General features: G+C 38.4%; 4 protein-coding genes across 6 annotated transcripts; 1 reads left to right on the top strand and 3 right to left on the bottom strand.

Moving 5' to 3' along the window:
- The first annotated feature begins 25,726 nt into the window (after window positions 1-25,726).
- Window positions 25,727-30,524, top strand: LOC145124372 (putative sucrose-phosphate synthase 1). Its single transcript, XM_079059693.1, has 13 exons — window positions 25,727-26,063; window positions 26,287-26,376; window positions 26,634-26,875; window positions 26,969-27,032; window positions 27,104-27,802; window positions 27,881-27,991; window positions 28,132-28,263; window positions 28,346-28,522; window positions 28,601-28,654; window positions 28,729-28,791; window positions 28,866-29,753; window positions 29,833-29,960; window positions 30,030-30,524. Exons 1-13 carry the CDS (start codon window positions 25,884-25,886, stop codon window positions 30,307-30,309), a joined length of 3,108 nt encoding a protein of 1,035 aa, XP_078915819.1. The 5' UTR covers window positions 25,727-25,883; the 3' UTR covers window positions 30,310-30,524.
- A 5,474-nt stretch (window positions 30,525-35,998) lies between these two features.
- Window positions 35,999-37,513, bottom strand: LOC145125010 (transcription initiation factor IIA subunit 2-like). Its single transcript, XM_079060498.1, has 4 exons — window positions 37,407-37,513; window positions 36,744-36,897; window positions 36,563-36,613; window positions 35,999-36,292 (listed from the first exon to the last, which is right to left on the bottom strand). The coding sequence occupies exons 2-4, from the start codon at window positions 36,870-36,872 to the stop codon at window positions 36,152-36,154; spliced, it is 321 nt and encodes a 106-aa protein (XP_078916624.1). The 5' UTR covers window positions 36,873-36,897; window positions 37,407-37,513; the 3' UTR covers window positions 35,999-36,151.
- Window positions 37,514-38,567: 1,054 nt separating this feature from the next.
- Window positions 38,568-41,682, bottom strand: LOC145126200 (Small nuclear RNA activating complex (SNAPc), subunit SNAP43 protein). Of its 3 annotated transcripts, none has more exons than XM_079061600.1 (9): window positions 41,280-41,682; window positions 40,995-41,149; window positions 40,402-40,494; window positions 39,933-40,059; window positions 39,710-39,823; window positions 39,429-39,627; window positions 39,295-39,340; window positions 39,141-39,216; window positions 38,568-39,028 (listed from the first exon to the last, which is right to left on the bottom strand). In XM_079061600.1, the coding sequence occupies exons 3-9, from the start codon at window positions 40,456-40,458 to the stop codon at window positions 38,748-38,750; spliced, it is 900 nt and encodes a 299-aa protein (XP_078917726.1). In that variant the 5' UTR covers window positions 40,459-40,494; window positions 40,995-41,149; window positions 41,280-41,682; the 3' UTR covers window positions 38,568-38,747. The 3 variants fall into 3 exon arrangements, with proteins under 3 accessions (XP_078917726.1, XP_078917725.1, XP_078917727.1); XM_079061599.1 differs by having other exon boundaries at window positions 40,995-41,132; XM_079061601.1 differs by lacking the exon at window positions 40,995-41,149.
- An 8,045-nt stretch (window positions 41,683-49,727) lies between these two features.
- Window positions 49,728-52,974, bottom strand: LOC145124413 (zinc finger BED domain-containing protein DAYSLEEPER-like). The gene is made up of 2 exons (XM_079059736.1): window positions 52,669-52,974; window positions 49,728-51,910 (listed from the first exon to the last, which is right to left on the bottom strand). Exon 2 carries the CDS (start codon window positions 51,902-51,904, stop codon window positions 49,859-49,861), a length of 2,046 nt encoding a protein of 681 aa, XP_078915862.1. The 5' UTR covers window positions 51,905-51,910; window positions 52,669-52,974; the 3' UTR covers window positions 49,728-49,858.
- Between the last annotated feature and the right edge of the window lie 19,115 nt (window positions 52,975-72,089).

The raw sequence follows: 72,089 nt of genomic DNA, 5'->3' as shown, positions 1-72,089 counted from the left end.
ATCATCCATTCTTCTCTTCATAACTGTTGGCTTCATCTCCTACATGACGCTGACAACTTCAAAGCCACCCATTGCAGACACCGACAGCTTCAAAGCCACTACACCACGACACACCTCGCCGCCTCACCTCCTCCCATGCACCCCCGCTTCCTCACCTTATCGCATGCAACACTACTAGGTTAAAGGAACAAACTATAATATTATAACACCAAACAAGATTATATCAACTGGAAAAGTGATTGTGGCAGTTGATCCTTTTATGTATGTGTTAATACAGAAATCGATGCAATATTAACCAAGAAGAGGTGTCAACGTCAAGTTCATGCGTGAGGTTAGGTTATATGGGTGGATGGGCCCCATTTATTTATTTAATAATAATATTAATAAATCGAAACATAATAAAAGACAAAATAAGAAAGGGACATTAGGGTTCTTGATATTCAAATTGATTATTGCATTTAATAGTGAAAACGTAGATCCTTAGGGCGTATGTGTTGGATTAGGTGTCTAAGCACATAACTATAATTGGTATAAACTTGAATTAATAGTAGCATAGTCCTTTTGGGTTGTCCTCAAACCTGACAATTGAATATGATAGCTTTTAGAGAGAGTATGATTTATTAATTTATTATATGGTTAATAAATTAATTAGAAATCATAATAAGTGATTTATTAATATATTGTGAGAATAATATATTAATTTGAAATCATATTATTTAATTAATAGTTAATCAGAAATTAATTGGAATTAATTGAATTAATTAAAAGTGCAAGGTCTGTTTGGTTATTTATTGAAAGTTGAGGAAAGGATTCCATGAACCTAATTGGATGAGGTGGACGAAAATCACTTGGGCAAGCCCAAAGAATTTTGTCCAAGCCCTTGCATAAGGAAGGGAATGGGTTGCTTGGTCACTAAGCAAAGGGCTTAGGGTTTCCTCCTTAAACCCTAGCTTTGGCACTAAGCTACCTCAGCTATATAAAGGCCTTCCTAGCACATAATTTCGTCCATGCCTCTCCTCTAAGAGCCTTGGACGAAATCTTAGTCCTCTCTCTCTCTCTCATTATAGTTATCCTCTTGCTAGCTTGGGTGTGAACCATCAGAGGCACGACATTTGTGGTGCTTCCTTCCAAGAGATCTTCAAAGGAGAATTTTAATTGTTTGCTGTAACAACCAAAAAGATATGTAACACTAAACCTTTTCTTTAGTATTTTCGAAAATACCTAGGTATCCGTATGGTTCTTGTTTGATGTTCAAAGTTGTATGTTCAATTAGAGAAAACATAGATCAAGAAATTAGGGTTGCATGCACACATTGGATCTTGTTTGTTATGCTCAAGACCCATCAGTATGCAAACTTAGGGTTTTATTTTTCCGCCCAAAAAATGTGATTTGTTATCTATAAAACCCAATAGAAGGCTATGTCATAAGGCGGATAGATAACACAATTCTCAAAAGATCGGGTGTATCCTAGGAAGGTCGAGATGTTCCTGGTTAGGAAAGGAGAGTCCTATTATATGTTGAGTTTTTTTAGAGTTTGAGCATATATAAGGAATTCTTGAAGCTTCAGAGGAGAATGAAATTGCGGGTAAATTCTTTAAATGCAAGTTTTGGTTGTGTGAAGTTCAGTTTGTAAGGTGCGTTATCAATCGAATGGTATTCTGATCGATTTCACTAAGATTGAGGTGACGATGTTAGGGAGAGTTTATGAGGTCTCCATCTAAAATTTGGAGTTTCTTTATGACTGGCTGATTATTATTCGAAGGATCATCTTATGTTGTGTTATGCATTTTGATAGTTAAGGTTGGTATGTATTTGGTTGATCCGACCTGAGGCTTTAATGTTGTAGATGCCATTCGATGACGGTTCGAACCCTAAGTGGGGGAAAATTGGGTTTTATGCTTGGAGGATCATCGACTGGTTCGATTTTATGGTTTCAACATAATGGGTCAGAGGAATCAGTGGTTCAGGTATGCTAGATTTTTGTTTGGGTTTATAGTTGCATAAGAGAAGGAAGGTGGATTACCATTGAAGTAATCATGGTCAGGAAGTTTATTGTTGCATTCTCGAGAACCGATCGGAGTCCCCCATGGTCGTAGAGAATTTCATGATTGGTCAAATTGTGGGTGCATAGCAACTTTCCATTAGGTTATGTCTTCAAGGATGCATGTGTTATCCTCGCCACAAGAAGTTGATGGGTAAGGAACTCGATATGGTCAGTAGTTCCTTTTGAAAGTGCCAGGGATCTTGATAAAGGAGCGTTGAGCCGCTCAAGTTGTGCATCGGATATAGAGGACTCGATTAGCTCACGGTATCGGTTGGTTATCTTTGGTTGAGATGGGAAATTGTTGATTGGTCGATCGTCCTTAGATTACGGTAAAAGTATATTCGTGTGGGTCTTATTATGTATGTGTGGGATCATGGGGTTCAGTTTTCGATCCATTTCCGATCGACTGGTCATTTCCTTTCTCATCAGCATCTGGGAGTCGTTCGAGGGTCTCCGAGCAGTAGAAGTTGAATGTACAATTGATGCGTCAACCCTTTATCAAGTTTTGTAAGATGTATATCTTGGTCTCTGTGTGTGTAGTCTCGACTGCTTGGTTGTGGAATTATTGTCCCTGATATGCTTGAATTGGCAGTTGTCCTTGGTTATTGGGAGTTTGGATGTCGGAACGACGTTGATCAGTTTTTTTAGGTGTTCCCATGGCCTAAATAGAGTCCAATTTTGTCATGTCATGTCGGATGGGTTGGTTTTTGTCGTGATTCGGCCAGAGCGTTGGCAACAATTCTTGATAATTTTGGAATTCTTCTCCGAATTTGGAAATTTTTTTGGTCTACTTGCGTATTGGTGGGATCTATTCAACTTCATTTAAGGTGTGGGATCTTATTTGGTTGTTAGGAGGTTGTTTCTATTAACGGTTGAGGTTCGTCATTTCGTTTAGTCCAGTGGTACCTCACCCTTGGGTAAGGTTATGCGGAAGAAGGAGCATCATCAGTATGGGAGCGTTGTATTTTCTCCTGGGGAGTGTAAAAGGTTGGCAGTTCAACATATTTTGTTGAGTGGGATGTTGGTTGGGTTCCTGCAGGTCGGTGGGATGATGGTCGTGTGCCCAATATGGCTCCAAAACCCATATGGCCCAAATTCCTACATGAGGACCAAATGTAACGCCCCAACTCTCAGGTATGGACTGTACAACTTTATTTTTCATATTAGAAAGGCCTACTCGACGAGTAGGAGCGTTTTTGGCCACGTGTTTTAAGTGACCAACTCGCCGAGTCGAAGACATGACTCGACGAGTAGGAGCTGGAGGATTAAACCCTAATTTCTGGGGTTTTACACCCTATTTAAAGGATCATTAGCCTCCCTTGGCCTCCCCTCACTGTCCCCTTGAGCTCTGAAACCCTAATTCGTGTGTGTGCCATATTTAGTGAGATTTTTCAAGTTTGGAAGGAAGATTTTGTTGCAAGGAGCTTGAAGATCAAGAAGTTTGAGGCAAGGAACGTGTGTGGATCTGAAGTCTACCCCAGTTTAGCATCATTTGAAGGTATCAAGTCGTTACCTTGATCTCCTTCTAGCTAGATCCTTCTATATTTGAGTTTTAGGGCCATTTTAGCATATTAGTGTTTCATTTCGGATGATGAACCAAGATCTGAAGTTGCAACTTCGGATCTAGGCTCATCTTGGTCCTTATAATCATAAAGTTTCAGCCTTTAGCATGATAGTGCATTTCCGTTGCCTAGAATCTCTTCTTTAGCTTGATTTGGGTCATTATCACCTTGCATGTACGTAAAGTTTGCAACTTTACGTAGGAAGTATGCTCTAGGAACTCAGATCTGCAATATGGAGCTTTGGGGTGGTTTATAAGCATCTTAATGGAGAAAGGACTGAAGAGACTCGACGAGTTGCTTGGCCAACTCGGCGAGTCCAATGAAGATTGGCCTTGAAGGTTCCTGCATGGACTCGGCGAGTCAGTAGGGTGACTCGACGAGCCAGTTAGGGTTTCCTCGACTTCAGATTACGCATAGACTCGACGAGTTGGTGGTAAACACGGCGAGTCAGTGAGGGTTTTATGACCTTCTGAACCCTTAAGGAACTCGACGAGTTGCTAGCTGCACTCGACGAGTTGGGTCAACATGGACTGTTGACTTTGACCGTTGACCTTGACTTTGACCAAGGATTTACTAGTTGACTTCTGGGGTATTTTGGTAATTTGGAAATTTATGTAAATGGTCTTATGGTAACTATAGGTGGTGGAGTTAGTGGCGGTGGTTCGAGAGTTTGAGCTTATCATTTCAGTTCAACAGTTGTGAGGTGAGTTTTCGTCACTATGCTCAAGGGTCTAAGGCACCAAGGCCGACCCTTTTTGATTGTGACTCTGATATGTTATGCTAGTATGAGCTGTTAGATTAGCATCCTGGTAGAGAGGATGGTATGATGTTGCTATGATCGGTAGATCAGTATCCTGGTAAATAGGATGATGTTATGCTAGTATGATCAGTTAGATCGGTTTGTATGTCTATAGACTGTTATGTGATTATCTGATATATATATATATATATATATATATATATATATATATATATATATGCACATGTTGATTGGTGGTTGAGGCTCCTCTGCTTTGTGCGAGAGCCAACAGACATGGGCATTCCAACCCGATGGTTGTGGGCCGTGAGTATTCCATCCCGAGGATGATTGGACTCGTAGTATGAGGGCATTCCAACCCTATGGTTATGGGCCTGGGGTATTCCATCCCGAGGATGACTGGACCTAGAGTATGAGTGGCATTCCAACCTGATGGTTGAGGGCCTGGGGTATTCCAACCCGATGGTTTATTGGACCCATAGTATGTTATTGTTGATTATATGTGTATTGTCGTGTGTATGGGTATTTTGAGGGAACTCACTAAGCTTCGGGCTTACAGTTTCAGTTTTGGTTTCAAGTACCTCAGAAGATCGCGGGAAGGCAAAGGCGTGATCGTACAACTCCTCACATTTTATGATTATGTTTCTGGGATACTCTGATATGGAACTATTTTAAATGTTTTAAAAGGTTTAAATTTGGCTTGATTTTTTTATGGATGTTACAAGTTGGTATCAGAGCCTTGGTTTGTGTGAATTGGAGGAACACTCGTGTGAATCCAGTCTCAAATCAAGGAAAAGATTTTCAAAATTATTTTTAAATGGTTTTCAAAATACTAAAGGAGGATGCAGAGTGTACGATCAGCCGCAGCCAGTAAGTAAACCCCAAAATACCATGCAATTGTTTGATTATGTGATATGTTAGAACAACATGCTAGTGCTAGGCTAAGGATCTTCAGGAATTGCATGATAGAGTTGCTTGATTGTATGATGCCTGGTAGCCTAGGGTTTCACTATATGAAATTGAAATCATTACTGTAGTTTCTTAGTGTATCCATCACGGTCATACATAATTAAGATCTTATAGCCTGAGAATGTTTGGTTTAGCCTTATTTCCTGTTCTTGTTTGATGAAGGGCTTAGGGTAGGATCATATATTTGAAAGTCTATAGGGTCCAACGTTAGCATACACTAGTGCTGCAGGGTTGGTGGAAGTTTCATGGATGGTTGAGACGTGCGAGGTCAGTAGACCAGTTATGAGATAGTTAGCTTCCCTCTAGGGGAGAGGATTGAGCTATCACCATGCATATGTATTTTGTTAGGGTGTTGTGATGATACTTGAGACAAATATGGGTAGGTGTGGAAGGTAGTATGGGCCCGTACTACTGAAAGCACAGGACCCATATGCGTAGCAAGTAAGTCACAATCCCTAGGGTTTAGTTGGGAGTTGGTTCCCTATTATTTATGCGGATTATCTGATATCTTCCTGGTATATTTTTAGTATGGTGGTTACGAGATGTTTTGTGACTGGATCTGGATCGGGATCAGGGCAGGATGATCAGGGTGCTCCGACAGAGCCCGAGGTTATCGGCCAGGGTGGGCCAGCGTTGACAGAGGATCGTGTCAGAGGGATCATCCGCGAGGAGGTGGTCGGGATTGTCCGAGGTCAGATTCCGAAGATGTTTGGGTCTATTAAGACCGCTATGATGGAGTATTTTGACGACAAATATGCAACCCTAGCTAAGACGGCTGCCGCAGCAGCTACATCGACTGTAACAGCGGCAAGGGGAGGAGTTGGCAGAGCTTTTCAGTACCGGGACTTCGATAACACGAAGCCCCCGAAATTTGATGGTACTCAGGATCTGATCAGAGCCATGAGGTGGCTGTCTCACGTGGAGGGCTGTTTCTTCACGTGCTCATGTCCTACTGACCAGAAGGTCAGATGTGCCCTAAACCTGCTGAGGTCCGGGGAAAATAACTGGTGGATACTGATGAATGGGTCTTATTCGGATGATCAGAGAGTTGCTGTTACTTGGGAGAAGTTCAGGGATATGTTTCGCGCTCGCTACATCCCACGGGTGGAGCGGGAGCGGCTGGCACATGAGTTTTTGGACTTGAGATAGGATGACGAGACAGTGGCGGAGATCACCTGCATGTTTACTGAGAGGGCGATGTTTTGCCTAGAGTTTGCTTATGAGTAGGCCTAGATGACATGATATTTGAGCATGCTCAAGACCGATATACGACAGTTTGTGGCGACCCAACGTTGTGATACGCTTCTGGATCTACAGGAGGCCGTTAGCGGCGTGAGTTGGAGATTGAGCTACAGTTGAGGGAGCAGCGGCAGGCCCCTACACAGTCACAGCCGGCGCCAAAGCGGTCTAAGACCGCCAATACTAGGACTGGAGGACAGTCGGGCCGCACTTGTGGGAAGTGCGGGAAGGCTCACTCGGGGGTTTGCCGATCGGGGAGTGGGTGCCACAAATGTGGAAAGCAGGTCCACATTGCTAGGGATTGTAGCCAACAAACTCCAGCTCCTGGGGTCAGATTATGTTATCATTGTGAGCAGATGGCCCATATGAAGGCCCAGTGTCCCTTACTAGCCGCCAAGTCGGCGCAGGCTCCTGCGCCGGCTACACTGAGGATCACTGACGGGGGTCAGGGTCGAGCAGCGCCCCCGAGGGCCCAGGGACGCGCCTTCCAGCTTACAACAGAGGAGGCCAGAGCAGCGCTAAACGTGGTTGCTGGTATGTTTCTATCCCTTATCTTACTGATTATATTGTTTTATGCTTATAGGTTTGTACCTGTGATTAGGTACGTTTTTAGTGAACTCCTTACCCGCTTTGGTATTATTTGACTCGGGGGCGAGTCGGTCGTTTGTTTCTCAGTCTTTCAATAGGGAGTTCGGGTTGTCAGTGGGAGAGTTAGAGTGTCCGTTGCGAGTCTCCATTGCCAACGAACACGGGGTTTCCGCTTCTTCGGTCTATCGTAGTCGCATATTGGAGATTTTCGGAGTATCTTTCCCGATAGACCTAATTCCTATTCCCATGGGGGATGTATGTGTGATTGTGGGTATGGACTGGCTTAGTCGTTTCGGTGCCATGATTGACTGCGAGGGGCAGCAGGTAGTAGTTCGAACCCCAAGTAGGGGAGAACTGATTGTTTACGGCGAGGGCACCAGATTGGGATCAGAGTTTTGTTTGGCTGCCAGGGCTCGGCAATACATTCAGCATGGGTGTGCGGGTTATCTAGCGTATGTGGTGGATACGCGGGTCAGGGATCAGGTTTCAGTGTCAGATGTCCCAGTAGTCAGAGAGTTTGTTGATGTGTTTCCGGAGGAGTTACCCGGAGTGCCTCCGGAGAGGCAGGTTGAGTTTAGGATCGACCTAGTGCCGGGTGCGACCTCTATCGCCAAGGAGACGTACTGGTTGGCACCACCAGAGATGCAGGAGCTGTCATCTCAGTTGTAGGAACTGTTGGGCAAGCAGTTCATTCATCTGAGCAGTTCCTCGTGGGGAGCGCCGATACTCTTCGTCAGGAAGAAGGATGCTTCGCACCGGATGTGCATCGAATATCGGGAGTTGAACAAGTTAATGGTGCAAAACCGTTATCCACTCCCGAGGATAGATGATCTCTTTGATCAGTTGCAGGGAGCATCTTGGTTCTCCAAGATAGACCTGAGGTTCGGGTACCATCACGTCAGGGTCAGGGAGGAGGACATGGAGAAGACCGCGTTCCGAACTCGTTATGGACATTACAAGTTCGTGGTCATTTCGTTTGGACTCACCAACGCGCCAACAGTATTTATGGACCTGATGAATCGGGTCTGCAGACCGATGCTCGATCGCTCGATCATAGTGTTCATAGACGATATCTTGGTGTATTCCAAGACCCGAGAGCAGCATGAGGAGCATCTACGGGAGTTATTAGGAGTTCTGAGGCGAGAACGGCTTTATGCCAAGTTCTCGAAATGCGATTTTTGGTTACGAGAGGTCCAGTTCCTGGGACAACACGTTAACCAAGAGGGGGTTTTGGTCGATCCGACCAAAATCGAGGCGGTTATGCAGTGGGAGGTTCTGAAATCTCCCTCAGACATCAGGAGCTTTTTGGGATTGGCGGGGTACTACTGGAGATTCATACAGGATTTCTCCAAGATTGTTGTACCTCTCACTCGTCTGACGAGGATGGGGCTGGATTTCCGGTGGGGCCCCGAGCAGCAGAGGGCGTTTGAGACTCTCAGACAACGACTATGCGAGGCTCTAGTCTTGACTCTTCTGGAGGGAGTTGAGGATTTTGTGGTGTTCTGTGATGCATCCATCACGGGATTGGGAGCGGTCCTTATGCAGAGAGGACGGGTGATAGCCTATGCATCGTGGCAGCTGAAGCCGCATGAGACGAGATACCCTACTCATGATCTGGAGTTGGGAGCGGTGGTATTCGCTCTAGAGATTTGGAGACATTACCTCTATGAGGTCCACTGTACCATCTACACGAACCACAAGAGCCTGAGACACATCATGGATCAGCCGAACCTGAACATGAGATAGCGCAGGTGGCTAGATGTAGTCAAGGACTACGACTGTGAGATCCTTTACCACCCGGGTAAAGCGAATGTGGTTGCGGACGCTCTGAGCCGCAAGTCAGCTGGATCTTCTACTCCAGTGACATGCATGAGGATTTCAGTGGATTCTCTACTTATGGGTTTGATCAAGGAAGCCCAGGCTGAGGGTATGCGTCAGGAGAACTGGAAACTTGAGAGGATCAGGGATGAGAACACCCGGTTTGTAACGACCCAATTTTACAAAGAAAATTTTCATTATATTTTTTTTCCTTTTAAAACCAAAGCCAATCCCCTAAACCATAAAATCCCAAAACATTTATTTTCAAATCAACATTCATTACTTCATTGTTTTCCTTTTTAAAACATCAGAGGGTCCCAAACACATCAAAAGAGAGATAGAGTGCACGCCACGTCATCACGCCTTGCCCTTGCCCTTAGGCTCAGAAGTACCTGAAACAAATCAACAACCTGTAAGCGAAATGCTTAGTGAGTTTCCCAGAGCATACCACACACATTCGCATACATATATCCTGATAGCTAAAAATAAGCTATAAACATGCCACCGAAACTATGCAATACGATTCAACAAGAGTGCCATGGGCTACCCCACATGGTCTTTACCTAGGACCGCCATGGGCTACCCCACATGGTCTTACATCCAATGTCATGGGCTACCCCACATGGTCTTTACCTAGGACTGTCATGGGCTACCCCACATGGTCTTATATCCAATGCCACGGGCTCCCCCGGGGGTCTTCCATACCAACATAATATCACACAACACATCAATTCATAAATGAATAACACACACATAACATGATCACATAATGGGCCGACCTTGGTGCCGTAGACCCATAGGTATGGTGAGAAGACTCACCTCCGTCCAATGAATACAATTACTGCCCTCCCAATAATCCGCAACCTACCAAGCTGAATAATAACAATAATATATAATCAATGATGAGACCTCAAATTACCCAAGGAAAGGCCCAACCTTCAAACTCTACCCCTAAGGCCCAATTACCCCTTTCTTGAAAATTGGACCCCAAAATCCAAGTCCAATATCCGTAATGGCCCCCTTGGCCCAATAAGGCCCAACCAATAAGTCCTTGGCCCAAACAGATGAAAAGGCCTCAATCTTACGGAGTCCAAACAAGCTCATCAGCCAAATGAGGCCCAAAGGCCCAAAACAGATTAGGGCCCATCTGAGCTGCGTACGCCCGGCGTACCTCCCTGGTACGCGTAGCGTACTGAGGGTCTAGTGACTACGCGCTGCGTACAGATAGTTACGCCCAGCGTACAATCGTATTAAGAACTTTTCCCATTAAGTGCTTAATGCTCGAATCTCTCACGTCCAAAAGCTAGGTCTAAGATTGAAAAGATGTCCCAAGGCATAAAGTTGGCAACTTTATGCCCTTGCATGTCTCATACACTCCCAACCATCCCATTAAGACCTTTTCAAGGTCTTTTACCCAAGCATGAGGTCACAACTCTCATCAAGCTTCCATTTTTATACTTCCAAATGACCAGGGGACCTCAGATCTGACTTTCATATCAAAAGGGAAGGCTTAACTCAACAAAAGAGGTCCAAAGCTCATAAAAGGGACAAACCACCAAAACCCTAGCTAGATCTAAAGATTAGAAAGGAAAGATGCAAGCTTTTTACCTCCAGAAGCTTTGCAAGATGCTTTTGGTGCAGGATCTTGAAGCACCCTCTTGATCCAAGCTTGCTTGACCACCCCTTCTTCTTGAAATACACACAAAAAGGCCACAAATGCACTCTTTAAGGCCTAAGAATGATCTCACAAGGTTTCCAGGAGTATATGGACGTTCTAGGGCTGTGGAGGCTCTCTAGGGTTTAGTCCAAGGGACTTAAAGTTGTTTAAATAGGCCTCAAGTCCGGAAAAATTAGGGTTTGCGTCCCTGGCGCGTACGCCCCGCGTAACTCAAGTTACGCCCGGCGTACCCTGAATTCCCCGCGACCATTTTTATGCGGTACGCTAAGCGTACACTTAAGTACGCCCAGCGTACTTAAGGGACCAATTATGCAAACTTATCATTTCTTAGGGTTTCAGGACATACCAGAATTTTGGATGTTACAACTCTCCCCCACTTGAACTAGACTTCGTCCCCGAAGTCTGCAGCTGAAAACAGTTCGGGGTAATGCTCCCGCATTTCCTCTTCTGGCTCCCAGGTCCATTCGGAGCCCTTTCGGTGCTGCCATTGCACTTTTACCAACTTTACTTTCTTATTCCAAAGTCCCTTCGTCTTCCTGTCTAGAATGGCAACCGGCCTCTCGACATAATTCAGGCCCCCATCCACCTGAATATCGTCCAAGGATATAACCGCGGACTCATCAGCAACACACTTCCGAAGCTGAGACACGTGGAAGGTGTTGTGAATCTGACTAAGCTCCTCTGGAAGCTCTAAGCGATAGGCTACCTTGCCCACTCGGTCTATGATCCTGAACGGGCCTATAAATCGAGGCCCCAACTTGCCTCTCTTACGAAACCTGATAATCCCCTTCCAGGGTGACACCTTCAGCAAAACAAAATCCCCCACCTGAAACTCCAGATCTGATCGTCGTCGATCAACATAACTCTTTTGACGGCTCTGCTCGATCCGTAACCGGTCGCGCACTTGTTGAATCAACCCGGTGGTCTTGAGTACCACCTCCGTGCTTCCCATCACACGATGACCAACTTCGTCCCAGCACACTGGGGTCCTGCACCTCCGACCATATAACATCTCGAATGGAGCTCGATCGATACTGGCATGATAACTGTTATTGTATGAGAACTCTGCCAGTGGGAGGTACGTATCCCAACTTCCTCCAAAATCCAGCACGCACGCTCGCAGCATGTCCTCCAATGTCTGGATCGTCCTCTCACTCTGACCGTCAGTCTGAGGGTGATATGTTGTACTGAAGTGTAGCTGAGTCCCCAGTTCCTCATGGAACTTTTTCCAAAACCTGGATGTAAACCGAACATCCCTATCTGAAACCACTAACACCGGTACCCCGTGCCTAGCCACCACTTCTCGAACGTAGATATTTGCCAACTTTTCTGCGGATATACTCTCGGAGATCGGAATGAAATGGGTACTCTTCGTTAGTCTGTCCACAATAACCCATATGGCATCCACTCCCCTCGCCGTCCTCGGTAGCTTCGTAATGAAGTCCATAGTGATCTCTTCCCACTTCCACATGGGAATGGGTAACGGCTGAACCTTGCCATGAGGCCGCTGGTGCTCGACCTTGACCTTTCTGCAGGTCAAGCACCGCTCCACAAACCCGGCGATCTCCCGCTTCATGCAGGGCCACCAATAACTCAGTCTCAAGTCCCTATACATTTTTGTTGCACCTGGATGTATAGAAAACTTGGACTTATGCGCCTCCTCTAACAGTCTCTGCCTCACGACCCCTGCCAATAGTACCCACACTCGGCCACACTGAGTCAAAAGACCGCGACTATCCTTGACAAACAAGGGATACTGACCCCGAATTTTCTCTGTTTTCCAGTTCTCCTTTTCACCCCCTCACTCTGAGCCCCCTTGATCATTTCCAACAAAGGCGAAATAACTGTCATCCTCATACAAATGTCCCTAATCGGGGACCCCGTTACCTTGCGACTCAAAGCATTGGCCACCACGTTGGCCTTCCCTGGATGGTATAGGATCTCGCAATCATAATCCTTTAGTACATCCAACCATCTCCTCTGCCACATGTTGAGGTTCTGCTGATCCATCAAATACTTTAGACTCTTGTGATCGGTATAAATAATAAACCGCACTCCATACAAATAGTGTCTCCAAATCTTGAAGGAAAACACCACCGCCCCCAGTTCCAAGTCATGCGTGGGGTAATTTGCCTCGTGAGGCTTCAACTGCCTCGAGGCATAAGCAATCACATGTCCTCTCTGCATCAACACTGCACCCAACCCTGATATCGATGCATCACATTATACCACTAGATCATCCAACCCCTCAGGCAGTACCAGGACTGGAGCCTCACATAATCTCCGCCTCAGGGTCTCAAAAGCCCTCTGCTGATCCTCATCCCACCGGAAAGTTACATTCTTCTTGGTCAAACGGGTCAATGGCACAACAATCTTGGAGAAATCCTGGATAAACCTCCGGTAGTAACCCGCTAAACCCAAGAAGCTACGAATCTCTGAGGCATTCCTCGGTACCTCCCATCGCATCACAGCCTCCACCTTAGCTGGGTCGACCGAAATACCCTCTTGATTGATGACATGTCCCAAAAACTGCACTTCCCGCAACCAGAAATCACATTTGGAGAACTTTGCATAAAGCTTCTCCGCCCTCAAAGTCTCCAGTACCTCTTTCAAGTGCTGCTCGTGCTGCTCCCTGGTTTTGGAGTAAACTAGGATATCATCAATAAAAACGATCACTGACTGATCCAACATCGGCCTGCACACCCGGTTCATGAGGTCCATGAATGCTGCCGGGGCATTGGTGAGCCCAAATGGCATCACCACAAACTCATAATGCCCATAACGAGTCCTGAAAGCTGTCTTCGGTATATCCTCGTCCCTAATCCTCATCTGATGATACCCAGACCGAAGATCAATCTTGGAAAACCAAGATGCACCCTGAAGTTGATCAAATAAGTCGTCGATCCTTGGCAAAGGATAACGGTTTTTCACTGTCAGCTTGTTCAGCTCCCTATAATCAATGCACATCCTGTGCGATCCGTCCTTCTTTTTCACGAAAAGGATCGGGGCTCCCCATGGAGAACTGCTCGGACGGATGAACCCTCGGTCTAGCAGCTCTTGAAGCTGCGTAGATAACTCCTGCATCTCAGGTGGTGCCAACTGATACGGTGCCTTGGCTATCGGAGCGGCACCCGGCACCAATTCGATGCAAAACTCCACCTGCCTCTCCGGAGGCACCCCAGGCAACTCTTCGGAAAAAACATCCCGAAAGTCCTGCACTATCGGCACACTGTCAATATCTGCTACCTCCTCTATTCGCGTGTCCGTAACATAAGCCAAAAATCTCGTGCAGCCCTGCTGCAAAAACCTCCTGGCCCTCGCGGCTGAACAGAGGATCGGGCCCTGCGAGGCCCTCTCGCCTGAATGACCAGCTCTCCCCCCTTTGGGGTTCGAACCCGGACCAACTGTCGCCCACGATCGATCATGGCCCCGTTGGCCCCCAACCAGTCCATCCCAATGATCACCTTCAATCCTCGCAACGGTATGGGAACTAAATCAACGCGAAACCTCTCGCCATGCACATTCAGGATACAGTCCTGGTATACTCTCGCAACACTCACAGTGCGATCATCTGCAATCTCCACCTCGAGCGGGGTATCCAGAGTCCCCGACGCGTCTCGAAACTTCTTGCTAAGCGCAAGAGACACGAACGATCGGGTAGCACCCGAATCAAATAAAACATGAGCCGACATACCATTGACCAAAAAGGTCCCTATAAAAAAACATAATACATACATATAAGCATTTAACAATACAAGGTAGAGAAGAGTAGACACATACCAGCCACAACGTCTGGCGCTGCCCGAGCCTCCTCGGTAGTCAGCTGAAAAGCGCGGCTTTTCACCGATGGAGCTTCCGCCCTGACAGGGCGACCGTCAGTAATCCTCATAGTGGCGGGCGTGGGCGCCGCCACTGATCCTCCTCCTCCTCCTTGCAACTTCGGACAATCGGCCTTTTTATGGCCTGTCTGGTTGCAGTGAAAACATATCAAGCCCTTCTTGGGGCAATCCTTACTCATGTAGCCCTGCTGGCCACAAGAGTAACATCCTGATATCCCGGCTGCCCTACAAGTCCCACTATGAAACCTCCCGCACTTGGCACACCGGCCCCGGCCCTGCTGGCCCCTACCCGAAGAATCGGAGGTCTTAGGCTTCTTAGCCTGAGCCCCTGCTGCCTATACCTGCTCAGTCTTCCGCTTCGTGCGGGACTCCAACTCCATCTCCCTCTCACGGGCCTTCTCCACCATCTCATTCATGGTTTTGCACCCTGTAAAGCTCACAAACTCCCGAATATCATCCCTCAGCATGGAATGATATCTCGTCCGCCTCATATCCTCATCCGTAGCGTACTGTGGGATCAACAACACTCGCTCCCGAAACTTGGCGGTGATCTCCGCCACGGTCTCGGTGGTCTGCTGAAGGTCATGAAACTCCCTCACAAGTCGTTGCACCTCGATAGGCGGTGCAAACTCCAAATCAAATCACCGAACAAACTCAGCCCACGCCATCTCAGCCACTCCGGCTGGCCCCACCTGGCTAGTAACCTTGCCCCACCAATCTCGGGCCCTGTCCCTCAGCATACAGGAGGCAAATCCAACCTTTGCCTACTCTGGGCAAGAACTTGTGCGCTGGGCATTCTCAATGTCTGCTACCCAGCGTCTGCTCACAATGGGATCCCTGAACCCCGAGAACTCTGGAGCTCCACATGCCTTGAACTCCCGAAACGAGGGAGTTTTGGCTCCACCCTGACCCATAGAAACATCAGCCCTGAATTCCCTAAGCCTCTCTTCCATGATCTCCATCATGTCCTCCTTGACCGTCCCAAAGATGACTGGGGTAGCGTCAAGGATGCCCTTCGTAACCTCGGCCGCAATCAACTCACGCAGCCTCTCGTCAATACCATCAGTAGGGCCGCCTGACCCAGCCCCGGACCCAGATCCCGATCCTGATCCCCCTGCTCCAAACCGCGTCATCACCATGCTGAACTCAAATATCAAAACATAATGATCAGGATATCTATAACGAGGGTTCTTTCATACTGGTTTACCTCCCCTTTGGAGCCCCAGGTAAAACATGGCTTTGGGTACAGGTCCTGTGCTTCCAGTAGTACGGGCCCAATACTACCTTCCACACCTACCTGTACCTTTTCCCCACTGCTCTACCTAATGACTCCAATACAACCCAATAAAATACCATAATCCACAACTAACACCCGAAACAAATCCTGGGCTGCCCTATGATTTGTCCTACCCATGACAATCAAACCCATCACAACAGGTTGCTTTTATGCATGCAAATTATACACAGAAAGAACCAAATAGACTTTCGAATAAAAGATTCTACCCTAAGACCACATCCAAACAAGGAAAAGAAAATAAGGCCAAATCAATCATTCTGAGGCTATAAGCTCCTAGCCGTATATAATTCTAAAAGCATACACATAGCAAGCTCCATATAAGCCATAAGACTCAAATATCAGTATAGCATGGCTATTCAAATTGGGAAACTACTTACTTGGCTCGGCTGATCACGCGCGTTGCACTCTCATCTTTTGGGTTTCTTTTAATTCCTTTTTGGTTACTTTTGAAAACATTTTATCACCTTCTTAGTTTGAGTCCTGACACACCCGAGGATGTACCCGGATCCCTCAAACCAAGGCTCTGATACCAACTTGTAACGACCCAATTTTACAAAGAAAATTTTCATTATATTTTTTTTCCTTTTAAAACCAAAGCCAATCCCCTAAACCATAAAATCCCAAAACATTTATTTTCAAATCAATATTCATTACTTCATTGTTTTCCTTTTTAAAACATCAGAGGGTCCCAAACACATCAAAAGAGAGATAGAGTGCATGTCACGTCATCACGCCTTGCCCTTGCCCTTAGGCTCAGAAGTACCTGAAACAAATCAACAACCTGTAAGCGAAATGCTTAGTGAGTTTCCCAGAGCATACCACACACATTCGCATACATATATCCTGATAGCTAAAAATAAGCTATAAACATGCCACCGAAACTATGCAATACGATTCAACAAGAGTGCCATGGGCTACCCCACATGGTCTTTACCTAGGACCGCCATGGGCTACCCCACATGGTCTTTACCTAGGACTGCCATGGGCTACCCCACATGGTCTTATATCCAATGCCACAGGCTCCCCCCGGGGTCTTCCATACCAACATAATATCACACAACATATCAATTCATAAATGAATAACACACACATAACATGATCACATAATGGGCCGACCTTGGTGCCGTAGACCCATAGGTATGGTGAGAAGACTCACCTCCGTCCAATGAATACAATTACTGCCCTCCCAATAATCCGCAACCTACCAAGCTGAATAATAACAATAATATATAATCAATGATAAGACCTTAAATTACCCAAGGAAAGGCCCAACCTTCAAACTCTACCCCCAAGGCCCAATTACCCCTTTCTTGAAAATTGGACCCCAAAATCCAAGTCCAATATCCTTAATGGGCCCCTTGGCCCAATAAGGCCCAACCAATAAGTCCTTGGCCCAAACAGATGAAAAGGCCTCAATCTTACAGAGTCCAAACAAGCTCATCAGCCAAATGAGGCCCAAAGGCCCAAAACAGATTAGGGCCCATCTGAGCTGCGTACACCCAACGTACCTCCCTGGTACGCGCAGCGTACTGAGGGTCTAGTGACTACGCACTGCGTACAGACAGTTACGCCCAGCGTACAATCGTATTAAGCACTTTTCCCATTAAGTGCTTAATGCTTGAATCTCTCACGTCCAAAAGCTAGGTCTAAGATTGAAAAGATGTCCCAAGGCATAAAGTTGGCAACTTTATGCCCTTGCATGTCTCATACACTCCCAACCATCCCATTAAGACCTTTTCAAGGTCTTTTACCCAAGCATGAGGTCACAACTCTCATCAAGCTTCCATTTTTATAATTCCAATGACCAGGGGACCTCAGATCTGACTTTCATATCAAAAGGGAAGGCTTAACTCAACAAAAGAGGTCCAAAGCTCATAAAAGGGACAAACCACCAAAACCCTAGCTAGATCTAAAGATTAGAAAGGAAAGATGCAAGCTTTTTACCTCCAGAAGCTTTGCAAGATGCTTTTGGTGTAGGATCTTGAAGCACCCTCTTGATCCAAGCTTGCTTGACCACCCCTTCTTCTTGAAATACACATAAAAAGGCCACAAATGCACTCTTTAAGGCCTAAGAATGATCTCACAAGGTTTCCAGGAGTATATGGACGTTCTAGGGCTGTGGAGGCTCTCTAGGGTTTAGTCCAAGGGACTTAAAGTTGTTTAAATAGGCCTCAAGTCCGGAAAAATTAGGGTTTGCGTCCCTGGCGCGTACGCCCCGCGTAACTCAAGGTACGCCCGGCGTACCCTGAATTCCCCGCGACCATTTTTATGCGGTACGCTAAGCGTACACTTAAGTACGCCCAACGTACTTAAGGGACCAATTATGCAAACTTATCATTTCTTAGGGTTTCAGGACATACCAGAATTTTGGATGTTACACGGTTTGTGCAGGATAGCCGGGGATTATTGACCCGCTGCGGTCGGGTCTGGGTTCCGATGTCCGGTGGGGTCAGACATACTATATTGGAGGAAGCTCATAAGTCTCGCTTCTCTATTCACCCGGGGGCCACCAAGATGTATCGGGATTTGCGATTGAGTTACTGGTGGTCGTGCATGAAGCGAGAAATCGCTTGGTATGTTGAGAGGTGCTTGACCTGCAGGATGGTCAAGGCCGAGCACCAGAGGCCGCATGGTAAGCTGCAGCCTATGGAGATTCCCATGTGGAAATGGGAACAAATCACGATTGACTTCATAACCAAGCTACCGAGAACGGCGAAGGGGTTCAACACTATTTGGGTCATTGTGGATCGATTGACCAAGAGTGCTCATTTTCTGCCCATCCGGGAGAGCTCATCGGCCGAGAAGCTGGCTGATGTGTATATACGCGAGATTGTTGCTCGTCATGGGGTTTCGGTCTCTATCGTCTCAGACCGTGATGTTCGGTTTACCTCCTGATTTTGGCAGAAGTTCCACGAGGAACTGGGCACATGACTGCACTTCAGTACAACCTATCATCCACAGACGGACGGCCAGATTGAGCGGACTATACAGACTCTTGAGGACATGTTGAGAGCCTGTGTTATTGACTTCGGTGGGAGCTGGGACTCTTACCTACCACTTGCAGAGTTCTCCTACAACAACAACTTTCACTCCAGCATTGGTGCCCCACCATATGAGCTGTTGTATGGGCGGAAGTGTCGCACCCCATTTTGTTGGGGTGAGGTGCGTCACAGGGTGATGGTTTGGACCGAGGTAGTCCTGCGGACTACTGATAAGATTCAGCAGATTAGACAGCGGCTGCAGACCACGCAGAGTCGGCAGAAGAGTTACGCTGACAGGCGTTGATCTAAGCTGGAATTTCAGGTTGGTGATATGGTACTCCTGAAGGTCTCACCCTGGAAGGGTGTGATCCGCTTCAGGAAGAGGGGTAAATTGGGTCCCCGATACATCGGACCGTTCAGGGTTATCACCAGGGTTGGCAAGGTGGCATATAGATTGGAGCTCCCGGAGGAGTTGAGTCAGATCCACAACACTTTTCACGTTTCGCAGTTACGGAAGTGCATTCTGGATGAGGAGGCAATAGTATCATTGGATGACATTCAGGTCGATGAGCACCTGAATTATGTGGAGAGGCCCGTGGCCATTCTGGAGAGGAAGGTGAAGGTTCTGCGAAACAAGGAGATACCTTTGGTAAAGGTACAATGGGAGTACCGAAGAGGGTCTGAGTGGACATGGGAGCCGGAGGCTGAGATGCGGGAGCATTACCCGGAGATGTTCACCGCAGCGGACTTCGAGGACGAAGTCTAGTTCAATTGGGGGAGAATTGTAACGCTCTGACTATCAGGTATGGACTTTACAACTTTATTTTTCATATTATAAAGGCCTACTCGACGAGTTGGATGCCCTAAATCGACGAGTATGAGTGTTTTTGGCCACGTGTTTTAAGTGACCAACTCGCCGAGTCGAAGACATGACTCAACGAGTAGGAGCTGGAGGATTAAACCCTAATTTCTGGGGTTTTACACCCTATTTAAAGGATCATTAGCCTCCCTTGGCCTCCCCTTACCGTCCCCTTGAGCTCTGAAACCCTAATTCGTGTGTGTGCCCCATTTAGTGTGATTTTTCAAGTTTGGAAGGAAGATTTTGTTGCAAGGAGCTTGAAGATCAAGAAGTTTGAGGCAAGGAACGTGTGTGGATCTGAAGTCTACCCCAGTTTAGCATCATTTGAAGGTATCAAGTCGTTACCTTGATCTCCTTCTAGCTAGATCCTTCTATATTTGAGTTTTGGGGGCCATTTTAGCATATTAGTGTTTCATTTCGGATGATGAACCAAGATCTGAAGTTGCAACTTCGGATCTAGGCTCATCTTGGTCCTTATAATCATAAAGTTTCAGCCTTTAGCATGATAGTGCATTTCCCTTGCCTAGAATCTCTTCTTTAGCTTGATTTGGGTCATTATCACCTTGCATGTACGTAAAGTTTGCAACTTTACGTAGGAAGTATGCTCTAGGAACTCAGATCTGTAATATGGAGCTTTGGGGTGGCTTATAAGCATCTTAATGGAGAAAGGACTGAAGAGACTCGACGAGTTGCTTGGCCAACTCGGCGAGTCCGATGAAGATTGGCCTTGAAGGTTCCTGCATGGACTCGGCGAGTCAGTAGGGTGACTCGACGAGCCAGTTAGGGTTTCCTCGACTTCAGATTACGCATAGACTCGACGAGTTGGTGGTAAACTCGGCGAGTCAGTGAGGGTTTTATGACCTTCTGAACCCTTAAGGAACTCGACGAGTTGCTAGCTGCACTCGACGAGTTGGGTCAACATGGACTGTTGACTTTGACCGTTGACCTTGACTTTGAACAAGGATTTACTAGTTGACTTCTGGGGTATTTTGGTAATTTGGAAATTTATGGAAATGGTCTTATGGTAACTATAGGTGGTGGACTTAGTGGCGGTGGTTCGAGAGTTTGAGCTTATCATTTCAGTTCGACAGTTGTAAGGTGAGTTTTCCTCACTATGCTCAAGGGTATAAGGCATCAAGGCCGGCCCTTTTTGATTGTGACTCTGATATGTTATGCTAGTATGAGCTGTTAGATTAGCATCCTGGTAGAGAGGATGGTATGATGTTGTTATGATCGGTAGATCAGTATCCTGGTAAATAGGATGATGTTATGCTAGTATGATCAGTTAGATAGGTTTGTATGTCTATAGACTGTTATGTGATTATCAGATATATATGTGCACATGTTGATTGGTGATTGAGGCTCCTCTGCTTTGTGTGAGAGCCAACAGACCTGGGCATTCCAACCCGATGGTTGTGGGCCGTGAGTATTCCATCTCGAGGATGATTGGACTCGTAGTATGAGGGAATTCCAACCCGATGGTTGTGGGCCTGGGGTATTCCATCCCAAGGATGACTGGACCTATAGTATGAGTGGCATTCCAACCCGATGGTTGAGGGTCTGGGGTATTCCAACCCGATGGTTGATTGGACCCATATATGTTGTTTATGATTATATGTGTATTGTCGCGTGTATGGGTATTTTGGGGGAACTCACTAAGCTTCCGGCTTACAGTTTCAGTTTTGGTTTCAGGTACCTCAGATGATCGCGGGAAGGCAAAGGTGTGATCGTACAACTACTCACATTTTATGACTATGTTTCTGGGATACTATGATATGGAACTATTTTGAAAATAAATTTGTAATAACTATTGGTTTTTAAATGTTTTAAAAAGTTTAAATTTGGCTTGATTTTTTTATGGATGTTACACCAAAACCCATTATGGGTCTAAATTCAAGAAGGCCCAAAGCCTAATAATGCCCCAAGGTCAAAACACTATTGGACCAAGAAGCCCAAACCCTAAAAGTCCAAATATGGCCCAAAACGCGAAAGTCAACAAATGTCAAGCTTCTGAGTACGCCTGGCGTACTCGGACTTACGCCCAACGTACTCCCTCCGGGGCCAGTATGTGCAACGTACGAGCTGGGTATGCCCATCGTACTCCACAAACAACCAACCCTTCCATTAAGCACATAATCAGTTAAGCCATTAAGCCAAACTCTTAGATCTGATCCTAAAAGGTGTCTTAACACGTAAAGTTGGCAACTTTACACTCTTTCATGACTTAATGGGGCCCAAAACGCAAAAAGAACCATAGGAGTAAGTCTAACTCATGCATGGGCCAAGATGACTCATCAAGATTGCAGTTTATGAACAAAGGACCTCAAAAATGCCAAGATCTACCATCCTTAGCTTATGGAGTAGCTCATACTCTCAATCATGGCTTAAAGGACCATAAAAAGCATAAAAACAAGCCTTAACTAGATCTAACCAAATGATTCATCAAGTTAAGAGCTTTATACCTCAAATAGCTTGCAAAGTTGATGAAGATTCTGGATCTTCAAGCTCCAAGTCCACCAAAGCTTCAACACCAAGCTTCACCTCCTTCAAAGGGTCCAAAAATACCTCAAGGTTACAACAATGGCTCACAAACACTCAAATGAAGTCTAGGGTTTCGTTCTTAGTTTTTTGAGAGATGGATGCTGGTCATAAGAGAGACTATAAGCAACTTAAGGTGTTTAAATAGCGCACAAGACCTAAAAAAATAGGGTTTATCCCAGCCGAGAGTACGCCCCACGTACTCCCACGTACGCCCAACATACGTGGGTGCCTCCGCAATCCTGCATCGAGCTAGTACACCCAACGTACTCCTAGAGTATGCCCAACGTACTCGGCTAGGGGCTAAAACCACCAATCTTCTGAAAGCCATAACTTCTTCGTTCTAAGTCCGATTTCGACGTTCTTTATATCCACGGAAAGGTAATGACAAGCTCTAAAATTATATCAACTCTCCTTTTGCCTTAAAACTTCCCGAGTTTTAATCGAAACTTCATAAAATGTCCGAACTATCACTTTACGGTCATACCCTTGAGCTCCAAAACATGAACTGAACTCTCGGATCACGTAATCTATATTATCCACATACAAGGGGTCTAAATATCTCCTTCCCCAAGGACCATAGCCTTATGATAATTGATCATCGGGTCACAGCCCTGAATTAGGAAACGATTCTAAACAGGGTGTTACAACACACCTTTATCAATTGCTTGTTGTGACATTGCTCAAAGAAAACAGACATCATCAATAATTCATATACTTTGTCATCCCACCCTCCGCCAGTTGCTTCCTCCGCCACTCATCCACCAGCGCTAACCCCCACCTTCTACAACTGCGACAGTGAGCATACATGTTGTTTATTCTTTTTTTTTTCTGAAATCAAAGTTTCACGTTTTGTTTTTGTTTTTTTTTTTTCTGAAATTGGAACTCTCTTTGTTGTTTCCTCTTATTCTTGTTGGATTATTCTTCCTTATGATATTAGATTGAGTTCCCTACTTATTATGTTTTTAAGATATTAGATCATATCAAGTTAATATGAATTTGCAATTTTCATATGAGAAATCAGTCATTGGTTTTAACATAGAAAATTAGAAATTAGTCATTGGTTTTAGCACCACAACATCTCCTGTGTTACTCTATCAATGTCAATCAGATTTGAAATTGATCATTTTTTATGTTTAAAGTGTAATGTAATTTGGGTTTTATTGATTTTGTATATGTTTGAGTTAATGATCATTTGGTTTTAACTGATTTATTGAGGAAATATAAGAATGAGCTTCATGTACTATTGTTAAAATATTTCGATTGTACTATTGTAATTATGGTGGATTTTGGATTTCCATACAAAGTATTTAACTATTTAATAATTTTGTTCCCTAGATCAGTGGTAATGGTTTCATTGATTTCCATACAAGTACTTATGCATGTTGCTCTTTGTTGTGTTTAGGGATTCAGAGTTTCAACTATGGGTGTTGATGAAAAAACTCACCAAGAACGCCCATATCAGTGTTTAGTGGTAATGTTGTCATTGATTTCCATACAAGTACTTGTGCCGGTTTTAGTCCTTTGATGATAGTTGCTTTTCAAGTTGTTTGAAAATGGGAACCACACAGGAAGATATACATGAAGCAAAGAGTTATACAATTGTGAAGGGATCTTGCGGACACATTAATTATTAGAACTTTATTATGCAGTAATAATGTTATTTTTCCATGATTTTGTCATTTTATATAGAATTTGTTTGTATAAATATGTTGAGGAAACATCCAATAAGATGGAAGCTCTTTTAAGCATGAACATATGATAAGATGGAAGCTCTTTGATTTGTTTGTTATAATATTCTACTTCTATTATAGATAGATTTTATTTAGCACAAAATAAAATATAAGGGTAGAGTGGTCATTTTCAACATCCAACACAGTCAGTCGGATGCGTAATCAAACAACATAGTTTCAGAAGCAGATGCAGTCAGAGTTCCTAACGTAGTCAGGTTCTGACTCATTCAGGTCTTACTCAGTCAACAACTATCAAATAGCCACAAGTGTTATATTAAATGTTCTTTTGTTCTCTATTATGATCTTGTTATTCTATAGTTTAAGTTCCCTATATGGCCTTGTTATTTCTATACTTTAAGTTCTATAGTAAGTGTTATATCAAATGTTATTTTCATCTCTATTATGGTCTTGTTATTTCTATACTTTAAGTTCTCCTCATTATTATTTATAATAGACAAAATTTCACGGATAGTTCTTATGGTTTTGATTTTGTCCCCAAAACAGTTCTATGAAACCCTTTTTTGCATGAATGGTCCCTTCAGACGAAACATCGTACTCCAATGGTCATTGTGATGTATGTCCATTAGATGGACCCGTTAAGTTGAGGAAATTTTGGATAAAGACAATTTTTGACATTTTGTGAAACTTTTTTAAGAACCATTTGTGAAATTTCGTCTAAGGATCATTTGTGAACTTTAGAAGAATTCTAATAAATCTTGTATTAATTATCATAAATCAAATAAAAATGCAAAAAACTAAAACATAAAAAATGTAATATTTATATAAAAAAACTTATTAATTTTAATCATCAAGCAAATATATTTTATTTAATATATAAATAATTTTTATCGTCTAAATTTATCTAAAATATTCAAACTAAAATACATCATTAAATATTTTCGTTTTTAATTTTTTATCCAAAAAAATTGAAGTATAAAAACATTATTTTATTATTTTATGTGATGTAATTTTCAAGATTTATCTTTATTTTTATTATATAAATATATTTATTTTTATAAAAAATATGTTTTTTTTTTAAATTTTGTCGTCTGTCAAAATTATATTTGGATTTTGAATTATATTTAGGGGGTGTTTGGGATTGCTTTTTAGCTTAAAAAGTCATTTTCAATAAAATGACTTTTTAACTTATAGCTTTTTCTAAAAATAGGTTTTAAAATATGTTTGGATTAACTTTTGAAAATGCTAAAAAGCCAAAAGTCACTAAAAGTCACAAATTCTGACTTTTAAAATCAAAACTTTTTCTTCAGTCATTGTAAAAGATCTTTTATAATTGCCAAACAAGTTTTCACACTTTTAACATTTTGAAAAAATCAAAAGTTAAAAAAAATTATTTTAAAAGTTTTCACAAACACCCTCTTAGATTTTGCATAAGCTAATGATTGGTCACCGTTTTACAACAATGTATTTTCATTAAGACCATAATATATAAACATGCTTTCATTAAAATATCTATTAATGCAGTACAATAACCTCATAGGACTGACCTTAAATTTTTTCTTTAAAGTTTTAGCACATAGGATACGAATAATTTATACAAAAGGTTTTAAGAAAAATATATAATATAATTTTTATAGCTTTAACTTGGATTTTTCTAAGGTCTTCTTTATAAATTATTGAATTAGGTTATAATAGTTGTCGACATGTTACAATATCACAGCCGAACACTTGTCACACTAATAATTGGAACATTTTAGAATAAAGCACAAATAAAATACCATAATATATATATATTTTTTAATATTAATATTTATATAATATAATAATATAATAATATTATAATTATACCGGTTTATTCCGCTATATTCCAGCTCTCTCTCTGTCCTCCGCGTGTATCAGATTCTCTCTCCTCTCCAAATTTTCGTAAGATCACTCATTCGCCAAACATCATCACAAATCCAGCCATAAATCTCTCACTCCACACACACAATTCTACCAAATCTCAGAGTGGAAGAGAGGTTTAATGGCGGGAAACGATTGGATAAACAGTTACTTGGAAGCCATACTTGATGTAGGTCCTGGACTTGATGATAAAAAATCATCCTTGCTCCTTCGTGAAAGAGGCCGTTTTAGCCCGACACGCTACTTCGTTGATAACGTTATCGGCTTCGATGAGACTGATCTTCATCGCTCCTGGGTTAAAGTAAGTCCGATTCATTGATTTTTGATTAATCTGTATATGTGTCTGTCTATTGTCCTGTACTTCTGTTATGTTTTTAACTTCGTTTGGAGGAATCGAATTGAATCGAATCGTGGTGTGTATTGTGTATTGTGTGTTGTGTATTGTGTATTATGTGTGTTTATGTTGCTTTGTTTATTTTTTTTCTTTGGAATTGGGAATTAAACATCGTCGTATGTATATGCAGGCCCAAGCGACGAGGAGTCCTCAAGAGAGGAACACCAGACTTGAGAATATGTGTTGGAGGATTTGGAATTTAGCTCGCCAGAAAAAACAGGTTTTTACAACTTTTATTTACTTAATTGTTAATTTTTTTCCCCTCAAATTTGTTTCTTATGCAATTAGGTGTTGATTCAGTAGGTGAATTTCATCTGAACAATCTGTGTGAACTGTTGGTGATTAATAACATCCATAAAAACGAATGTAGGCTTATAACATATGTAGATCGATGAACTTCCTACATAATTATAAGCTGAAAAACTATTCATACCTTTTTGTTTCCAACTTTGTTAACATCTTCCTTCTGTTCATCAGCTTGAGAATGAGGAAAACCATAGAGTGGCCAAACGCCGAATTGAACGTGAAAAAGGTCGCAGAGAAGCAGTTGCAGATATGTCAGAAGACTTATCAGAAGGGGAAAAAGGAGAAAACATCAACGATGTATCTGTTCATGGTGAAAGCCACAGAGGTCGTTTGCCCAGAATGTCCTCCTTGGATGCCATGGAAGCATGGGCCAATACACAAAAGGGGAAAAAACTCTATCTTGTATTAATAAGGTACAATCACAATCACAATCATCTCCCTCTCTCTTTCTTTTTCCCTCTTTACCCTTATCAATCAACTAACCTACATATGTACTTATGTTACAGTCTTCATGGGTTAATACGTGGTGAAAACATGGAGCTAGGTCGTGATTCTGATACAGGTGGACAGGTACATTTCAGTAATTCCAGTCTTACCTTTTCGTTCCTTTTTGAAGTAATTATTTGTAAATTCTCTATCAGGTGAAGTATGTAGTGGAACTAGCAAGGGCATTAGCGTCAATGCCAGGTGTCTACAGAGTTGATTTACTTACAAGACAAGTAGCTTCACCAGAAGTAGACTGGAGTTATGGAGAACCAACAGAAATGTTATCTCCAAGAAACTCAGATGGAATGACAGATGAAATAGGAGAAAGTAGTGGAGCATATATAATCCGTATTCCATTTGGTCCAAAAGACAAATATGTCCCTAAAGAGCTTCTATGGCCCCACATCCCTGAATTTGTTGATGGAGCACTTGGACACGTCATCCAGATGTCAAAAGTTTTGGGTGAGCAAGTTGGTGGTGGATACCCTGTGTGGCCTGTTGCCATTCATGGACATTATGCTGATGCTGGTGACTCAGCTGCCAGGCTGTCAGGTGCCCTAAATGTTCCCATGCTTTTTACTGGTCATTCACTTGGAAGAGATAAGTTAGAACAGCTTTTAAGACAGGGGAGATTAACAAAAGATGAAATCAATGCTACTTATAAGATCATGAGAAGAATTGAAGGTGAAGAGAATAGTCTTGATGCATCTGAGATTGTTATAACAAGCACTCGACAAGAGATAGATGAACAATGGAGATTATATGATGGTTTTGACCCTGTGCTTGAAAAGAAACTTAGAGCTAGGATCAGACGGAATGTTAGCTGTTATGGAAGGTTCATGCCTCGTATGGTTGTAAGTTTCCAAAAATACCCTTGATCCATAATCCAATATTATGTACATTTTGTGTTTAACCATTTTAGTTACTGATAGGTAATTCCACCTGGGATGGAGTTTAATCATATTGTTCCACATGATGTGGATGGTGAAAATGAAGGATCAGAAGATCATCAGACTTCTCCAGATCCACCTATTTGGACAGAGGTTTCAATTCTTTACCAAATTATATATATATATATATATATATATATATATATATATATATATATATATATATATCACTCAAAATCCTTTTTTTTTTTTATATTTTTTATTAATAAAAAAATCATTGCTATTTCATACAGATAATGCGATTCTTCACCAATCCACGTAAGCCCATGATTCTTGCACTTGCTAGACCAGATCCCAAAAAGAACCTTACAACTTTGGTTAAAGCATTTGGGGAGTGTCGCCCATTAAGAGAGCTTGCTAATCTTGTATGTTTCCATATTTACCCTTTTGTTATTTGTTATTGAAATTGAATCTTTTTGGTGATTAATTAATACTTTTTTTTTGCAGACATTAATTATGGGTAACAGAGATAACATTGATGAAATGTCAAGCACAAGTGCTTCAATGCTTCTTTCCATTATTAAAATGATTGATAAATATGATCTTTATGGTCAAGTCGCCTACCCTAAACATCATAAACAGAGTGATGTCCCTGATATATACCGATTAGCAGCAAAAACCAAGGTATGTCAAGGGCATTTTCGTCTTTTCACACAAACATAATGTCACCATGTTTTATTTAACTTGTTTTTGTTTTCTCAGGGTGTTTTCATCAATCCAGCTTTCATTGAGCCATTTGGACTCACTTTAATCGAGGTATCTTTTCTTTCACAGTTTCACCATTTTTTATTTTCTTACCAATTTTATTTATTTATTTTTTTATAAAACAGGCTGCTGCTCATGGGCTACCAATGGTTGCCACGAAAAACGGAGGCCCAGTAGACATACATCGGGTCAGTCTCGTTTAAATATTTATTTTCATTTCATTTTTTATTGAATATTTAAAAAGTCAACTTTTTTTTTTTAGGTACTTGATAATGGTTTACTCATCGATCCACATGACCAAAAATCAATAGCGGATGCTTTACTAAAACTCGTTGCAGACAAACAACTTTGGTCAAAATGTAGGTCAAACGGATTAAGAAACATTCATCTCTTTTCATGGACTGAACACTGCAAAACCTACCTATCACGTATCGCCACGTGTAAGCCACGTCACCCCGGGTGGCTAAAAAACGACGACGATGAGGAAACTTCAGAATCCGATTCACCAAGCGATTCCCTACGCGATATGCAAGACATTTCTCTAAACCTAAAGTTCTCAATGGACGGGGGAGAAAAAGGTAATTCCATAAACCCCGAGGACCGAAATAGTAAATTAGAAAACGCTGTTTTGTCGTACACAAAAAGTATCGCGAAGGTAAATCCGGAGCAACCGAAGTTCCCGGCGTTGAGACGGAGGACGCATATATTTGTGGTGGCGATTGACGACGACGACGTGGAGGGTATTTTCGGAAATGTTAGGAAGATTTTTGAGGCGGTTGATAAGGAGAAGAAAGAAGGTTCGATTGGGTTTATTTTGGCGACTTCGTTACAAATTGCGGAAGTTCATTCGTTTTTGGTGAAGAAAGGGGTGAATCCTGCGGATTTTGATGCGTTTATTTGTAATAGTGGAGCGGATTTGTATTATTCTTCTTCTCATTCTGAAGATAATCCGTTTGTGTTTGATTTATATTATCATTCGCATATTGAGTATCGATGGGGAGGTGAAGGACTTCGGAAGACTTTGGTCAAATGGGCGTCTTCTATCATTGATAAAAAAGCTGAGAAGAAAAGTGAACAACATGTTGTTACAGAAGATGAAGAAGTCACAACGAATTACTGTTATGCTTTTAACATTCACAAACCTGGATTAGTAAGTTTTTTTAAATGAATTCGTATTTGTGATTTGTTAACCAATTAATGAAATTGAGTGGTTGAATTTGTATTTGTAGGTGCCACCTGTCAAGGAGCTTCAAAAGTTAATGAGGATTCAAGCTCTTCGTTGTCATGTTATTTATTGCCAAAATGGAAGGAAAATAAATGTTATTCCAGTGTCTGCATCCCGTTCTCAAGCTCTTAGGTATTTATTATTTTTTTATTCTATTATTTAAAAAGAATTATCTTTATAAAAAGTATTTGCATAATTCAGGTACTTGTATCTAAGGTGGGGTATGGAGTTATCAAAAGTGGTGGTATTTGTTGGAGAAAGTGGGGACACAGATTATGAAGGGTTTCTAGGTGGGGTCCACAAGGTGGTTATAATGAAAGGAGTTGGAAACAGTAACAGCAATCAGCTTCATGCGAATAGAGTCTATCCGCTTTCAGACGTTATTCCTACTGAAAGTGGTAATATCATTCAGACATCTGAAGAGTGTAGCAGTGGTGATATTCGTGCTTCATTGGGAAAACTTGGAGTTCTGAATGGGTAAAGACTAAAGACATGACTTTACAGGTGATATGTTTTCATTGAAATTTGAATATACTTTTTATGAGTTTATCAAAGTATAAGAAAAAAGGAAAAAAATATATGATATGATTTGTACAGAAGTTATATAAATGAGGCGAATACTGTATTTCCGCTTGTAACGGTTTTAATATTTTTACCTGAGTATTGAAGGTTTAATATGGTTTTGATTTTTTTTTATACTATTCTTTTTAATGAAATAATATATAAACAACTAAAAATTATATATTTGTATGTTCAATAGGGTGTTTGAGATTACTTATTTAAGGTACTTATGGTACTGTTCATAAACATAATTTAGTATATGGATGGAATAAAGTAAAAAGTGATTATTGACTTAAGAAGGTTTTAATAAGTTATTTTCTTCTAACTTATTTAAAAGTGGTTGGTTATACATTATTTGAAAGTGTTTATTATACATGAAACCAAGTTGTTAAATATTGTATATTTATTTGTACACATTGTATAATATAGGGTCCTTCATATGACATATGTATCTATTTATATAAAGCTCATGTAATACCAACCTTAACTGGTTTTCCACGTTATCATACATGATATTGAGTCGGGCCGATTAACTCATCACTTTTGTGGTGGAATCATGACTACGAACAAAAATAGTCTCTTTTGGTTTGGAAGCTAGTCTCGATGTACTCTGAATTCTTCCTCATAACTTTTGGATCAAGAACATGCATTTCGTCCTTCTCAAACTTTGTACTCTGAATTATTCCTCATAACTTTTCAATCAAGAACATGCATTTCGTCTTTCTCAAACTTTTTAAGATTGCTCGTCTTGTATCTAATGATCAATGTAACAATTGGGATGTTGCTTCGTCATCGGTCCCTAGGGCTGTAAACGTTCAACGAATTGTTCGTAAACCGTTCGGTGGGAAGTTCGTTTATGTTCGTTTATTTAATAAATGAACGAACATGAACACAAATAATGAAACGAACGAACATGAACAATGGTCTCGTTCGTTCAATTATGTTCGTGAACGTTCGTTTATGTCATTTGTTTACATTCGTTTATATAAGTTCCTTTTATGTTCATATATGTTTAATTGTGTTTGATTACATTATCATATTATATGTTCATATAGGTTCAATTATGTTTGTTTATCTTTGTTCATTTATGTTCGTTTACCATATTCATGAACATAAACGAACAAACATGAACAATGTAACTTGTTAAACGAGCGAACATGAACAAGAAAACTCGTTCGGTTATCCGTTCGTATTCGTTCGACTAACTTAAACGAACAAACATGAACAAGCTCCCGTTCGTGTTCGTGTTCGCTTGGTTCTTTTACAACCCTATCGGTCCCATTGTTGTTGTGCTAGCGTCGTTGTTTGCTCTTCAATCATTGTGATCGTTGACAATGTTGCACGTTGTCAACGGCCGCCCACTTCTCCGATCATTCCATCGTGGTTGTTCTGTCGACGATTACATCATTCATTGTTTTTTTTTTCGATCATAAGTTCTTGCAACCGCCATCCTTCATCACTGTCATTGCCCTCTGCCTTGGATGTATCTCTCCGTGGACTCTCCTATCTCACTCTAATGTTGCAGCCGCCAATTAACTAGAATCCCTCTATTATAGGTGGGCTTTTTATTATTATATTTGTTATTTTGTCATGTTTGTCAACTTGGAAAACACTATCGTTTAACATTTTTTTAATTTTAATTCACCAACTACACGCTTATTTCAACTCATTCACAAACTACATGTTCCAAGTTTATGTGGTTAAAAATATTATGTGTTGTTTCTTGATTATTTTTCTCTTTTTTTTTTGTTTGTTTCACTTGCGTTCAAAGTCTGAAGTTTTTAATGTGTTTTGCAACTTTCAGTCAAACATTCAACTATTTCAATGTGATAATGGTGCAAATTTAATAATCATACCTTATTTAACTATTTGGTGACTCATGACATCAAAATATGATTTTCTTGCCCTTACGCATCACAAAATAAAACGTACCACTTGAAAAGTCAATAACATTATTTCAGACTCAACCTATTCATGCATCTCTTTCTCCAAAATTTTGGGTTGAGTATCTCATTGATGTTGTGCACACCCGTAGGTGTTGTTTTTTTTCTTCAGAAAAACCACTTCTTGCTGCGCCGCACAGCACATGCGCAACACTTGACCTTTTGCAACTGTTTGTTTTTTGGAAGACTTCTAACTTAAAAATTGATGTGCGTTTGCTGTGTGACGCAGCACTGGACCATCCCATTCAAACCACTTCTCACTTGCTTTAAATTATATCATTCAATTTAGATTTGTTTTAATTTTTTTTCAACATGTTTATTATTTTAATAATATTTAAAGAATATGTAAAAAATTGGAGTATATTTTACATAATTTCAAAACTGTTTAGTAAATTTTATATAAATATTTTTTGTGTTATATTGTCTATATAACCAAATATTAATAAATTATAAAGTTAATCATTAAAATTACCAAATTTATTGAAGTTAACCGGAAAAATAATCATTGTCTTCAAAATTTTAACAAAAATGAACATGTTTTTTTAGCTAAATTAACAATTTTATTTATTTTTATTTACCAAATATTATGTTTAATTCTTTTATATAAACCTCATTAAAAATCATATCATCACAATGATCTTTATATTTGATTTACATATGATTAAACTAAATAAAATTTTTACTTAGATTTTATTTTAACTATTGTATAGTTAATTTCAGTTTACTGCAACAGTCTGTAGAGGTTAAAAAACAAACAGACTTCTTATTACAAGCTGCAGTCGTTTGGTCAAGCTCTTCAACTATAGAGGGTTGCAGATGTGGTCCGCAGACTTCAGCTGATTTCGCTTTGAAAAAACAAACAACACCTTAGCCTGCTTCCCACGTCTACTCTTGCTTTTAAAACCCCATTTGAGGTTTTGTTTGTTTGGTTTATCTCTTCTTACACACACTTAAGAGTGTTTAATGTCTCCACTACCTTAATACTACATCGACCGCTCCCTCATAAATTTGTCTTGACGCTCCATGCATAGTATGTACCTTGGCCCTATGTATGATCACCGTGGGTACCAATGTTTGGATCTCCCTACACAAAGAGTCCTAAACTTTTGTCATGTATTTGATGATGATTGTTTTTCTTACAAAGATTTCCATTTTCCACCCTTCGGCTACCTTGTCTGACTTTGAGTCTTGCATCCCATATGACTCGTCGTCACCTTTCTTTATCTCTCATCCGAACATGTTTTTGCATTGACCAAGGTTGTATATTCTAAGGGTATTTATCCCTATGTTGCCGCTTTGGGTTTGTACCTTTCCTCTCTTCCCTCAAGTGTCTCGAGCTTCCCTTCCATATGACATCTCTCTTTTTCTCTACTATAATAAGTCCTACTTCATCACTTGTTGAAGCTCCTCTTTCTGCTCCTCACACCAGTCACCATATGAAAAACAAGTCACACACAGACTCTCTCAAACCTCAATATATTTTAAACTTATGTAACACATTTGACATGTTCCCCATTCCTAGCTCTAATGCCCATGCACTTTATGATCCCTATTGGAAAGTTTCCATGGATATTGAAATGACACCTCCTTCTATAATCACACTTAGGATTTTGTCCTACCGCCTCCCACACCAACATTGTTGGTTTTCGTTGGCTTTTCTGACACATGTTTACAATATTGGCAAGCTCGGTCAATATAAAGGTCAACTTGTAGCCAAAGGTTTATCTCAACAACTTGGTCTTGACTTAGATGACATTTTTAGTCTTGTCAAAACAACCACTATTTACACTATCTTAAGCATTGTCGTGTCCTAACAATATGAAAACCACCTTCCTCAGCAATGATCTTAGTGAGGTTGTATACATGAAACAACCTCATAGTTATATGAATCGTAAAAATCCTAATCACCTTTGTTGACTATGTAAGTCCTTGTATGATCTTAAATAGACCCTACGTGCATGATATCATTGTTTTTTCTGTTCACATCTCTTCCATTGACTTAAAAAGAAGACATTCTGGTACGTCTTTTTTACATATCATCACCTATCTGATACCACCTACTTACTTATGTATTTTGATGATATCATTCTCACTGCTTGTCTGTTGTCTTACTTACTCATGTCATTGGTCGACTTAAATATGAATTTCCCATGTCTTACTTGGAATCTATCTCTTTATTCTTGCAATTGTTGCGTCTCGAACCCCCTTTCTCTATTTCTCTCTCGGTCCTCATTTTATAGGTAAATCATTAAGTATGTTAACATGGATACATGTAAATCCTGCAACACCCTTACAGACTCTAAGCCTAATCTCTCCTTTGAAAACAAGCCTACATCAGACCCAACCCTTTATCAGAGTCTTGTAGGGGCCTTACAATATCTCAATGTCACATACTCGTGATATTGTGTATGCAGTTCAAGAAGTCTGCCTCTACATGCATGACCTATAGGAACCCCACTTCCTTACCCTAACATATTTTTTGCTATATTAAGGGCATTCTTACCATTATCTTAAGATTCGTCTATTTCGTATTGATTTTTTGGTCTCTTACTCTAATAATAACCGAGTTGGTTGTCCGGGTTTTGTGTCTATCTTGGTGACAACCTCATCCCGTGGTCATCTAAACACCAATAGGTTGTCTCTTGGCTTTGAAACCTTCTTCTCAAGTTGTGATTCCCCTTATCTTGTGTTACTATTGTTCTTTTGTGATAATGACTTTCATGCATTTAGCCTCTAACCAGTCCACACCAAATAACAAACATTTGGATATCAATTTACATTATGTTAGAGAACATGTTCATTTTAGTCAAGTTCGTGTGTTGCAGTGTTGCACGTGTCATCAACTTATAAATTTGCAAATATATTTACTAAAGAATACCTACACAATTATTTTTGAACTTTCGGGACATTTGAGCATTTGTAAACTCTTGCTCCAATTAAGTGAGTGTGTTAAATACCGTATTATTTATTTGTTCACATTGTATAATATATATATGGTCGTTTTATGTAACATTTGCACTTATTTATACAAAACTAATGCAAACCCTAATGATTCCACATTATCAAACACAAATGGATTGTAACCTCAAATTTCTTTTCTCGTAACTAATTTACCATTTCACTACTGTCGTTTTGATCATTTTACATATATAAGCGGAATTTGTCAAACACTAAAAGATAATTTTTCAACTTATTGCATTACTTTATTGATACGCCTTGAATTAAATTGCAATGATTTAATAAAGTTTTTCTATTACTAAACTAATCTTTATATTAACCAAATATGGTGAGGTCGTATAACAAAATCACCAGCTTATGAAAATATATTACATAATGATATGACTTCAACTCACGATATAAGTTTCTACACAACAACAACAACAAAAGAAAAAAAAAAAAGCGCAACAAATGTTAAATCTCGTAGTGTTTGTGATATTCATTTCAAGGTCTTTCTTTAAATCAAAGTTCTTTAAAATGTTGTGTATGAATTAGCTCATTTTATGGAAACACTCATTCATATATAATGGTCAAATGTCCACCTTTCCTCATTAGTCCATTTAACAATGTTTTTTTTTTCTCCCAATATTTATACCTTTAAAATAGTTACAAAAAGGGAGAAATAATCACTTTTAAAAAGCCAAAAAAAAAAGTGAAATGAAATTAGAGTGACACAAGTGGGTGAGTTTATGGGGAAATTGTATGGAATTCACTCTGTTCCATAATAAGTTTACACCAGAGGAACAAACCCCATAATATTTCATTCATTAACATTCATTCATTGATTCTAAGCTTAAAAATTTACCAAATCACATAATCTTCTCATTGAACAAGCAATTTTGAGTCACATGCCACTATCTTAACCCTTCCAACATTTTCCTGACATTCATCATACTTGAACAGAGCATCTTGAAGAATGAATGTCCACACATTGTCACAGAATCTGTACGTGTGCAAATGCCCCTGTCATTATATAAACAAAAACATCAGCAACTGGGGGTATAATCGTCATTTATCAGGTTCTTTCTTTTCGAATGGGTTTTGCTTAAGCCAAAACCTGAGACTCAATGTATCAAGAAATCAACTCTTTACCTTATTTAACTTATCTCATGTTAAAATTGATGAACATTGTGAAATTTTTTAATTGGAATGTAAAGGGTATAATGGTAATTTTGTCATGAAGCATTACACTTTCTTTTCAACACAAGAATTAAAGAGATGGAAATTATTTACCTTAATAGAGACCTTGGTCTTAACCTGATTGTCCAGAGCTTCAGCCATTGACTACAACCAATGAAACATGATATCTTACAGATTAAATAATCATCAATACACATACTACCTTCACACTGAATTAACACATAGTTAAAAAAGAAGAAGAAGAAGAAGAAGAAGCTCTGAAGAGTTAAGAGACCTTATCAAACTGAACAAGAACTTGGATAGCAAGCTCAGGACCAAGAATCCCACTTGATACCATCTCATCCAAAGTTTCAGTCAAACACATTCCAATTGTTGACCTACGATACAACTCAAATGTTGCCATTTGATTTCTCTTCTTAATCAACAACCTGTTAAATCAAATCCCAACATAATTATCATGTTGCACAAAATGAAAGAAAAAACTCATTTCTCATTTCTTATCCATCAAAAGAAATCAAAATCTACTACTTTTACAGAAATATATTCTGAACCTGAATTAGAAATTCACTCATACACAATATGAAGTTCGTTCATGCGTACTTCGATTTGCAAAACGACACAAATTAAACATGACATTTGTAGTGTTATGATACGAAGCAACCGAGCTACCGTATTCAAAGAAAACAGGCAAAAATAATCTGAAACTTCGAATCCGAAATCGAAATCAAGATGTTATTCACATAATCAACAACGCGAGATGTCAGAATTTTGAATCAAAGAAACTAAAACTCAAAATCTGAAACAAACAGCAGGCATCGCATAATTTCGCACGAGAATCTTCAATATATACATAAATTAACACAGTTAACGCGCATATATCATTCAATATGAAATCAATTGAGTTTTAAATTGATGATTTATAGAGAATCGGACTCACTTTTTTTTCCGCTCGTTGAGGTTGTGGAAACTTTGGTGCAGAGGGAGAATGAGATCTGCTTTTTATACCCTAGTTTTCGTAGCTCTGGCCTTATATAGGCAGAGAGGGTAAAGCATCGAATGAGAAAAAGACGAAACTACCCCTGCTCTTGTTGATGAAAGGAGAGGGCTGATCGAAGATCTTTGTAGGGTAAAATCGTCCATTCCGACTCCTGAGCTTCTAGATGTTCGATAAAAGCTTGTAGCCCATTTAATAACGTTTCTCAGGGCCTGGCCCAATAATAACTTGTACCTTACGTCTTACTTATGATAGAATAAAGTCAATAAAGCATGAAATTAATTATTTAAATTTCATGAATTTTTTTTACAAAATTTTAGAAATAGTTTCTATGGTTTTTTAAAAAATTGCATAGTGATGACATTTTTCATAAATTTCATATATTTGTTTCGTATGGTTTCTAAAAAATTTATGGTTGGTCATTCTGTCTAACACCTTTTGAATTTTCGGTTAAATCTAGTATAAACGATTTGTTTGCCTTCTAAAAATAATAAAAAATAAAACTATTGACAAAAAAAATATATATTGGCCATTTCATATGTTTTTAACAGTGTTTTTTCAACTGTGTTTTTTCAACAGAAATAATGCAAGATTTTGAAACCATAAAATGGTTGGGTAAGTTTTTCAAAGTTGTCATTTTGAATCATTAGATATTTTAACCTATATTAGCATTTATATGTTGTATCTATTTTTTTCTAGCAAAAATGGATTTTTTTTGTTTTTGTCAAAACCTCTTGACTCGAAAATCAAACCGGAAAATGAATTTTAAGATTTGGTTTCATTGTTTATGACCCAAAAAAAAAAACATTTTACATAAATCAAGCAAACTCTAAAACTTTCCAACCAATAAACATGATTCTCAAAAGAACTAATAACCAAAAATCCAACATCACACACACAAGTCCTCAAATGTGACGATTTGAGTGACCCTTTGGATTTATCAACCACATAACTATATCATTTCTACTAAAATAAACGTCATGTGTAGCTTCAAATAATCTCTTTTCAATTATATACCAAAACAAAATGATATTTTTTTCCCACATCAATACAATTTTTTAATCATCTTGACTAACTTGATTATCGGTGCTAATTAGCATAAAATTATTGATAAAATAACTAGATTATAAAATAGTTTTTGTAATCAAATTTTACCAATATCTCTTGATTGTATTCTGTGCAACTAGCCACAATGCCTCATAGTAAAAGACTAAAGCACCCTTCATCACAAAATACAACCATTCAAGCAAACATGTAGTAGTTTGCAATTGCTATGATTATGATTTATCTTAAAGCTAATAATTGTTGCTCTAACTCATCACAAAAGTCATCTTTTACACAATCTTCCTCTCCTGAATTCTCATTAAACTCAACCGCTTCAAAGTCTTCTCCATTTCCATTTTGTTGTTCTTTGCTCTGGATTTCTGCCACGTGTCCAGTTTTCTTATAAAACATTTCTTTCTCAACATTCCAATCTTCACTTGTTTTCCCAATCACATCTCCAATCAATATCTGGTTTTCAGCAATGTGCTTTATATCACGTGTATCCATCACCTTTTCCGCTTCTGTATAATTGATTTGAATAATATGAAATTTGTTTTGTGAAGGGTAAAATGGTCATTTAGTATTGTTTAGACTTAGACAGATAAGATTATATTGATATATGAGAAAAAAAACCTTTAATAGCTAGCTCTTTGGCCAAAGAATAATCTCTTGACATTTTCTTGAGTGAATCAACATCAAATTCTTTATCCTAAAAAACAAAAAAGATTATTCAATTCTTAAAGTCACAAAAAATCATTATGAAATATTGCAAAAAATTAGCACTCACTATGTCCATGTGGATGTAACGTTCGATTTCTGTGTCTTTAAATAACCTAATTCAAAACAAGAAAACATAATAACAACTCATATATCATGACACAATCTTTAAATATTTAACTAATTATAGATTTAAAGATTTACTTTTTATTGGCATGTTGAACACGTGCATCTTGTAAATTTGTTAATTCATTTACCCTTTCTTCTACAGATCCTTGTTTTAAATCAGTAGCTCCATATAGAAATAAATCCCTTTCTAGCATACTTTTCACTAAAATTGATACAATTCCTATATTCTCTTTTTTTGCATCAACAACAAGTTCCTTAAGTCTCTTGATTTCTCCTACAAGATAAAAAGAAAAATATTAAATCCCATGAGAAAAGATTATATAAAAACCAGAGAATAAAAATAAAAAACAACATACGTGCACACAAATAGATTCTGAAGGGAGGCTTGAATGGTTGTGTTTCATGTAGGCAGAAAAGACAATAAAGCCCTCCGATTCTGTGTGATATAGAAGAATTAGATACCATGTAACCTGCATCAGAATATATATATATATATATATATATATATATATAATATATTGTCAATTATTTAAATAAGATTAAAACTTTGTATGGATAATTATATATAATTTATTATACCTATGGAATGGGAATAGAGAGATTGCATAAAGAAACCCAATTTTGAATTGGGTTTAGCCTCAAAGATGCATGAGAATTTTTTAGAAAGCCATATTTTCTTCATATCAGTTAATGTAGTCATTTCACCCTGAAATAATTCAGATAAAGTTTCAAAACATGGAAATAATTAAGGCCAAACTTTGAATTTTATAAAAACCACTATACTTTGGAATTAACCACTTGAAAATTCTTTTTTTTTTTTAATGATTTTACCACTAAAACTTTTGAATTTTATAAAAAAACATCATTAACCAGAAAAATCTTCTTCCGATTGTTAAACCAGAAAAAAGAACTTTTTTTAGTGGTTAGACCAACAAAAAATCAAACTACAGTGGTTTTTTGTGGAATTTACCTTAAAGGTAAAAAAAAAAAAATGAATATAAGTTGAATAAAAGAGAGAGAGTAATGAGAGGGAAATTGTTTTGAGTACCTCTGCAAACTCATTGATAAGGTCATCAATGTCAAGTCTAAAGGGTTTGAGATCCATTGAGTCTAAAAAAATTTGGTATTTCCAAAAAAGACCCTGATAATTAACAAGTTCATTGTTAGGGATTAACATTGTGTAACCATCAAAACTCCAAAGTGACATAGTTTATATATATATATATATATATATATATATATATATATATATATATATATATATATATATCAGAAGAGCATAAATATATATGAGAAGGAGCATACATGCCACAAAGAGATAACATATATCAAGAGAAAGAGAAGACAGCAGGTGAAAGTAATTGTGATTAGGATCATTTTGTTTCATTTCTCTTGGCGAATACAATCAACAACTATAGCATAATTTAGACATTTACCATTTCTTTTACAATTCCCATGTAGGTAGAAATCTATTCTGATTTCAAAGTAGAACCAGATACAGGAATTTTTGATTAACCGCAGTTAAACCTTAAAGGGGCATTTTATCAAACACTTGATATGCATCCCTTAATACCAAAGAAGTTGATTGAAAAGTAAAAGGTAAAGCACAGGTTGAGATGTTAGCTTAGATGAATATCTTACTGGTGGAGATGACGGCGGAGATGAACAAACAACACCATAATCTTCCTAACAGATGGTGCACCACTTAGAACAGCCGCATATCGCATTCAAATCACATGTAATTGCATAAAGAAACTAATAGACATAGCAACTAACCATCTGAAAAAAGGGATTCACTGTGGCATTTAATCAAACACCTAATAGGCATAACAACTAACCATTTAAGAAAAAATTCAGCCATAATTTTATAGTTCAACAAGAAAAAAACAATTCAACAACATAGTAAATTACATAATTGAAAAGAACCTATTTTGAGGAGAAAATTAGGCGAGGTAGCAGCGGAAGCTTCTGGTGAGTCGGCGGAGATCGTCTAGTTGGTCGTCGGCGGCGCCGGTCTTCAGGTGGTCCGGCGAAGTCTGAAGAGAGAAGGATGAAGGCGAGGGAGAAGGTTGAAGGTGAACACAGGGAAGAGACTACGCACGACGTCTTTTTTTTTTTTTTTTTTAGGCTTGTAAAAGAAACATAAACTTTTATAATAACGACGGTGAGTGGCCGACGAGACAGAGGGAGAACGAAGGAGGAGAGAAGAGAGAGAAGGTGTAGGGGGTGTTTTGGCTTATCTTTGAGAGGTCAAAGTCGTTTGTGGGAAAACGGAAGGCTTTCTTTCGAAGAAGCAAGGCTAAATGGAAATGGAGTGGTCACCACGATCGAAAAAGTCAAGTCATCTTCTCCACCAACCCACTGCGCCTTGAAAATGGTCACCACTAACCATATTTATTTATTTATTTATTTTTATTTTTTGTAACATTTATATTAAATAAAAAACATAATTTATAATATACATTAATTTTTTTTTTAACATTATATTAAATAAAAATCAAAATTTATAACATACTTAGTTTTTTTTTTTTTTTTTTTTTTTAATTTTCGTAACATTGTAATAAATAAAAAAATATTAATTTTTAACACAAATAAGTTGTTTGAAAACACAAAAAAATAAAATCATATTTCATTAATTAAAAACACAGATTTAAAACCTAAATTACTAAAACAAACATAAAACATAACAAATCAAACATTACACTACTTAATTAAAAAATAAAAAACACATAAAACATAAAACTCATAGATAAATACTACTCGTCGTCGTCACCGACTTCATCACCCTCAACCGCCTCGTCGTCACCTTCTATATTCGTCTCGTCATAATCGTCATCATCCTCTTCATCTTCATCGTTATATCCCCCTTCTAGTTGTCTCCCCCATATGTGTTCGGTCAAATTGTGACGTAGATTGTGATGTGTTTCACGATTTTGAATTTCCAAAACTCTAGAGAAGTATGTCGGGCTGCCAACTTCTATCACTGCAGGTGGATTAAGTATATCGTTCCTATTATATGAACATATAGCATGTCTGGTGCTTTACCCTGCAAAATATTGTTAAATAACGGAGACGCTTGAAGCACATTCAGGTCATTGTTGGACCCCGCCATACCAAAGAATGCATGTCAAAACCATAAGTCATGTGATACAACCGCCTCCAATATAACAATCGGGACCCCATGATTTCCTCGCATGAATTGACCACGCCACGCATTGGGACAGTTTGCCCACTCCCAATGTAACGACCCAAAAATCAAGGGTAAAAAAATTTCATTTTTAATTGTGTAATTATATAAACCATTAGTCTAAAAACATTCATAATATTAACTCATGTCAAAATCAGTGTGTAAATAAACAAACATGTCACCATAAATAATATTAGAGTATAATCCCGAAGATCTCATGTGCGGAAAACATAGTGTGATGCGTTGTGATCAAGCCGGCTCCTTCCCTTTGAAAACGAAGTACCTGAAACCAAAACTGAAAACTGTAAGCATGAAGCTTAGTGAGTCCCCCAGAGCATACCACACACAATCCAAATAACCACATAAACCATATCAGCTATAACAGATACATAAACTGTAACAATCGCATAGGCATGCATGTACACATATAAAGATGCCATGGAAACCCTCCAGGGTTTTATTCACATACTCACGTAAATCATATCAACTACACCAGCCATGCATATAAACATATAGGGAAGCCCTGGAAACCCTCTAGGGTCTTACACCGAGTGCCATGGGAACCCCCACATGGTCTTAGCCCAATGCCTCGGGAACCCCCCCGAGGTCTTTGACCTAGGATGCCAAGGAAACCCTCCAAGGTCTTACACCTAAGTGCCTCGGGAACCCCCCGAGGTCTTGACCTAGGATGCCAAGGAAACCCTCTAAGGTCTTACACCTAAGTGCCCCGGGAACCCCCCGAGGTCTTCCATGCAAGTATCACAAAGACCACTAGCCTATCACGTACCACAAAATCAATTAGCATACCACATAATCATTAGCATACTCCCTATCACATAACCAGCTAACATGCCACATAATACAACTTCAGCTAGTGTATCACATATCATAAAATGGGCCGGCCTTGGTGCCTTAGACCCATTGGTATGGTGAGGAGACTCACCTCGCACTACAGAAGCCTCCCGCATGAATTCCTTAGCTGCTGCCCCGCCAGCTTCCCGAGCTGTCACCACCAATCAATATACCCAAATAGCAATTAGGCCCCAATACCATAATCCTTAATCCATGCACGGGGTAAAATTACCATTCTACCCCTGGTCCAGTATGATCCAAACTAAGGCCCAAACCCAAAACAAAATCCCAATACTAGGTAGGCTTTCCAAGCGCACTAGTGGCCCACTAATGGCCCGATTTGCTAAATTAGGCCCAATCCCTCTAATAGGCCTTACCTTAAGCCCAAACATATTCCCGGCCCAAAACATCTGACTTCTGATGGTCCACTAAAGTCCAAAGGCCCAAAGTCCACTGCCTGGCCCAACCCGAGGCCCAAAACAGTCCAAGCCCACAACTGATGAGTACGCGGGGCGTACTTCCTTGTACGCTAAGCGTACTGGCTGAGGTGGTGTACGCTGCGCGTACCTGCATGTACGCCCATCGTACTCCTTGTTAAGCTACTTTTTCATTAAGTGCTTAATACTCCATTCCAGTAGCTACAATTACAGATCTAAGTCCTCTTCGACATCCTAATCCATAAAGTCGAATGCTTTAAGCCTTTGCATGGCTTAATGAATCCCAAACACCAAAGATGAATTCCTAAAGGTCAAAATCACTCCCAAAATGTCTCAAAACTTCTTAATACCTTAAGACCTCAGTCCAAACTCCTAGATCTGATTTCAAGGGACCTCTTAAGTCATAAAGTTTCCAACTTTATGACTTAGCATAACTCAATGGGGTCCAAATCAAAACCTTGAGTCCCAAACTTCATCAAATGACCACTAAATCATGCATGGAAGGTTTATACCCATCAAGATCCAAACTTTGTGACTCCATAACCTCAATAAGGACCAAATATAGAGCTTCAAAGGTTCTGGAGTAACTTCTACTCACAAGAACCACCACAAAGGGACCAAAACCATAACCAAAAACCACCTAGCTAGATCTAAATGAAAGAGTTGTCAAGGTTGAGACTTTATACCTCCAAAAGCTTGCAAAGTTGATGAAGGTTCTGGATCTAGAAACTTGACTCCAACCATAGTTTGATCACCAAGTTCCTTCTTCTTCAAGGTCCAAACATAACAAGTCATAACCCAACTAGATCCACATGAGAAAGCCACCAAGATCCAAAATTTATACTTTCTGGAGTTAGATCAATATGATTAGGTCTTGGATCCAAAAGCTTCAAGCCAAGCAATGCTTCCTCAAGGAAATCCTTCTTCCACAATAAGCACCAAAAACCCACTAAATCACCAAAAAGCTCAAGAATCACTCAAATGGAGGCTAAGGGTCGATTTCTAGGGTTTAGAGGGATGGAGGCTGAAGATATTAGGGTTAGGTTATGAGATAAGGAGTTTAAATAGGGTCCAAGACCCTAAAATAGGGTTATGATCTAACTGGAGTACGCCCAACGTACATATGGTACGCCCAGCGTACTCCGAGGAACATTCGTGACCCTCCTGGTCAGTACGCCCATCGTACTCCAAGGTACGCCCAACGTACTACCTTCTTTGCTAGTACGCCCCGCGTACTCGGCTAAGCCTGAAAACCGCGTACACTTTGAGTACGCCCCGCGTACACTTTGTGTACACCCAATGTGTACAATCAATACTACCAAGCATCCCTGGAAAACTATGTTTAGCTTGATGCGCGACATACAACTGTTCGGCATCACTTTTAGTCGGATGTCGCAAGTATATGTCACGGTAAAGCTCAATAACATACTCACAGAAAAGATATGTACACTCTCGACCCGTCCTCTCAGACATTTTCAGATACTCATCTGATGCGTTGCAGTTATACCATATCCCAACTGTCTAAGAGCGGCCGTATATTTTTGTATTGTAGTAAAACCGCGTCTACCTCTAGCATCCCATCGTAATTGGAAATACTCATAATTACATTCCAAATCTCTAGCTATACTTAAAAATAAAGTTCCACTAATACGAAAACGATCTTCGAATTTCGCTAGGTCGTATAAACTATCAGGGGCAAAATAATCACGTACTAAAAGTTCATGTGCCGCCTCTCGATCCCGGTTGATCCATTTTCTATGTTTCTTCTCACGGTGTGAACTTTCGCCTCTCTCATGAATCACGTCTTGTGCCGCAGACAATAGTGTGTGCAAAACCAAATCATCATCAGAACCGCTATCCATTTTTTGTTGAATGTGTGTGTTTGATTTGAGAGAATTTTTGTGTTTGTTTTAAAAAAAATTGTGTCAAAATAGATATATATATAGAGAGAAATTGAGTGGTAGGTGTAATAATTAATTAAGTATTTTTTTTATGGAGTATGCAAGCCAACGGTCAAAAAAGAAATCACCCAATCAAATCGCGTGTCTTCTCCCGTCTCCGGCTCCACGCAACAAACAACCCACCGGAAGGTGGGGCGGTGTTCACGCGTAAAGGGGGCTGACACATCAGCTCCCACGCGTCCTTTCCCCACCACTCTGGGCAACCTAATTGCATATTGGTAGAATCGCCGGTGAAGGGCACCTGTCGACTTCCAGAGATTCCAAGACGTGGGGCCGGAAGGACCAAACTGTCAATATGTCCAAAGTAATGTGCTAAAATTCTTAAGTAAGAAATTACTGTGGGAATTTCGTGAGAACCCATTAGTATACTATTCCTCAAGTGTATGGGAATTAATACTATTAAAAGTTCTAAAAACTCTTGAAGGCTTGAGATTATCACAGATTCACAGCTTGACGTTGTAAATATTGAAAATTTATAAATACTTGATTTTTCTTTTATTTATTGAAATTTTTTATAATTTATTATATGTAGGAACCAATTTATCATTTATCCATGTTTAATCCTAACAAAATCGTATTGATCGCAGTCTAAGGTCTTGTTTGATATACGTCTGACCGAGTTGGGTCAGACGTTTTTTGCTGACTCGGTCAGACAAACTTGTTTGTTAAGCAGATTTATTGATGTCTGACTCGGAAAGATATATCTGAATGAAAAAGATATGAGATATCTCCTGACTGAGAAAGATTCCAAACGTGCCCTTGCCCTACATTCAAGTTTCAACGCCTCCATCTCGTTTTTTTTTCTCTTTCAACTATTGACGATTTGAGACTCACCCACCACCGATCGACGCTGCACCTCTACCAATTGAAGATCTCTTCTAATCAGGTATGATTTCTATCTTCTTAGTTCAGTTTTTCATGTATATATCCGATTTTTCTTGTTGTTCATTCTGATTTCGTGTTGTTTCTCTTTCGATTTGTTGTTAATTCCAATTTCTTGCCTTTGCCTGCCCTTGCCATGTGTTCTGATTTGCTATCCAATTTGATTTTTCTGCTTGAGAAGTTATAAATCTGATGCAGATTGTTAAATCTAATGTTGTATTGCATTTTTTTTTCTCTATTCACATTGAGATTCTTAAATTTGATGCAGATTTTTTTTACGTAGAAATCTAGTACAGAATTTTTGTTTAAAAGATAAATATGGTGCAGAATTTGCATTCTGATATTTGTTAAGCTAATTGATTTGTTATCTTGCTTATTGACTTTTTTGATTTGCTAGTTAGTTGATTGATTTGCTAGTCATGTTTTAATTTGTTGGATTCAAACTTAGAACATCATAGCTTTTGCAAAGATGTTTTTGCTGTTGAATTCATAGATACATATTTGTTAAATGCTGATTTTGCTATTAAATGTTCATTTTTGCTGATTTTTGTTGTTGAATGTTGATTTTGAAGTTCACTTTTTATGGAATGGTTTCTAATTGATGTTAAGATCTTTTATGTCCATAAACAAACGATTTCTGATTGATGTTAAGATACATATTTTTTTCTGTTGAATATTGATTTTGCTCATAAACAAATGATTGCTTTATGATTGATGTTAAGATCTTCTATGTCCTTTTGAATTCAGTTGATTTTTGATAGCTGATATGGAGATAAAGGTGGAATGGTGTAGGTAAGGGGTTTTATGGATGGATGGGATTACGGAAGAGGTTCAAGATGGGTGATAATAGAGGTTAAAGTACAGTGAAGAAGATGATGATGCAGTGATAGTGGTGTGAAGAAGATGAGGGTAAAATGGTCATTTTTTTCATAAGTCAGCACATTCAGTCAGATGTACAATCAAACAACCTGGTTTCTTACTCAGTCAGGATTTCTTACCCAGACAGGCCTTTCCCAGTCAACACTTTCTCAGCCAGCAACTATCAAACGGGACCTAACTTTTCTTTTTCCATACAAATACCATGCGGACCAATAGTACAATCTATTTTTTTTTACCATATCTTTATTTAATAAGCAAAAATTATTAAAACACTAAAAAAAACCTCCTTATATTTTATTGGAATTTATAGAAGTAATCTTACAAGTTGACAAGTCTTTCTATCCCACATTGATGGGAAAAAACCTTGTGTAGGTTTATAAGCTAGAGGAGTGATGCCACAAAATTTGCATTTATTTCACTGTCATGTAGGCGACACCTTAGCAATTACCACAAAAGTGTGGTTTCATGCCACACCCAATGAGTGGTGCCACATGCAATTTAAAAGGTTTAAAAAGAAAAAAAAAATCTGCTACACTCGAACAATAGTCAATTGGAATGACAATAGGAAGAGAGGAGCGCTCCCTTGGAGTGCCACAATGCGGTCTCTACCGCACCAAAACCGCGGGAAATGGGTGGTATTCCAAGCTGATGTGAAAATGGAGTGCACCCTCTACTACACCCACCCCCTCAAGTCTAAAGGGGTGTTTGGGATAACTTTTTAAAATAGCTTTTTAGCTTTTCAAAAAGCTACTAAGCTAAAAAAGTGTTTGTGTTATTAAAAAACGCTTTTTTAAAATAGCTTTTTGGATAGGAAAAAGTAAAGCTTTCAAAAAGCTGGAAAATCCTAGTTTTTTTTAGCTTTTAAAGCCATTTTACTCCTAAAAAACAGCTTTTCTTATCCAAACACTTTTTAAAATAAGTTTTTCCTAAAAACCATAAGTTAATAAGCATTTTTCTTAAAAATCACTTTTGTGCTAAAAAAGCTAACCCAAACATGTCCTAAGTGATTTACAACATATTTCTTTCTCTATATCATCCTATACATCTTAAATGATGACATTTGTCATATAATTGTATTAAAATATTATTATTTTCATTAAATATGACATGTATCATCATTTAAGATGAATAAGATGATATGTAGAAAGAAAATGTAGAATGATATTTAATTCTCTTTTATTTTTCAATTATTAAAAATTCCATATGATTATATATATATATATATATATATATATATATATATATATATATTGTTTTCCGTTTTGTAAAATCGTAATCGTAATATTCTACGGAAGCAATTTAAAACATAAAAAAAAAATACATTGAAACCTATCGGTAATAATAAATAGTTTTAAACATGAAAAATACCTCTTCAACATATTATTTAACAATAAAAAAAAATCAAAAGTGGTTTTCTAGGGTTCATATTCATTCATTTACTTAGACTATATCTAATGGACTAAACTAAAAAATTATCTAGTAGTTGAAAAGTTGGGTTTTTTTTTTTTTTTGAACAACAAACTAATCTAGTTATCACCACATATGTATTGTTCATTATCACCACACTTATGTCTCAAACAAGACTTAAATCTATGACCTCTGAAAAGTTAGCTGATAGATGAAAAGTTAGTTGCAACTTGATTAACCATCTAATGAAAAAAAAATGTTTGATATAAAATTAGTTGATAAACTAACTAAAAATTTCTATAAAAATACCTAAAAATGTACGTAGAAGATCGGAGTTTAATATAACTAATAAAATGTATATTTTGAAGAGTTTTAAATAACTCAATAAACTTGTTTAAACGTTGGTCTGAATATCTTTTTAAAATACTAACTTATAAATTATTTTTGATTTGTTAAACCAAACAATCTAAAAGAGCTTGAAAAATAAACTATTTTTATATGTTCCAAACATAGCTTTAAACATGACAAAATGTTAGAATTCTTTTAGAAAAAATAAATAATAACGATATGATTCAATCCTACAATCCTATCCCGATCTCAACATCTATATATAATTTATAATTGAGAAGAATCATAAGATTACCCAAAACGATCTAAATATAATTGAGAAGAATCATAAGATCCTAACAACTTTGAAAAATACTAAACTAGTTTTAAATAATTTAATATATATCATAAAAATCAATAGTCTCGAGAAAAAAAAAATAGCTTTACGAAATAACCACAAATTTGAACTCAAATTGTACAATAAAGTTTGTCACAAGCATCCCAACAATTTCAAGTCTACAAACTCACCACTTTCTACCACTACCACTAAAAACACAAACAACCACCAAACTTTCAAATCGGAAACTCCATTTTAATCATCGCATTAGTCGCATCCACCATCTCACCACGCAACCAATCCTTAGCACACACCAACGCCTCCACCGTCTCCGCCCTCAACGAACACCGGTACCTCCCCATCTCCGGCCGCCCCACCTCAAACACAGCCTCCGCCGCCACCGTCGACACCGGCACCGACAAAATATCCCTCGCCATCTTCGAAAGTGTCGGATACTTCACCTTATTCAACTTCCACCACCCCACCACATCAAACTCATGCACACGTGGCAACAATGACTCCTCCAAATACTGGTCCAGCTCAGACTTCGATTGCTGACTTGTCGTCTCCATAATATACACATCAAAATCCGTCAACCCCGGCCCGCCACCACCACCGCCATCCCCATCCTCCATTTTCACTTCTCCGGTCACCGGACCACCACCGTTTGCTAGCGGCACTGGGAGCGCGACGTACTCTAGAAAAAGCTGATGAATCCCTTCATCGACTATATTTATATACGTTTGCGCCTCGTCACCATATATCTTTGTGAAACTAAATTCAACTAACTTCATTTTGAAACGTGGGTCCATAACTACCGCGATTGCTAATATCAAACAACAATTTTTCCAATAGTTATTGAAATTCTCTTGCATTGGTTTGGTCAGCCCGCTGATGACCGGATCCTCGCTGGCGGCTGCCCGAGCTAGCTCGAGTTGAATCTTCCACGCTTCATGGAAAAACGTGTTTGTTGTCGGGACACTCGAGGTTGTTAAAAGATTCGCGGTGTCATACAAAATCTTTAAATACGCGCAAAGATTCTCGATTACATTCCACTCTTCACGAGTCGGGCCTTTACTGTAATCGGAATCGGTGGTGTCTAAGCAAGAAAACACCTCTTTCAATTCCGATGCCGATTGTAACATTTCGTACGTTGTATTCCATTGCGTTTGGTTGTCGATCGCTAACGTTTTTGTACTCGGGACTTGAAGTTGTTGTTTAAGGGATAAAAACTTCTCTTCTAACGATTCCGATGTTTTCACATACTTCACGCAGTCACGTACTTTTTTCACGGTTTCATGATTTGCGGCGAGTGATTCCGATACAATTCCGCTTATGGAACGGGAAAGACAGTTTCCGAGGAGTAATTGGCCGCCGAGGATGTTCGGGTTTTTTTCCGAGAGAAGATTCCGGAGACTTTCGATTCCGATTTCACTCACGGGTTGGTTGATTGTAATCGAGAACAACCTCCCTTCCATATTCCAATCGGAAAGACAAGCGGAAACGGCATGACTAAAGGCGGAATCGGAATCGGGATATGGTTCCATCACCACGTTTAAAAGCTTCCTATGAATCTTCCATTCACTATCCACAAACTGACCCGTTACATAAACGTAACCCGTGGTTTGACATGACCCGTATAAGTCAACCGTGAGACAAACCCGACCCGGCATTGATTCAATCACTTTCTGGATTTTATCCTTTTCGCTTAAATAAGTCGCCACACAATCGCCTTGCACAGTGCTAAAGTTGACCAAGTCAAACCTCGGTTGTAAGTTATGAACAAAGGAAACGAAACCCGGGTGTTCAACGATGTGGAGCGGGTAATCATGCATGATGATCATACGGGCAATTTCATGGCGGCACCGGTCGGAATCGAAGGGGAAGAACGGGGCGGCAGTGGCGGTCCGGTAGCGGCGTTTGGGTGGTTCGGTGGCGGTGTTTGGTGGTTGTGGGGTGGTGAATGGTGATGACGGGTCGGGGTGGTTGTTTTGGTTTTGGTTACGGAGGACAACCGGGCAGCTGCCCTTGGCGATGTGGCGTTTCAGGTGACTTGTTCCGGCGACTTTTGAACCTGTGCTGTATGCGAATGATTGTTTGCATTGTTTACAACAAGCACGTCTACAACCGGGGCCCACGTTTTCGATTGTGAAGTGTTCCCATACGATTGATTTCTTCTTTCGGCGTTTGTTGGGCTGTGATTCCATGTTTTGCGCGTCTAGGAAGACCGGCTGCATCTCCATGTTGACCAATGCGTTGTTTTCAGTGGGAAGTGACTCCATGAATACCTTTACATATAGAAAACAATTTTTTTTTTAACTATTTAATGTAATAAAGTTATAATCTTTTAGCACATTTTAACAATTTAAGTAGACTATATGTTCAAATTCATATCGACAATTCTTCTGAGAAAGAATTATATTGCAATTTGCAGGTTGTATTCTTTATCTACATAATTGTACATGAACTTGAAGACAAACACAAAGCTTAGGTTATTTAATAAGTACACATATGTATGCACAAGGTACAACCCGTATAGCATTAAGACTCGTACTTAAAAAAACACCGAATTGGGCCAACCTTTTTAAGTCCATCTTCATCATAAGCATAGACAAAGTGAGCAGAACTCGATGTAGTTCAGTTGAATTAAAGAAGACAATCGAATTTACATAAATACCCTTCATGGGCACATAGAGAAGTCCGTTATCTTTTTCGGAATCCGGGTCAAACATGACGAATCTCAACATCCATGGGCTAAAACAAGTTCATCCTGAACAGATCTAGGGTTTCCTCTTAGAAACATAAGAATTAAGCTAAGAGAAGTCAAAACATCTAAAATCCATAGCACATGGAGCTATATATAACGATCAATTAATCAATTAATCAGCTAATTAAACAGAAAACAACAAATCATGTTCGGATTCAAGCAATTTAACACTGAAGCATACTAATTAATCAATCAACAGGTCAAACACCAGAAACCCATCAAAATTAACATCAATCGAAGCAGAAAACAACGAATTAAGAGTATGGTTTAGAATTATACCGATAAAAGCAGCTGCCGGGGCGAAAACACCGATCTAAATCCGGCGAAATCGAGATCCGGAGAGGGGTTCTTCGAGGAGAGAGAAAGTTGGGAGGAGAGAGAAAGATGAGAGATTGGGCTTGAACCCGAGAAAGCGAATTGGACTATTGGAATTGGGGTTTGTTGGGGGAAGCCAAGGAAGAAGACGATAAGGGTCTTTGTAAAAAATGTGAAATCACAATTCACAAAAGGAAATAAAAATAAAAGCGGATTGGATATGGACTTTGAGATCCATTAATATTTTGAGATGACATATGTTATCATATATTTTGTTTACTGTGTGTTTTGTGTGTTTGTGTGTGTTTGGTGTAGGGGGTTGCAGCCCATTGAGCCACATAGGTTTACTTTTTTCTAATAAGGTTTTTGTTTGGAGTAGAGGTAGGGTGGGTGGGTCTACAAATTAAGATGCTTTTTAGTAAAAGAAAATCAATGCAATAAATAAAAATAATGCATATTTAGTCAAAATTTATTTTAAATAAAGCATAGCTTAATTTATATTTTATGTAATTGTTTTTTTTTATTTTATTAACATAAAATTTCTGAACATTGATTTTTAGAGTAGATTGTATAAAATAAAATTAACTAAAATCATGTTTTTATGTATACAAATTATATGTAAAATTTATGTATTTTCATACTCATTGATAAACTATTTATATTATAAATTTATAACTAAAATAAGATACTCAGATTTCTTGAAATATATTTTGATATATTGATGGTTAGATTATTTATTTAACTTAAATTTATAACATGATTTTAAAACTATACTTACTTAATTTTTCATCAAAAATAGCATTCTCTTTATATATAATTTGTTCGAAAATTACAAAGATTTTTATTTTACATTCTTTAAAACGAGCATTTAGGACAAGACTAATCATATCGCCATTTATGTTCTTATATTTTATGTGATGTCTAGGTATTTTTAGTTGTATTTTGGTTTTAAATTAAGATATATGACCTTGTATGAAAATCATACTTGGTCAATGTCACTGGCTTAGTGAATGGATCGACAAGAATCTCTTCTAATATGACTCTAGTGACTATGATGTCTTCACATTTGACTCAATAGATGCAATATATTCTAACTTTGTTGTTAAGTACACTATAATGTATTACTTGGTACTCCTCCAAGTCAATGCTTCACCATTCAGTAAGAGCACAAATTCTCACTACAAACATAATCATCTCTATTAGTTTGAAACTAGCCTCAGTGTAACCCTTACATTTATCTCTTTGATACTTACAAGAACATATCTCTTGTCCTCCTAGGATATTTAAGAATTTTCTTGGTTTTAAATCAATAATTGACCCCAGAGTTGATCTGATCGACTTTTCATGATCAAGGCATATGAGATATCAGACCTAGTATATATTATGGCATACATGATCGATCATAAAACATAAGAATATGGGACTCAACTTATTTTTTTAGTTCTAAACTAGAACTAGAACATTGAACTTTGTGAAATTTCATACCATGCTTTTCAGGCACAAGTTATTTAGACGTCTGCATCTTAAACTTCCTTAACATACTATGTATTATGGCTCAATCCAATGAGCCTCTTAGATCTATCTCTATAGATCTTAGCAGTCAGTATGTATGTTGTTTTTTCCAAGTGATTCATAGTGAAACAAATCTCAAGCCAAGATTTTAAACTTCACAAAGTTAGAACATGTTTCCTATGAGTTGTATATCATCAAAATATAGTACAAGGGTGAAAAAACTCTCCTACTAGCTTTGAGATACACAAATGGATAATCTTCATTTCTTGAAATCCAAGCTCTTTAACCTTCCCATCAAAACAAATATTCCAAATGTGAGATGCTTGATTTAGTCCATAAATGCACATATTAAGCTTACACGACCTTCACAACCTATTTTGGTTTGAATGTGTGTGCATTTCTATCCATGTGTGTCTTCTTCTTGAAGACCCAATTACACCCAACTGTTTAAGGCTAGGTGTATGATCAACCAAATTCCAATATTGGTTATCATTCATGGACTAAACCTCATCTTTCCATTTTGCATCCTTTTGGTCCTGCTATAGCTTCCGATAGTTGGTAGACTCTAATCGTCATCTACCACTGACTTATATCCATTAGTAATATAAAATCTATATAACTAGGTGCATAACGTCCTTTGTCATGTCTTTGAAGAAGAGATGGAGACATTTCAAATTCCTCAACAACTCTTTGTTGAGATTCAGTAGGTCTTTTTACCACTTGTTTACAGCTAGTGCCAACTTCAAGGTTCTTTGTTTCTTAACTATTATAATTCATCAAGATCAATCTAGTTGCCACTAGCCTGTTTAGATATCATCTCCCTTTCTCAGAAGACTGCCCTTTTTAAAAACAAACACTTTGTTCTTAGGGGTTTGTGAAACAAATACCCAAAAGGCTTATTATGATATATAACTAAGCAATACATCTCTGTTCTAGGTTCTAGTTTAGAGATTCATGAAGAGCGTAAGCCTCACAATCCTAGACTTCCATATGTGCTAGTGAGGGATGAACCCCACACTACATTTCAGAGACTGTCTTGAAAACTTTATGAGGTGGTGAAAGGTCGTAGACTACGTGTAACAGTCTTCATGATATAGTTCATGAACCTTTTGGACGCATAACATGACTTATCATTTAACAAATCAAACATTGATTGGTTTATCTGTTCAAATGCACTGCTTTCGGCAGTGTTCTGGGTGGAGATAATTGTGAAACAATTTCACAATTCCTTTGATGATCATTCGAATTTTCACTAAGATACTCACTATACCTATATGATTTGAGCATCTTATCCTTTCACCCGGTTGATTATTAACATTTTTTGTGGAAGCTCTAAATATCTTTAAAGATTCAAACTTATCAAACAAATATGCCTGTCTACAAAAGGTAATGAAGTTGGTCTAACCATGTATTATGGTGAATCTAAATAGTCCATTAGTGTAACTAATTCCAACAAATACCTACATCACTAAGTGATGCTTTTGTTATCTATCTTGATAAACAAGATTAGCAATTATCAATAAGATTTATGGTCAAATGACTTCCAAAATACTTTCTACTTGGATATTTGGCCACACATTTCACATTAATATGCCCAAGAAGGTGATTCAACGAATACATTTAATCCAAACCTTTTAAATGTAATTAAATAAATGTTGAACCATTATTATAATACTAGTTTCATAGATATCTTGACTTGATTTTAGAACAAAAAACACATTTTCACAAAAAAAAATATTTTACATGTATATAAGTCAGAACTATCTCATGAAACACTGTATACACAATTTCAATCGTAAGACCATAGACTAAACAGTGGAGAGAACGAGTTGACTATTGATCTTATGGATAGTAGCAAGGGCTCGATATCAATTATTAATTTATCTTCCTTATGATTCAACCTCTTACTTCCCTTACAAATGTTAGTACCCCATCACGAGTATAATACTCAAGGGTTGGAAATAATATTTTAATAGTATTACAAATTTATATATTTGACTGTGCCATACTCTTTGGCTTATAGCTTTTCAACTCTTTCCATATACTCGACATCTTTGCTTTCTTAGTCCTTCTCTTTGTGGTGGACTCATATATATATATATATATATATATATATATATATATATATATATATATATATATTAGAGTCAACATTCCTTTTGTCCTTTACGTTGGTGTTGGAGTTGGGTATACTAACTTTATAAAAAATAAATAAGATCAGTGGAGCTAGAGTTTCTATGCTTGGCCATGTAAGTCTCAAAAGCCCTCAACATACCATACAACCCCTTATGGATCTTTCCAAGTTGATTATATCAAAATTAAATTAAACAGATTATATGAACATGCCAGCTAGTTGATTATGATACCCATAGTCAACTCCCAACTTAATGGAATTACATGTTGCTTCATTTTGTCAATGTATAAAGTACACATGGTACTTGTTCCTTCCTATAGCTAAAGGTGCTATAGTTGGAGGAACAATATGAAAAGCTTCGTCTAGGGCATGATCTTTCTTTTCGTTAATACGGACTATTCTTAAGATACAAATACATTTAAGATTGATTAGCCCAATTATCTTATCCTTTTAAAAGATTTACAACACCAAAATTTGTAGTGTACGATTGAGCATTTGTAAACATCATTCAATATAAAATTCCATTCTAGTTTGTTCTATTAATACTTAAAAGTAATCACACAATTTAAAATAATTTAGTTAAGTCTAGGATCCATATTTTACTCCATGATGTGAAGAGGTATATCATAGTCACACCAAGAAGGTATTTAGGTAGGAAAACTATTTACCAGTTTCAATCTCTAGAAACTCCTATATCTATCGAGATTTATTGGCTTATGTATGTTTTATCTCTTTCATGCTCATCCAAATTCATGACAGGGATGTCGTGGATCATTAATCTAGATGGTAAATCAACCATGTAAATGTTGGATTAGGTGTCTAAGCCCATAACTATAATTGGTATGTACTTGACCCGATAGTAGCATGGTCCTTTTGGGTTGCCTTCACCATAGCAACTTGACAGGATGAATTATCAGAAAGAGGTAGATAAATGAATTATTAATATATTATAAGAATAATATATCAACTGAGAAATCATATTATTTAATTAGTAATGATTAGAAATTGATTTGGAATAAATTTGGTGATCAAAAGAGACTGATTAAAAGAATGGGGACTAATATTGCAATTTATTGTTAGTTGCAAGTTGGGTTGTGGACTCTTAATAGAAGGGGTGGACGAATTCTATGGGAATCCCATAGAAGAATTCGTCCAAAGGGCCTTCTAGAAGTGTTCCATAGATTGCTTAAGGCCTAAGTAGAGAATTAGGGTTTCAGTCTGAAAAACCCTAGCAACACAACTATATAAAGACCCATTGGCATGAGGATTTCGGCCACTTGATTCTAAGAAGAAACCCTAGCCAAAAATACTAGCATACATCCTCTCTCTCTCTTGTTCATCTATTTCTAGTTGGTGTTTGTGACTCCATTAGAGATGCAACAATTGAGGCACTAAGCTCTTTAAGGTCAAGATCAACAAGCTACAAGAAAAGGTATTCTTCTAAGCATGTTTAAGTTATCAATTTCGAAAATTGTATGCTAGATTAGGGTTTATGCTTTGGATAATAATTTGCATGTATAACTTGATAAAAACCTAGATCCAAAGCATTAGGGTTGCATGTGCACCATAGGAATGTTGTAGTGCTCAAAACACATCAGTGGTATCAGAGATTAGGGTGTTTTTCTGTTATATGATGCAATTGTATTGTTTTCAACGCTAAATTTTTTTTCAATTTTGGTCTCTGACCGGTGGACTCGACGAGTCCTATGAAGGAATTCGACGCGTTGGACCAACTCGACGAGTTGGTTCATCAGATGGCAGTTTTTTTCGGATTTTTGACCCAAATTAGATTTGGATAATTACCATAAGTTGTTTTTAATGATTAAATTTGGATTTTCTAATATGGTAATGTATATCCTCATCTAATTGAAAGATAATTGTCAAATTTTAAGATAATTACAAGATTATGTGATAATTTAATTATTTGTAAAATTTGATTTGAAATTTCTTACCATATAAATGGATTAGGTCAAATTTCATGATAACGATAAAATTATATGATTAATTTGATTGTTTTAAAATTTGATCTAGAAGTTTTGAAAAGTTTCGAAACTTGCCCTCAATTTTTGGAATTTAAAATTTGATTAAAAGCATTTTTTTTTAATTTTGAAATATTAAATTCAAAAACCCTACTGTTTTAAAAGTTTAAAATACAACCCTTATACTATTATAATATTAAATGCTTAATACTTATATATATATGTATAAGATGAGTCAATCTTACCGTTAGTAGGCCTCATTCACAAAGCTGGTCTATAAGGGGGTTTAAGGAAGCGCCCTGTAAAATGACCGCCATTGGGTATCCACTCTTACCCACCGCCCTCTTGACTAGTGGAGGGTCGTTAGCCGAACGGGTAGGATAAGACATTAATTCCTAATTAATAAGTATAATGAAAGTTATAAAGTAACTAAATGTTTTCATAAATTCTCAATCTTAGTTACTTTAGGAAAAATGTGTAAATGATGTTATTCCATGAAATTGCACTTTGCACCTTGTCAAAGTCATTAGTGGAGCGTGTGTGGTTAACCAACACACTAACTTGGACTAACAAGGGTGGCGAAGGGTTGCTCAAGAATTATCATAGATCAATGGAGCGTATGTGGTTAACCGGCACATTGATTAGGTGGTAAATGACTCGAGAGTACCAAGCTAATTTGCATGGTTATTCACACCTTATTTGTGATCCTCGGTATCCCAGTCACAAACTTGAAGGACATAATCTAGATTAAACATGCCATTGAAAAGTTCAATGAATCTCAAAAGAATCTAGGAATTTCATTTTATTTAAAACCTAATTGTTCATTTCGTTTTTCATGGTGGAATTGGTAAATCGTCATTTACCTACCTTCATATAATTTGCAATTGGATTACGACATCCCTCTTCCAAATTGTGAATTATAGTGTTGGGTCCTAGCCTTAATATTTCATTTCGGGTGTTATATTAAGGATTGCTTATCTAATCTAAACATTTGTGGGAAGGTCACCTTCGATGGGTCCAATTTCAATGATTGGATCCGCAACATTCGCATGGCCCTTCGATACGAGGAGAAGGAATATGTCCTCGACGTAAAGCTCAAAGAGATAGATGAAGCCAAAGCTTCCACTGAAGAAATAGCTGAGTATAGGGCCCACGAAAAGGACACGACAAAGGTGTCGTGTATAATGGTATCCACTATGACTCCTGAGCTGCAACGGTTCTACGAGGACTACTGGCCTTATGAGATGTGCCAAGATTTGATGGAAAAGTACCATCAAAGTGCGCGTCAAGAAAGGTACGAGATTTTCGCCTCATTGGTAACGACCAAGATGAAAGATGGAGAGTCCATAATGAGCCACTTGCAAAGAATGCAAAGGTATGTGGATCGTCTGCTCAAGTTGAATATCAACTTTGACGAAGAGTTGGTGATTGATATCATTCTCCACTTTTTGACTCCTTGTTATGATAAGTTCAAGATGACTTATCATATGAACAAGGAGGAAGTCACCTTGAGAAAACTTCAAGGTCTATTAAGAACTGCTGAAAGTGGGTTGAAAGGCAAAGTTGTCGCATCCACTTCTATTGCTGCTGCCCCAGTCCTGGCTAGTGGACAAGGGAAGGGGAAGAAGAGGAAAGCTCCCTCTAAGAATCACAAGGGAAAGTCTCATGATGGAGCTTCTTCAAATGGTTCCAAAGGAAAAGGTGGTTATGTTGCTCCTTCATCTGATCCAAAAGAAGCAGAGTGTTTCTACTGTCACGACAAAGGGCATTGGAAACGAAGCTGCCCGAAGTACTTGCAGGACATCAAGGATGGGAAGATAAAGCCCTTCTTCGCAGGTATTTATAATATTCATTCTAATAACTCATCACATGCTAGTTCTTGGGTCCTTGATACAGGATGTGGTTTTCATATTTGTTCTGATTTGCAGGGGCTAAGAAGAAGTAGGGATGTGGAGCATGGGAAGATGAACCTGATAATGGGGAATAGGAAATCGTCGTCTGTCACCAAGATGGGGATTTATTATTTAGTGCTTAGTAGTGGGTTAGGTTTAGAGTTGAATGATTGTTGTTACTCGTCAGAAATGATGAGGAATATTATTTCTTTTCATGGTTTGTACAAACAAGGTTTTAGATTTTCATTCAATAATGAAATTGATTCTATTAATGCTTTCTATAATGATACTTTATATTTTGAAGCATTACCTTGGGATGGTGTATATGAACTGTGATGGTTGTAGACAACTTAGGGAATAATGTGTTGCATATCGATTCGTCTAATGGTTTAGACAAGTCATGCTTGTGGCATTGTCATCTTGGACATGTCAACAAGAAGCGCATAGCCCAACTCCAAAAGGATGGAGTGTTGGAGTCGTTTGACCTAAAGTCGGATTACACGTGCAAATCTTGTTTGCTTGGAAAGATTACTAAATCACCTTTCACTGGTATTTGTGAAAGAGGTGAGAGATTGTTGGATCTCATACACACAGATGTGTGTGGGCCCTTCAGATCCACCACAAGGGATGCTAACCGCTTCTATGTTACGTCCACCGACGATTATAGAAAATATGGGTATATGTACTTAATCAAGCACACGTCGGAAACCTTTGAAAATTTCAAAGAGTTTAAAAAAGAAGTGGAGAATCAATTGGGCAGGAAGATAAAGATGCGCAGATCCGATAGAGGTGGTGAGTATCTTAGTATCGAGTTCCACGACTATCTTAAGGAATGTGGAATTGTTTCACAATTGACGCCACCTAGGACATCGCAGCTCAATGGTGTGGCTGAGTGGCGCAATCGAACCTTGTTGAACATGGTTCGTTACATGATGAGTCGAGCTTCGCTACCTATCTCATTTTGGGGGTATGCCTTAGAGAATGTCATCCATATCCTTAATCTAGTCCCAACTAAGAAGGTTCCAAAACACCTCACGAGATGTAGACAGGGAAGGTTCCCTCGTTGGCACATTTTAAGGTTTGGGGTTGCGAGGCTTTCGTAAGACGAGAGACTCACGACAAGCTTGAACCTCGCAGTGAGCGGTGTATTTTCATCGGCTACCCACAGAAATCCTTTGGATATCTTTTCTACAGACCTAGTGACAACGTGGTCTTTGTAGCGAGGAGAGGGGTTTTTCGAGAGAGAGAAATCATATGCCAAGAGGGCAGTGGGAGGCAAATTGATCTTGAAGAGCTTCAAGAATCAAGTGATGAAGGAACCTCTAACACTAGCGCTCAACTTGAGGAAGAGATTCATGTTGAACCAGTTGACGAGTCCTTACCTCTAAGATGTTCCAGTAGAGTTAGTGTTCCACCTATGTTGTATGGTTTCCATATAACAACTGAAGGTGATACGTTTATCAGCGATAGTACACTGATAAATTTGTATAAACCTAGCAACTACAAGGAAGCCACGGTGGGCCCATAGTCTTCAAAGTGGAAGGAGGCTATGGACAGCGAGATTCAGTCCATGTATGACAATCAAGTTTGGAACTTGGTTGACAATGTAGCGGGTCGCAAGACAGTCGGGTGCAAGTGGATCTTCAAGAAGACGACCGACATGGATTGGAAGGTGATACGTTCAAGGCACGATTGGTTGCAAAGGGCTTTACTCAAACCCCTGGGGTTGACTATGATGAGACCTTCTCACTAGTGGCCAAGATCAAGTCTACTAGGGTTATGTTGGCCATCGCTGCGTTTCATGATTATAAAATTTGGCAGATGGATGTGAAAACCGCTTTCCTTAACGGGAAGCTGGCTGAAGATGTTTACATGTGTCAGACAGAAGGTTTTGTGGATGCCAAATACCCTAATAGAGTGTGCAAGCTTGGGAAATCCATTTATGGATTAAAACAAGCGTCTCGCAGATGGAATCTTTGTTTCGATGAGAAAGTCAAAGAGTTTGGATTTTCGAGAAACGAGGATGAGTCCTGTGTGTATGTCAAGGCTAGTGGGAGTATAATTAGCTTTCTAGTTTTGTATGTTGATGACATACTGCTCATAGGAAACGACATCCCGACCTTGCAGGAGGTTAAGTCATGGCTTGGGAAGTGTTTCGCTGTGAAGGATCTAGGGGAAGCTGCTTATATGTCTAGGGATAAGAATATTGAGAAACAGGAGTAAGAGACTAATAGGACTTAGTCAAAGTACTTACTTGGACAAAGTGCTGAAACGCTTTAGCATGGAGAATTCCAAGAAAGGGGAACTACCAATACAAAGCAATACCAAGCTGAGTAAGACTCAAAGTCCGAGTATTGATGCCAATATAGAGGAAATGAGTCGAGTGCCATATGTTGTGACATGTACTCGCCCTGATGTGGCTTTTGCGCTGAGCATGGTTAGCTGATATCAAGGGAACCCGGGTAGAGCTCGTTGGACTACAGTGAAGATTATTCATAAGTACCTACGAAGGACTAATGATTGGGTCCTTACACTTGGTGGGAGTGATGACTTGAGAGTAACAGGGTATAGTGACTCCAGCTTTCAGACCGACAAAGATAACTATCGCTCTCAGTCGGGCTGGGTATTTACCCTGAATAGAGGAGCGATTACTTGGAAAAGTTCCAAGCATGAGACCGTGGCTGATTCAACATGCGAATCAGAGTACATAGCAGTGAGCGAAGCGTCGAAGGAGGCAATATGGTTGAAGAACTTCATTGGAGACCTTGGAGTTGTACCAACCATAAATGAGCCTATGGAGATTTTCTGTGATAATGAAGGAGCGGTTTCCTTAACCAAGGAACCAAGGGATCATGGTAGATCCAGACATATCGACAAAAAATACCACTTCATCTGACATCGGGTAGAAGAGGGACTTCTCGTAGCCAAGATGGTATCGTTAGAGGAGAACCCATCAGATCCCCTCACAAAGGGTCTAAGCATGGTTAAGCACTTACAGCATGCGATGATCATTGGCCTGAAGGACGATATTAGTTTTAGTGATTAGATAGTTATTTAGAAACTTGTAATAGATAAATGTAATTGACATTTGATGATTGAATAAAGGAGTTTTATTTATGAGTAAAGTTTACTGTCTTTTGTCAATTGTATACTATTGTTTGACTTTTGCATGTTATACTTCCAGAATAATTAGATTATTCAAATTATCCACAGTCAATCATACTTTGGGAGTAATTTATGAGGTTAGACTGTCATGAATTGGTTTGTAGATTGTCTAAGTGTTTATACATAGCAAAGGTTTGCTGTAACGTTCATGAGTGCTCTTGAAATAAGATTTGAGTATTGGATTAAACCCACACTCATATGCATGGAATTTATTACGAGTGATTGTGAGATGATAATATCATATAATCTTTAAACCGAGATATATGTGTTGTTGTTTGCTAGTTGGTTGTGCATTGATAATGCGTAAACGCATCAGTAACTTGGTGTTATAAAACATGTTGTTGTGTGCGAGTTAACAAGTAAATAGTACAAGCATATAAGTCAAAGTTTATCTGTTCCTTTTATCCTAGGAGGGTAAAAGCGATATCTTGGGCCCCTCGATGATTTTGTGTTGACTTATGTGCCGGGCCCGGTCAGGACTGAATTGATGTGTTCAATTAAGTTCTATGTCAAACAAATCAGAAGTCGGGAAACAAACTGCTGGACATTGAGAATGATTATGTTCCATGTCATTGTCCATACGATATCTTGCAGAACGGAGGATTATATGATCCCTTATCTAAAGGACGCGTCATTGACTAGGTCAGAGTTCGACAACAACTTTTGAGAGCTATGATTGCTAATCGAATTTTGAAGTCATACTTGCAGTTATAGTTATTAGACTTATCCAAGTGGGAGACTGTTGGATTAGGTGTCTAAGCCCATAACTATAATTGGTATGTACTTGACCCGATAGTAGCATGATCCTTTTGGGTTGCCTTCACCATAGCAACTTGACAGGATGAATTATGAGAAAGAGGTAGATAAATGATTTATTAATATATTATAAGAATAATACATTAATTGAGAAATCATATTATTTAATTAGTATTGATCAGAAATTGATTGGAATAGATTTGGTGATCAAAAGAGACTGATTAAAAGAATGGGGACTGATATTGCAATTTACTATTAGTTGCAAGTTGGGTTGTGAACTCCTAATAGAAGGGGTGGACGAATTCTATGGGAAGCCCATAGAAGAATTCGTCCAAAGGGCCTTCTAGAAGGGTTCCATAGATTGCTTAAGGCCTAAGTAGAGAATTAGGGTTTCAGTCTAAAAACCCTAGCAACACAACTATATAAAGACCCCTTGGCATGAGGATTTCGGCCACTTGATTCTAAGAAGAAACTGTAGCCGAAAATAGTAGCCTACATCCTCTCTCTCTTGTTCATCTATTGCTAGTTGGTGTTTGTGACTCCATTAGAGGTGCAAAAATTGAGGCACTAAGCTCTTGAAGGTCAAGATAGAAAAGGTACTCTTCTAACCATGTTTAAGTTATCAATTTCGAAAATTGTATGGTAGATTAGGGTTTATGCTTTGAATAATAATTTGCATGTATAACTTGAGAAAAACCTAGATCCAAAGCATTAGGGTTGCATGTGCACCATAGGAATGTTGTAGTGCTCAAAACACATCAGTAAAAAGCACGTAATACTCAGGCCAAGTTACGGTTAAGTTATCACGAGGGTCACATCACCTCAAATATAATCAGATTGACACATTCACTACATGAATTTCCCCACATCAATGGATTATAAAGAAATGTGTGTTTTTCATTGGTAACATGTGATTTACGTTTTAAGAAAAATGGGTTTTTGTTTCTCTTTATTTAAAAATTTTAAAACTATTCTTTTTCTTTTCTTTATTTTGTTAAAACACTTTAACTTGTTATTTTAAAACCATTCAGTTTTATCCAGTTATAAAACCTTTTATAAAATCTAGTATTCTTTCGTTAACATTTACCAAATCTATGATTCTAATGTTAATTAACAACCATGAAAAATTAAAACAACCACACAACTACACAAAGACAATACAAGTAACGATATGACCAGTCTCAATCCTATGCGTCTCCCCTATGAGCCATCAAAGGAGAGACAATTCGTACTAAGCACAAATGGATACTTCAAAGATCTCACTCGATCAACCACCAACTCTTGATGCTAGCTCGAACCCCATGGGACTCCAAACTCCTAGATCCTTCTTTTGGTCTTCGGTGTTTATAACATTACAATTTTCTATTCTAATAAAAAATTTCCTAACTAAACTATTACAATTTAAAAGGAAAATTACATATTACAAAAAAATAAAACAAATATACATGAAGGTCATAAAGACAAAAATACAACCATTCATACAACAAATAGGTATGGTCAAGGCTCTGTCTATCGTATCTATACAATTCAAAACAAACGATTATTTAAACCTGGATTACAACTTTTAAATTGAATAAATAATCATAAAGTTGAAAGCATGTAGATATACAATTGTTTAAGTGACCTCACATTGAAGAGATCATCCAAACAATAATGTCTTGAGTTTGTCTTTTAATTAATTAGAATTAAACCATTACAAATAACAAACAAAGTATAACCAACATTTGTACGACCTTTAGGTTTGTAAGATAATTTATTGAGTCAATATTTTAGTGACCAAACATACTCAATTCTGAAAGTAAAAGAATTTACGTCAACAGGCTAAATCGCATTGCGATCAAGAAGGGTTGCGTCACGATCAACGATTAGGGTTACATGATTGTATCCCATCGACGTGCAATGAACAAAGGTGACACACTGCGATCCCGAGGAAGAAATGATTTCCGCTTCAAAACTCTAGTTTGATTTTCAATGTTTAGAACAGTTATTTTAAAGCTTTTAAAATATAGTGGCTTGATCCAATCGATTAATATCATGCAAACAAGATTAACACAAATCAAATTGGAAATCAAAAGTGCAAAACATGTGACAAAGTGACTATGATACCATTGTTAGTTTATGACGGATACAAACAAATAAATAAGATACAAAGGCAAAACGAAATCAAAACAAATAAATCAATCCCATAATCAAATAACAGATCCATGTTCAACTAGATCTAATAGAACTTAAAACAACCATAAAAAAAATAGAATGCATACCATTGAAGCCTATTGTAATCTTCCATGTTCTTGATGGAGAGAGGATATATAGATCCTAAACTAGAACTCCACTTTTGTATTCATACCCAAGAAGAAGACCAGTAACCATCCTTGACATCACATTGCTCATGAACACATTGAACACTAACCTTAAACAATTTTTTGGCATTTTGTCGTGGACCACAACGCGATTTCAAAATCACGCGACGATTTGACCAGATTTGGGATTTGAGAGAAAATAAAAAGAATGATGAAATTTAGATAGCTTCTAGCACCTTTAAAAGCCAGTTATACACCCATATATATATATATATATATATATATATATATATATATATATATATATATATATATATGGGTGTGATTAGGATTTCCTTAAAGTGGTTGTTTGGTCACTAAGCGATTATCTTTCACTTTAAACCCTTAAGGAGTTACTAGTTTCTATTATTTTATTAATAACTAATGAATTAACCAACTCGTATATATATATATATATATATATATATATATATATATATATATATATATATATATATATATATATATATATATTCAAATATTGTATAAATATTTCTTGCGTGTAACCCAAAATGTCCTTACTGTATATAATACCAACTTGTTGTGACTCTGAGCTCTATTTGCAACAATAAATTGATTAGGAAGTCGGTAATTACTCATTTCTTCATCATGATAGTCTGCCTGTTTTTTGGCATTTACACATTAATTTTGACTTATGATTATTGATGGATATTGGTACAGATGTTGAAATTTAACTTTGTTCTTGATTTAGTATGACAAGTCAAAAGAAGAATCAAGAGAACCCTTAATAGGGTTTGGTTTCATGACCATAGGTGAAAATTCATGAGTATGATCTTCATATATAATTGAACTTTGATTCTTTCTTTTTGTTCAATATGTTTGAACTTTAATTCTCTTTGTTTCTTAATGAATAAGCTTTTATTCTTTATTGTCTATGTATGTTACACGACAAGTCTTTGTGGAAATACCTAATAGAGAATTTGATGTTCAGAGTCTTAAAGAACATGAAGAGAATTCGACAGCTTGATGTCAAATGACAACCTACCAAACCATCATCTTCTTCCAATGTTAATGTTCAATACCCATCAAGTTTACGGGTTCCTAGAGTTCAAAGAATAAAATCTTGAAAAATGGGAAACCCCAATGTTGCTATCGAGATATCATGTTGTGACATGCATAATCAAGTGATGTTGAATGATTTTGTATGCATTAGCTAAGAATGATATTGTAAAAGTCAAAAAAAAAAAATCCTAAATTTATGGGAGGGGACCGGAGAACTTTTATCCTCGTCAATTTTGATATGTCACATGTACATTAGGTATAACCTGTCTAAAAAATATAAAAAATTTTGAAAATTTTGTTTCTGCCGGTGCATATGCAATTTTTTATAAAATTTACATAAGTATAAAAATATGAATATTCACAAAACTTGTATTTTTCTAATTTTTTTAAATCTAGACGTAGTGTTAGTGAACCTTTCGCAGTAATGAAAAAAATAATCTTTTTTTATGCTAATGATATAACGACCGCAAATCCGGGCTAGACATTTAAGATATAATAAGTAATAATTGTTATAAATAAAATCCTCGAATAAGATAATCATTAGTCGTACGCATTACTCACAACCTTATATAAGCCTTATTATCAAATTTATCAATAAGCGGTAAATATATGCTTTTGATAGTAAGATTATTTAAAATAAATTATGAAGAAGTTATGAATTTTTGAAGTTTCAGTACAACAGTGTGCGACACAGAAATTGAAATTTAAATCAGTTGAGTGTTAGAAAAAACAATATAAACGAGAGTTGAAGATCTCGTAAATACGAATCTATCAGTATAAAGACAGTCGACAATGAAGTTCGTATGGAAGAGTTATGATTTTTCGCACGGGCTTTAACAATCTAAGCTCTTTAAAATATGAATTTAAAATATAGTGAGAACTAATTGTTGAGACCTAAAAGAAAGTTGTAGTGCTCATCGAGAGGATTTACGGGGATATAAAGAACGTCAAAACGGAGCTCGTATACAAAAGTTATGGTCGTTTGAAGATTTCAGGAAAATACCTAACTTGATGATATGGCGGCACGAGAGCGCGCCACGTGGCAAGTCAGTGACCGAGTCTCCCGAACGACAAGATGACATGGCCCAATAAGCGCGTGACATGTGGCGCCATAAAAAATGGGCATGTTTCAATGTTATAGAAGGTGGAAGACTTACTGATGTGGACCAACACGATTGCGACACATGATAGAAAAACAAAGGAGCGGTGCGCTTTTCCTGCAACCTATAAATATTGTGAGATTTTGGTTTATGTAACATCCCAAAATCGAGACCCAAATTTTTTTGTTTAAACACATTACTTATAAGAAAAATGTTTACGGAAACATCGTTGCTATCATTTCAAAACATCAAGTCACAATCACAAGTCTCGAAAAACTATAACATCAAATAGTAAAATGCCAAAGTAAAATCCCAAGATTCTCAAAGCGGAAATCATGTGTGCATGTGTGATGCGCTGCTACCCTGCCGACTCCTTCCCCTTAGATGAAGAGGTACCTGAAACCAAAACTAAAAACCATAACTACAAAGCTTAGTGAGTTCCCCCATCATACCCATAACAAATAATGCATAATCCTTGGTATCTTTCAACTGGTAACTATCGAGCATAGCCAGGAGCTGGACTCCTCTTCGGTATCTTTCAACCGGTAACCGGGAACTAACCTCCCCTTCGGTATCTTGCAACCGATAACTGGGAGCCACCCTCCCCTTCGGTATCTTTCAACCGGTAACCGATGACTATTTCACCCCTACTACTGCTAGCACATATCAAGCACAGTGACAAATCAAGCACAATAATAATATCAGACATAATAATCATATCACATATCAACACTAGATAATTATCACAAAGACAAACATCTATCCAACACTCTTACTTGTGGGCCGACATTATGGCCGTAGACCCACTCCTACTAGGAGGAAACTCACCTCAAAGTCGTGTAGTGTCTGCACTGATCTCGGTATGAAAACCAACTCTCCTCGAATCCTCGATCCCTACACAACAACTTTTCTAACTTATCAATCCATACTCGTAACCCTTACAAGGGTTAACTCCAGTCCAAGACAAAGTCAAGGTCAACACCTTGGTCAAAGTCAACTCCTGGTTGGCTCGACTCGACGAGTTGGTCTACCAACTCGCCGAGTCCCCATGTCCACAAAATGCCATAATCCCGTCCCTACTCGTTGAGTCTAGCAAGAGCTCGACGAATTCGCCTTCAACAACACATCGGACTATCTTCAACCGACTCGTCGAGTTCGTCCTTGAACTCGTCGAGTCCATCTTCATCCATATGAAGGTGTTCAGTCTATGAATCGCCGAGTTCATATTTGCACTCGTCGAGTCCGTGTTCATGTGGTTGGGACATTTCCTTGAACTCGCCGAGTTCCTCCTTGAACTCGTCGAGTCCTTCGATCTTCAAGTCTATAACAAACCCCTAACAGGCTGAGTGTTCCTTCCACTCAACCAAAAACATTTCCAGAAGACAATTGGGGGAAAATGCGACCCGAATCGTCGAGTCCCTCTTTGTCCAAAACTATTCAGCCGATTATAATAGGTCTTAACGCATCAAAACCATAGATTTGGCCTCCTAGGGTCCATTTTATACGTAAAGCTACAAACTTGATGTCCATGCATGGGGTTTTTTACTCAAAAGGCCATAAAAGAAAATCTATAAGATGCATGGGGTGCTTGTGGCAACAAAGTTGGAACCTTTATGCCATGAGGACCCCCAAAAGTTCCAGATCTGAAGTGCAACTGCAAGCACACACACCAAATCCGATTATAGCTTCTCTAAACTCATAAAAGGGTAGGAAATAGCCCCAAATCAAGATCTAAGAGATAGATGGTCAAGGTTACAGCTTTTTACCTTGAATGAGTTGAGAATGGAGCAAAACCTCTGGATCTTCTTGCTTCTACTTGAACTCCCAAGCTTCCTTCCTCCTTTCCAACTTCAAAAACACACAAGAAGGTACTAACAAGATCAAGAACACACAATAGAGGCTTAGGGTTCGAGTTAGGGTTTTCTCTGGGCTGGGAGGGACGATGGGGGATGGGTTTGGGAATTATAAGTTGTTTAAATAGGGTGCAAACCCAAATATTAGGGTTTCATCCAGACAGTCCTACTCGTCGAGTCGGTCTCCCGACTCGTCGAGTAGGTCACTTAACCCCCGATCAAAAGTCGAGTCTACTCGACGAGTTGAGCCTCCAACTCGCCGAGTCCCAGAGCAAACATGGAGTTACTTGAATTTAAATACGTACCAGGAACCGGGTGTTAAGGTTTATTTTCTCTCACACTCAAATCCCTTTCTCTCTAAACCATTTTCTTTTCCCAAATCCGATTTTTCCGTAGTTTTAAAGTGATTTAGCAAGGCTCTGAGGTATCTAGGATCTAGGGGAAAGGAAGCTTTCAGATCGGAGTTCTACCCATGCAATTCCCGAATTTTCTCTAGAAACTATGATGTTGGAAGGGATAAGATGAAGAGATAGTAGAGGAGCTAGCTTTCCCGAGGATTTTCCACCTAAGTCAGGTGAGTGCATAGTTACTTTTTGAACATGATTTAATACAAGCATTAATATAAAGTATTAAATATTTGTTGAAAGTTTATATGTGAGTTATATGCTTACTGACTGGAATATGTGTTAGAGGTATATTTGATGATATATACTATGTGAACCAGATATGCTTCTACATGTGATAATATGTATATATGATATTATCACACGATAATAATAAACGTATTATTACTAAAAAATAAAATATCTAATACTCTATGTTAAATATATACACTAAATTATGATAGTGTTGCCTAAACAGAGTTGGTATTAGAGGTTGATTAGAAACATTGTAGGCTTGTCTAGTGATGAGATAAGACTCTTAAAGGATACTTAGTTGAATTTAAGTTGAAGAGATGTTAGATTTACCTTGTATTGTAAATATATTACTTAGGGAGGTACTTTGGGATGATTATGGGTATTACAACCTTGTCTAGTTATACCTTCAGCCTTAAAAGGGATGCTTAGTTCAATTAAATTGGATTTGGGTAGCATCTTATTAAGGATACGTGTAAGATGAGAACGGAGAGTAGAACTCTATTCGATGATATTGATGATCAGTGGGGTACATTTTACGTACAGGAGTACTACATTTGTATTCCCCTTCCTAAAATTATGATCGATGACTTGGGTGACCGGTGGGTATGTTTCACATACATGAGATGCTATATTTGTATACCCCCTCATTTTTCTTTTGATGATCTTTATGAGTCGTCATTTCTTTTTACGAAGTCATCAGACGAGTTTCATGTGTCAGTGTTTCCTATCATGAAGTAATTGAAGGAACTTTATAGACTGACAAATAGAGTGTTCCGGTAATACACCACTACTAGGAATGTTTGATGTGATCTTGCCAGATAAGGTGAGTTTGGGGGTAGAAATTTATATACAAATACCTGGTGCCAAACCATTGCTAGGCATAGTCATCTAGATGACAACCCTGACTTAATTGTCTTGTGGTATTTATGAATAGAGGTTCACAATGTGACTTATTCAATTCCTCTCATTCGTTGTCTTTTGATCCTCGTATACT

Source organism: Lactuca virosa, chromosome 7 (genome assembly GCF_052849685.1).
Source record: "Lactuca virosa cultivar CGN04683 chromosome 7, Lactuca_virosa_CGN04683_v6, whole genome shotgun sequence".
Lineage (NCBI taxonomy): Eukaryota > Viridiplantae > Streptophyta > Magnoliopsida > Asterales > Asteraceae > Lactuca > Lactuca virosa.
Note: the sequence above shows the minus strand (reverse complement) of the source record. Positions and strands in the feature narration are given on the sequence as shown.

Excerpts from the sequence above, each read along its gene's own strand:
- LOC145126200 (XM_079061600.1), bottom strand. The coding sequence starts at position 40,458 with ATGGATCTCAAACCCTTTAGACTTGACATTGATGACCTTATCAATGAG. Across the intron at positions 39,628-39,709 it reads CAGAATCTATTTGTGTGCAC|GAGAAATCAAGAGACTTAAG; the intron begins GTATGTTGTTTT and ends TTTATCTTGTAG. Across the intron at positions 39,029-39,140 it reads CAAAGAGCTAGCTATTAAAG|AAGCGGAAAAGGTGATGGAT; the intron begins GTTTTTTTTCTC and ends TCAATTATACAG.
- LOC145124413 (XM_079059736.1), bottom strand. The coding sequence starts at position 51,904 with ATGGAGTCACTTCCCACTGAAAACAACGCATTGGTCAACATGGAGATG.
- LOC145124372 (XM_079059693.1), top strand. The coding sequence starts at position 25,884 with ATGGCGGGAAACGATTGGATAAACAGTTACTTGGAAGCCATACTTGAT. Across the intron at positions 26,876-26,968 it reads CTCTATCTTGTATTAATAAG|TCTTCATGGGTTAATACGTG; the intron begins GTACAATCACAA and ends CTTATGTTACAG. Across the intron at positions 27,992-28,131 it reads ATCCACCTATTTGGACAGAG|ATAATGCGATTCTTCACCAA; the intron begins GTTTCAATTCTT and ends TATTTCATACAG.
- LOC145125010 (XM_079060498.1), bottom strand. The coding sequence starts at position 36,872 with ATGGCAACATTTGAGTTGTATCGTAGGTCAACAATTGGAATGTGTTTG. Across the intron at positions 36,614-36,743 it reads TTCTTGTTCAGTTTGATAAG|TCAATGGCTGAAGCTCTGGA; the intron begins GTCTCTTAACTC and ends CATTGGTTGTAG. Across the intron at positions 36,293-36,562 it reads AGACCAAGGTCTCTATTAAG|GGGCATTTGCACACGTACAG; the intron begins GTAAATAATTTC and ends ATATAATGACAG.